The sequence below is a fragment of the Dendrobium catenatum genome, unplaced genomic scaffold, assembly GCF_001605985.2.
Source record: "Dendrobium catenatum unplaced genomic scaffold, ASM160598v2 fragScaff_scaffold_71, whole genome shotgun sequence".
NCBI classification, from domain to species: domain Eukaryota; kingdom Viridiplantae; phylum Streptophyta; class Magnoliopsida; order Asparagales; family Orchidaceae; genus Dendrobium; species Dendrobium catenatum.
Genome location: NW_021318533.1, coordinates 2,321,283 through 2,389,873, shown reverse-complemented (window position 1 = coordinate 2,389,873; position 68,591 = coordinate 2,321,283). Strand labels below are relative to the sequence as shown.

The 68,591-nt window shown below is 32.7% G+C and overlaps 3 protein-coding genes across 3 annotated transcripts in view; all 3 read left to right on the top strand.

Moving 5' to 3' along the window:
• The first annotated feature begins 8,307 nt into the window (after nt 1-8,307).
• On the top strand, nt 8,308-15,045 carry LOC110094151 (laccase-7-like). Its single transcript, XM_020819314.2, has 6 exons — nt 8,308-8,397; nt 12,309-12,460; nt 13,316-13,563; nt 13,644-13,772; nt 13,851-14,801; nt 14,915-15,045. The coding sequence occupies exons 1-6, from the start codon at nt 8,308-8,310 to the stop codon at nt 15,043-15,045; spliced, it is 1,701 nt and encodes a 566-aa protein (XP_020674973.1).
• A 10,982-nt stretch (nt 15,046-26,027) lies between these two features.
• Nucleotides 26,028-36,982, top strand: LOC110094147 (probable proline transporter 2; the record flags this gene model as incomplete). The annotated part of the gene is made up of 5 exons (XM_028695302.1): nt 26,028-26,280; nt 26,455-26,549; nt 30,221-30,410; nt 34,537-34,661; nt 35,784-36,982. Coding segments are annotated over 5 exons (975 nt in total), but the record flags the coding sequence as incomplete, so codon positions are not given.
• Nucleotides 36,983-61,856: 24,874 nt separating this feature from the next.
• Nucleotides 61,857-68,591, top strand: part of LOC110094162 (ataxin-3 homolog) — a 9,878-nt gene continuing 3,143 nt past the window's right edge. Inside the window, exon 1 of the mRNA XM_020819327.2 lies at nt 61,857-62,353. Coding sequence (XP_020674986.1) covers nt 62,108-62,353 — 246 coding nt within the window. The 5' untranslated portion in view covers nt 61,857-62,107. The remainder of the gene's footprint in view (nt 62,354-68,591) is intronic.

Sequence of the window (68,591 nt, the reverse complement as noted above, 5' to 3'; positions counted from 1 at the left end):
TTGTAATTTATGTTGATAATAGATCTTATTTTGTTCTCTAGTTAAAATCTTTGAATCTAACGTAGCTCGATCATCTTGATCCTTTGATTGAGAATTTTGACTATCAACTTAGAGGTATTGAGTTCAAATCTTATATATGTGGTGTGTATTATTAGTTTGTTTTAATAGGCCTAAATATCCCAAAAATAAAAATCTTTGAATCTATTTTAAAATGAGTGTAAAATATAAATAATTTATGTAGTATTAATTTCAAAGTAAATTTAAATCTAAAATATTTAAAAACATATTATCTAATAATAATAATAGTAAATTAATCGTGTAGTAGAGGAGGAATTTTATCAAATGTTATATATATATAGTACTGACAGCTGGTGATAAAGAATGGGCAACTAATTCAAAATGCAAAAATGACTAAGCAGAATGAAATAATGATTATGACAAGGATGATGTGGATCCACCACCACAAAATGAACTGCAGAATATTAAACATACATTCTGAGAAGCCAATAATGACTTTTCCTTGTAAGCAAGAGGAAGCCTAAGAACGGAGAGGTTACTACACCGAGCTATCAAATTATTTCAAGATTTTTTTTTTTAAAACAACTTTTAGTATATAAAATTTTAGTTAAAGAATTTTTTTTATTAAAAAGCATTAAAAAGCTATTCCAAACAACAAAGTCATATAGTCTTATATTTGATAATTAAAGGATATAAATTCCATCATGCTAATTAGCATTTTGTTAGTTCAGGGCATAGTAGCATGGTACTTAAGAAACTCACCAAGCCAGCTTTTTTTTTTTTCCCTACATTTTACTAAACAACAATATTCTCATAGCCAAAAAAAAATATTTTCATAGAAATTGGTCTATGAAACATGAAACCCTCCTAGGTCTCTTACCCATGATTCCATCTTGGGGTTTCAAAAAAGGATTTGACCCATTAGCATAGTCCAAAAAATTATAGTTCTGGTTGACCCATTTAATAATTAGGAGTTCAGGTATTGAATGCTGACATATTTATTAAATGGGTTGAGTTCGGATTGACCGACTAGCTCGACTCGAAATGACTAGTTTAAAGTATTTTTTCCTTAATTTATTTATTTATTGGTATGATTGTTATAATTTTATTAATTAATCTAACATAAATTCTTAAAAAGTAATATTTTTTTTAATTAAAACGGATTATCAAGTCGGGTTGAGTTCAGCTTTGCATTTGTTTATCCGTTTATTAAACCAGTTGGGTTCTAGTTAACCGGATTTTGGTTGGATCAATTTCGGGTCAGACCCAAACCTAACCATTGACCCATTTTGACAAACCCTAATTCCATCAATAAGATTTGACTACCATAGTCGAAAAATTACCGATCACCATAGGAATTGGAAGAAGGGTGGCAGGGACAACTCTCATTAAGGTGATTAATGTTGAGCGTCTCTACAGGGTTTTCTTGTAGGGGGCGCCTCAATTCTCTTGATTTTCCCCCTTCTGAAGCGGACCTTACCCTATTTGTTTAATACTTGCCAAGAGCTCTTGAGTGCCCTCATTTTGACAACAAAACAACGTTTTTTTGTCTCTTTTTTTATGAAGTGTAGGCATATTTGGAAAGTTTTAGCTTGTTCTATGCTTCTTTCTTTTTAGGGTTTAGTTTTATTTTGTTGTGGGAGGTTTCATTTTTATGGTTTTTCTTAGATTGTACTCATTTTATTATTTTTGACATTTTTTTAATGAGTTTTCTTAAAAAAAAAACCATAGTGGAACAATAATATTGCTTGCCACACCTTAGTAAATTCATGTGATCAGAATAATCAATTTCTAACATTTTTTGCATTTTTTTTTTTCTTAAGCTTGTGATAGCTTCAGTGCCTTAATTACCCCTCATAACTTAAACTATCAAAATTCGGCATAAAAGATAGCACCACGTATCAGTGGTTTAAAAAGCCCATTAAAATTATATCATTTTAGCAGCGATTTAAGGGCCTATTTGAGAAGAAATTGTTCTGAGTGGACATTGGATAGTACGGAGGTGAATTAGAACACGTCACATCACCCAATATACAACAAACAGGTGACATGACGCGTTCTGATTCACGACCATAAATTATCCGTATCCGTACAGAATAATTTCACCTATTTAAGATAATTTTTTCACTATTTTGCTTTTGAATGGCGCTGCTTTTCTATTGATTTTATAACTTTCTATGATGAAAAGTTATTTTTTAAATTCATATTTATTTAAGTGAGATACTATGCAATATATATATATATATACGCATGATAGAAGAATGTGATCTAGTTAATAAGAAGAATTAAGGAAATTAGGTTTGATCTTGACAAGATAACGAACCTTAAGGTATATTAATAAAGGAAATAATTTAGTTTAGAGCATACTTAATAAAATTTAGTTAGAATAGATCTCAAAATTATTGAATTTAATTTGAGTAGAATATAATATAATTTTTAATTCATTATTAATATATTATACTATCCTCAAAGAAAGATCTTACTATCTATCTTGACTAAATTTTGATGAAGAAATATCCATTATTAAATCACTTATTATTATTATTATTATTGGTCTTGTAAAACGGATCATGTTAAAAGAGTAGATGCATTATATTTGGCATATGTTAAGAAAGGTAGAGGTAGGCCTAAAGAGACTTGGTTAGAAAATATTAGAAATGACATTTCTATATTGATTTAAATGAGAATTTGACTTTTAACAAGACAGAATGGAGAAAAAGAATTCATGTAGTCGACCCCATGTAATAGGATAAAGACTTGCTGTTGTTGTTGTTAGGATTCTATTGAATTCTATTGATAGGCCGGTGGGATTCTTACCGACGAGCATGTCTCTTATCACCCTTCATAACGTGTGTTAATGTCGATACATTTTATTGATGTGGATTAAAACAATTAATTGGAATCAAAGGAAGAAGAATGATTAATAGATAACCATAACTAAGTTGTTATTTATTAACAAATTTTAAATTTTTTTGGGCTTATCCACTATGGTTATAGAATGATGCCCCATAATTGTGGTACAACATTAGCATCATGCCTTTATCCCACTACATGGGGTCGGCTACATGAATCCATTTTCTCTATTGTGTCCTAATAAGGGTCAAATTCTTATTTAAATCTAATAAAGAAAGGTCGTTTCAAATATTTTCTAATAATTGTGATAAAGTGTGCAATTTTGATGTTATTAATCTGTCATATTGATGGCTTCTCATCAATGATGAAAAATAGGTCAGAGAGTCTTCAATGGCATTGCCAACATGTTCATTTGTCTATGATTGATTTAGATAAGGAATGGTTGTCTTTTGATTACACAAAGATGAAGATGATAGAAAGAGAGCATTTCTTGATTATAATTATGCCTAACTAGGATTCCTTTAGAGTAGATATCTTGATTGGTCTTTGATGAAGCATCACAATTTTTTCAATGATAATCTTGGTAGTGTGTATTATTTATAATAAGAGGTTTAGTAGACTATCATTGTTTCATAATAAAGTTTTAGATAATTTATTTATTAATCATAATGAGTGGATGGATGATAAAAAATTGGAGTTGATATTAGAACTAGATTATTTGTTATGTATAACTTGCAGATTTTTAGTGTTAGAAATAGTTATTCATTTTTAATCATGAAAGTCTTAAATGCGGGCTATCATAAAATCTTTAATATTGACTATCACAAAAATTTATTATGATAGTTGATCAATGACATTGAGAGATGGATAATTTTTTCACTATATAAACCCATATAATCAATATTTGTAAATCATCAAAAACATAAGTTTTCAAGTCTAATAACTTATGGATATCTACAGTCAATAAACAAAGGTTTTGAGCTACTTCCGCGATGCCCTAAATCCTCCTGGCGGCGACTTTCCGTCCCCGCCGTTCTCATCGTTTGCGCCTGGCGGCTCGTCTCCTCTTCGTCAGGGAAGTCTCCTCATCCTTTTTGTTCTTGTGTTTTGGTGATGATGGCTTCTTCTCGTCTTCGTGATCCTGGATTTTTAACCGGTTCTTCGCCTCTTTCGTTTAAAGATGCGCTTTCTGGTTCTTCGTCTAGTGCTGTAGTGTTTCTCGAAATTAAGGTTTCTTCTTTTAGAGGCATGCCTTCTTTGTGGATTTCGGAGATGGAAATCGAATCCTTAGCTGCTCCGTTTGAGTTTGCCCTTGTCGGAAAGTTTCCTGCTCGTCGTCCATCTTTGGATGCTATTAGGAAATTTTTCTTTAATCTTAAACTGAAGGGGGATGTCTCTGTCACTGTTCTTAACAATCGGAACGTCTTGATTAAGCTTTTCAATGATTTGGATTATTGTAGGGTGTTTGCTCATAGATCCTATTTCGTTAACAATTGTTTCATGAAATTGGTTAAGTGGTCGCCTATTTTAGATGTCGAAATTGATTCTCCGGTTATTCCCATCTGGATTTCTTTTCCAAATCTTAGGCCGCATCTGTTTGCGTCGCATATTCTCCATGGTTTGGGGAAGATTTTCGGGAATCCTTTAAAAACCGATAACGCGACTTCTACTGGTTCCCGTCCTTCAGTTGCGAGAGTTTTGGTGGAAATAGATGTTACCAAAAATTTTCCTGATAAAATTTGGATTGGTCCGGAAAATGCTGGTTATGTTCAGTCTGTGGTTTTCGAAGAATTACCGGAATATTGTGTGCATTGTTCTTCGTTGGGGCATTCTAAGGCCGGTTGCACCATTCTTCATCCTAATCTTTTTCCTTCTTCTTCGTTGGGGGAGGGAGGGAGAACGGGTGTTCGAAATGTTGCTGATTGCTTAATTGAAACTGGTAATGTTATTGATTCTTCTTGTGAGAAAATTATGGGATGTGAGAATGCTAATATTGCGACTAAAACCGCTTCTGTTGAGTCTCCGACTTTTTCCCCTGGTGCTAAGGGTGATGCTGGTGTCTTTATGTCGGTGGCTGCTGATATTACTTTGTCTCATAATGCTAGTCCTTTTATTCCTTCTAGTGTGGTGAAGGGTTTGGGTCCTAAAGATGTGATTGAGGAAATTTCGGATGCTGTTCTGGTGTCGAAGGTGGTTTCTGATTCTGTTAATGTTGCGATTTCTCCTCCCGAGTGTGGAAGGGGGGATGAGGTTTCGCCTGTTTTGGGTGTTATGGAGGATTGTGGTAGGCCGATGGTTAGTGTTGGTAATGTGGAATCAAATGTGTGTGGCTTGGTTGTTAATTCGGGTGTGCAAGAAATTTTGGATAATTTGGTTAATGTTCCTGTAACAGTGAGTGGTACTTCTGGACTTGATATTAAATCTCAGGGTGATTGGTTGCACAATTCGTCTGACTTTGGATCTGATTCTGAGTCCTATTCAGATCCGGGTAATGAATTTAAATTGAACCGTGATGTACCTCTTAAGGTAGCCTCTCGTGGAAAATTCTGGAAGAGAGGTGGCAGAAGAAGATAATTCGCTATCATCCTGGTTTGGTTCTTACGATTATTCTATTTTGATTATTGTTTGGATTGAAGGTTGCGGGGCGATGATGTTGCTGGGGCTCGTGTCTGCGTTGGCTTCTTTGTGGCAACCTTTGGTGATTTCCACCTTTGCTGGACGGTCCTGGTGCTTTCGTGGACGCTGGCAGTCTCGGCATTCTACTGAGCCCTCTTTGGGGGTTTTTATTGTGTCTGTTTCTTGTTATTGGTTTTCTTTGCTGTCTGATTTTCCTTCTTCAACTGTTGTAACCTCGTTTTATCAATTTTAATATAAGAGTTTTATTTAAAAAAAAAAAAAAAAAAAAAAAAAAAAAAACTTATGGATATCTATAAGGACCAAGAGAAATTATGAGTATTTTTATTCAAGTTTTAGTTGAATTTGATGTCTACCATTGGAGAAATTATTATGTGCGGACGTCGAACGCCGTCCGGAGACTAAGCAGAATGTGCCATGTCACCCTGTGCTAGGTACCGTGGCTCGGTACTGCTGACATGACTCATTTTGGTTGATCTCTGGACGACATTTTGCATCTGGTTGCCACCGCATAGAATAACTTCTCTTATCATTGACGTAGATAAATTTTCAAACCATGGTCAACTATTGTGCTCTTATGTGTGTGAGACTTTAATTTTGGAGTTTCTCCATAATAAATTGGTATCAAAGCCCATTCAGTCCACCAATATGCAATTTAAAGTGATAGAAATCAATGTTTGATTACATACGAAGGTTGCACGCATCGCTTAGAATATAATGTGACAAATGACATGCGAAATAGATGATAGGGATATGGTCAAAATATGATCAACATGGGTTTAATTATTTGAAGGCTTCTACAACTCATTGAAAGGAATTATAAGGTCATCAAACAAGTCTACATTAACCAGCTTTAACAATCTAATCCATTTTAGGACAAGGTGTGCTTTTAGTTGACTTGACCCAATCAAGTCTGCCTTCCCAATCTACTTACCATAACCATTTTTATCACCCATGAACTAAAAGTTGGTTTTTGATGAATAGCAAAGTGCCAAACTAGCATGGTGATCATGCATATCAAATATTCTATAATCTATAGTGAAGTATCCATAAGTCGAATTAACCATAAATACTTTATTATGAAGAAGCTTTTAATGATGAATCATGAAGAAATTAGAGGAAAGAATCTCTTTTATTTATATGAAGTTGGAATTGCAAGCCACCATATGAAAAAGCCGACCAAGACACACTTGTAAGGCAACTAAGAGGGAATTTGCTCTATCAAAGGTACATTTAACACATGGATTATTATACTCCCCTTTTAATTAATTTTAGCTTGATTATTACCCTAATAGAGACGGCTGCTCGATCGGTACTTCAACCTTAATTATTGCACTCCTCTTATAAATAGGCTTATGCTAGCTTTATCATTTGGTGCATGTCAAATTCAAGATTAAAGTTTTTTTTTTTTTTGATAACTTTCTTATTGGTTTATGAAATAGCTTTCTAGTACAAAATTTTCAAATTCAAAAATATTTTATAAAGAAAATTGTTTCATAAAGCAGTGAAAAAACTGTTCTAAATAAAAAATAAATAGTTCAATACAATCTTGAGAGTTTCTTCAACTATCCTAAACACAAAATTTCTATTAGGTTCTAATTGTTGATAATTAGCAATAGTTAAAACACTATTATAATATCATGCTGGAATAGTTTAAAATGTTGTTTTATCTAAACTTATAGAATTGAGATGGTTTAAAGCTCTTGTACTTCAAGAGAAATTATTATGCGTGGAGTTCCAGGTCCGCCGTCCGCGAATTTCTGCAGAGTGGGAATAGGGAAAGTCGGAATATGAATAGGGAAAGGCGGAAGCATGCGTTGAGAACCAGAGGAAATAATATTAACGTGTTACTACTTACTATAACAGCTTAATATTTATTTATTTAATGTTTTAGAAAAAATTTTAATGCCATGTTATTCCCAAAGTCAGTGGGGGCCACTGCCCCCATGGCCCCCACACTGCATCCGCCCATGAAGGTGCCTCTTAAGTGGGGCCCAATCAAGTGCGGGCCAAAAGGTTTGTGGGGTAGGTGCTTCTTCTAGGTCAATGAGGATTAGTCACTCAGTCAATCAACCTTTCGAGGATGGCAACAGCTGAATATCCCGTTCCCAAAAAAAGCTGTTATAATCATTATGAAAGTTTTCAGGTTTTATAATCATTATACAAATATAGCTTGTAAATTTAAAACCGCTGCTGATTTTTTTGCAGTGAAAAATCACACGGCAATTTTAGGGCAATTACTGAACTACTTAAAAATATTTTTGCAACAATTTCTACCCCTGTAAAAGATTATATCAACAGCTGTAGAAAAAAAACGGCAAAATGCCTATTTTGCTTTAGTTTACTCACTAACAATTTGAATTGAGGTCATGCTTTCTTGTTGAATCACATCTCTTTCACTTCAACAACCTCTCTATATTTTTTTTCTTTCTTAAGAGATTATTCTCCATTACCAACTTAAGAAGTCCCATTCATATATGATTTTCTTCATAAATTATCAGCTCAAGAAGACAGGCAACGAAAAATATGGGCTTATTCAATCTTTCTTAAGCTTTAGAGCTAGCTTCTATCTTTATCAAAACCTGCCAAGTGGAAACTTATATAGACACGCAAATTTACAAGGTCCAACTTCCAGTTCTTAATAATTTATATATATAGAACTTAAAACTTAGAACCAATCAATACCTGCAACTCTATATAAACATAGAAGGAGACAGATAGCTTGCATACCAATCCATAGGGACAGGGAATACTTCCTACATAGCATTTCCCTCTCCATTCATATTTATCTTAGTGAGCTTCATGGCTCGATCTGCATTGTTCTTGGTTTGTGTCATCTTTGCTTTCCTCAGTTTCTCTGCGGAAGCTGAGGTGGTGGAGCACACTTTCATAGTAAGGTTTCTATAAACCATTACCTCGTTATTTGCTTTAATTATATGCTTGCATTCAAGTTCTATTTCATTCATATTCCATATATGTTTTGTGGTTAAGATTTCGTTTGGGATAGCTTTAGACTACCCTTTTTTTCTTGCTTTTAAGAAATTTTCAGCTTAAAAATAGCTTTGCAAAGCCGTAAAAAATTATCTCAAACGAAGAACATAGCTAGCGTGTCAATATTAATTGAATAATAAATAATGAAACAATGCCTTGTTAGGTAATTAGAGCTTCCCTGATCATGAAGAGGCTATTGAACAGATCATTAAGATTAGGGGCGGATCTACCAAAAGCCCGGGGGCAATTTCCCCCCCTAAAAATAATTTTTTTAATTATATATATGCATTAAAGGTCGCACTACAACACATTTATATATGAAGCAAGGGCAGATCTACCTAAAGCCCGAGGCAATTGCCCCCCATAAAAAAAAATGATATTGTAGATAATTTGTTTCCAATCATCTATTTTTAGTCTTTATTAAAATGGTTTTTAGTCAATTGCCTCCTTAAAAGTTTTAAAATACTATGTCTTTAGGCAATTGCCTCCAGCATAATTAAACACATTGTGTACATATTTTATTGTTAGGGAACGATGAACCAAATACAAACAGAAATAATAAAGAGAATCAAAAAATATCCTTACAACCAAAATTTGTTCCTGTGACTTAATCGGGTAGGTCGAAACCCATCAGGAGGCGCTGTCCCCTTGGACCCCCAACATATCTGCGAAATCTCTACGTACACTTTTACTTATAAGTTTCCCTCCGCCCCCGAAAATTAAGACCGATTCAGCCCCTGATTAAGATGATTACAATCCTTTTCTTTTTCCAATGGCCTTTGGTTCTCAAGGTTTAGGATCAGATATAAATCCTTCCCTGTTATGTTATATGCCGTATGAAATATTTGCCTTCTCAATGATAATGCTTCTGCAACTAGATTCCTTCTATCACTTCTAATAACATTAGTGAGCAAATTTGAACTTATCTATTTAAAATATACAAAACGAAAACTTTCTATTCTATATTGTAAGTTTTAAGGTGTCCTATTTAGTAACTATTCAAAAGATTCATTATATCAAATGTGTGAAAGAAAATTTTGGCGAATCAAAGTGAGAATAAACTGAAGAAATCAACGTCAGTAGACAGAAATAAAGAAGCTTAGAAAGGTATGGATGAACGGTAGTGAGGCGAGAAGTTCGGAAGAAGGACAAGTTTTCTATCTTATTCAAATCGTCAACAACTACATAATGACGAAGGGCGGTGTTCAATAAAAAGCAGGAATAATCACAAGTACTTTGGGGGCATTTGTACTATAAATATGATAACTCTTTGGATAATAATAATACTTTGATAAATAATATAGGAAATACTCTGCTCTATATATTAAACAAAAAAACTTAATTTAATTAAATTATATTTAAGGTGATGTTAATGATTAATTCATTATTTAATGATCATGTTTGTATTTAACCAAATAAGATGATTTTTAATGCAAAAAAGATTTTGAATTACAAAAATTATAAATAGTATTATTTTTAATGTTTATTTAAATATATAAATAATAATAATGTTTGTGTTTAAATTTGTTTAATGTACCCACAAAAGTTATTTTTTAAAATAATATTTTATCATATTTTTGAAATTTAAAATTTAGAAAGAAAGAAAAAAATCACATTATTTTTTTTAAATATTTAAGATGTTTCCCTTTCTTTAAAATTTTTAAATTACAAAAAAAGAGACAGAGCATAAATCTAAAATGGAGAAATTAAACAATACTAAACTCTTCTTAAATCATTTTAATGAAAGTGTCATTGAAAGTTGAAGAGTTCGTTAGTCTTTTAAAATGATCATTTTTCCCTTCTTTGATTAATGTGACTTTTAAAAACAAATTAGTATGACACAAATTCTCACTATTTATATTTAAGATTATTGTTTTGCAATTTTTCATATAATTTATAAGGCTATTTAATTTATAATAAAATTATATGAAAAACACATTAAACTTATATGTTCTAGATTTCAGGATTTATTTCTTGTGCTATTTATAAAATAATTATAATTTTTGATGAGGTAGTTGATGAGTCAATATTGCAATTTTTTTATAAATTTCAATATGGTGATGATGTTAAGTTTTAACTATAAATTTGACTTAGTGAATTAAAAAATAAACCTTATTATTATATTGGGATCAAATAGCTTTGCTGAATAAACTTTGAAGTATATATGCACGTGATATATAAAAGAATAACATCACCAAAATATTTTGAATTTTTTGGTGGTTAGCAATAGTTTCACATAGGGATGACAATTATATCTTATTAATAAAAAAAAATTATATCTTATTAATAGGATATTTAATTATTTAACTTAGTAGGGTTTAGGATATTTAAATTTGATATTTCAAATATTAAAAGTAATTAAGGCATCCTATAATGCAATATATTGGACACATGAATACTATATATCCAACTTAATATTTTATAAATGTAAAATTATATACCATATATATATATATATATATAAGAATTTAAATGTGAAATATAAAAAATTCTAAATCAATGATATCTGTCAAATTATTTACTTCTTATGCTTAATTAGATTTTATTGTTGAAGTTATTAGTAAATCTAGTTATAAAAAAACAACTTCCCACTCTAAAAATTTGTAAAAAAAAAATAACGAAAAACTAATAAGAGAATAATATCAAATTAAAGTGTATTAGCGATTGAAATATAAATAGTAAAAAAAATTGCCTCTCTCATATAGTGCCTTAGTTAGGAGAGATTATTACGTGCGGTGTTAAGATCGAAGCTACGTCCGATTTTTGTGAGTGTACCAAGTAAATGCGCAGTCCGTACATAAATTGTATTTTTACTACGCACACTTACAAAAATGGATGGTTCTCTAGTCCGGAGTCGGCATGTAATAATCTCTTCTTAGTTAGATTATATTTGGGACAATTTTATTTCTGCTTTCAAAAGCAGCTTTTTATTATAATTTTTTTAAAATAAGAAAATATTAGCTAAAAGCTGTCCCAAAAACAGCTTTGTTGTCATCCCTAGTTTTCCATGAGGCCATGCCCGATACCTTCTGTTTTTGCAAAAAATAATGGGTAGCTTCTTGAAGGAAAATCTATTATTTGAAAATTTTAATTATTTTATTCTAAAATACTTCACATTGCTGACCAACGTTCGCTAGTTTAATTGTTATATTTTTTTTCTGCATTGTTGTTTAATCAAGCCGGATAACGAAATAATACCACACTGTGACGTGGTTGATTAATTGGAAGCTGTTTTTTTCCTGTGTTCGATTTTTCTAATTTATTTTTATTATTTTAAATAAATAAAATGCGAAATAAAGTTTAAAGAGCAAATGCAACAAATTGAACTGTTCTTATTTTCAATTCAGAATTATAAACTTTTTAATGAGACTATGGTTTTCTTTGGGACGGCTTTCTTACTATTTGTTAAAGTAGTTTTCTAGTTAAAAATTAAAATTTTTTAACTAAAAAGTTGCTTTAAAAAGTACTAAGAAAGTCGTCACAAACGAAGCATATGATTTCGTTTGAGATAACTTTCTTTTTTTTTGTTATTTTTTGAATTAATTTTTTAGTATGAAGATTTTTACATTAAAAATTTTTATACTAGAAAACTATTTTTTTAAAAAAAAATTCTACTAAAAAATTACTTCAGAAAGCAACAAAAAAACTATCTCATAATGAATTCTATATATTCAGATATTTAATTAATGACAAAGTAGATGATCTTATTATCGCATATTTTCTTACAGAGAAGAATCTTTTGATGGAAACTCTCTTGACCTAAATAATTGCTATTAATAGATCTTTTTTGACAATTTGTTATATGTCATTAGGTGGGTAATCTTACAGTGAGAAGGCTTTGCAAGAACAAACTTATCACAGCAGTTAATGGCGAATATCCAGGCCCAACTATTAATGCTCATGAGGGTGACACTGTGGTCGTCTATGTCCTCAATCAATCCCCCTATAATATTTCCATTCACTGGTAAATTTCTCATCCATAGTAAGATTTATATATGTATCAGCATGAACCATTCAAATGTTAGATTATCAATTTACTATCATTATCAAATTAGCACACACAAAATTAAAAGAATATACCTTAAAATTTTCTCTTATGCTTTTTTTAGGAGAAATTATTCTGTGCGGGGTGTCCGAAGACCAATTAGAATGCGTCACGTCAACGGCACCAAGCCGCGGTACCAAGTAGTACCGAGCGAAGGGGCGACGTGGCAAATTTTGGTTGATTTTCGGACGACATTCGGTGTCTACACAGAATAATTAATTATCTTTTGGGCTTCATTTGGAATCATTTTCTCACCATTTTTTTATAAAAAACAATTGGGATTTTTACATACATATATAACATCTAAAATGATTGAAAATATATATTTAACATATAAACTTCTATATTTACTAATATACCACCTAAAATTATCCTTTCCTTCTATTCTAGCACTCCATTGAAGCGTTGAGATACTTGTATTCACTATAAAAGGATGTCATTGATGGGGAAGACAATCACTGGTAGTGAATTTTTATGAAAGGTTTAAAAGGAATATTAGAATTGATTAAAATAGGAGTTTTATGTGGTATATTAGTAAATATAAAAATTTAGGTACTAAATATGTATTTGCAATAGTTTTAGGTGTTATGTAAATTTTTAAAGCAGTATAAAAAAAGTGATAAAAATTATATCAAATAATTTATTAATCTTTTCCTAATATATATATATATATATATAACACAATATTTGATTTTTTGTTCTAATCCTATGTCTTATTAGTAGAATATTCATGAAATCTTTACCTTAAGAAATGCTTGATAATATTGAAAACAGGCATGGGATATTCCAGCGTTTGACACAATGGGCTGACGGACCAAACTACATAACCCAATGCCCCATTCAGCCACAAAATAGTTACACGTACAAGTTCAACATCATCGGGCAAGAGGGCACGCTTTGGTGGCACGCCCACGTCTCTGTCCTCCGCGCCACCGTCTACGGCGCGCTTATCATCCGGCCAAGAGCCGGCGCCGCCGGCTATCCCTTTCCCACGCCTTATAAGGAAGCCACCATCCTCCTTGGTAATTTGTCCGCATTTTCCCTTTCTAATTTACAATATGTTTATGTATATGATGATCTTCATGAATGAATTATATGTCAGGCGAGTGGTGGGACGCAGATGTGGTGAACCTTGAGAATGCTGCTCTCGCCGCCGGCGGTGCATTTAACAACTCCGATGCATTCACCATCAATGGCCGCCCCGGCGATCTCTACCCCTGCTCCAAAAAACGTAAGAACAAATTCATATACTTTATCAATCATCATAAATTTTATTAAATTCTTTTATCTTCCCTATCGATGCATGCAGACACATACAAATTAGAAGTAGAGCAAGGCAAGACCTACCTTCTCCGCATCATCAACGCTGCTCTCAACTCCCAACTCTTCTTCAAAATCGCCAATCACCCACTCACCGTCGTCGCCGCCGACGCGGCCTATACTACACCTTTCCAGACCGACGTGATAACCGTCGCCCCCGGCCAGACCGTCGACGCCCTCCTGCACGCCAACGCTGCCCCCGGCCGATACTACATGGCCGCCCTCGCCTACGCCAGCACCCCTAACCTCCCCGTCGACAACACCACAACCGTCGCCATCCTCACCTACAAATACTCCTTCCCCTCTTCTTCCCCGCCGTTATTGCCTTCCCTCCCGGCCTTCAACGACACCCCCACCGCCCACCACTTCTACTCCAACCTCACCGCCCTCCAACGCCCAAAACTACAATCCGTCCCCCTCAATATCTCCGAGCACATGTTTATCACCTTCGGCCTCAGCCTCTCGCCATGCGCCGCCGACCAGCCGCTCTGCCAAGGCGTCGCCTTATCCGCCAACATGAACAACGTCTCCTTTCGTTTTCCGACAGCCATTTCATTACTGGAGGCTCATTTTCGTGGAGTCCAAGGGGTTTACACGAAGGACTTTCCTGATAGACCGCAACTGGCTTTCGATTACACGAATCCGAACGTAAACGCGGTGGGGGCGCCGTTGCAATCGTCGGATAAGGGGACGAAGGTGAAGAAGTTGCAGTACAACTCGACGGTGCAGATTGTGCTGCAGAATACGGCGGTGCTTACGGCTGAGAGCCACCCGATTCATCTTCACGGGTTTAATTTCTATGTGCTGGCGCTGGGGTTTGGAAATTATAACGAGACGGAGGCCGTGAAGGCGTTTAATTTAGTGAATCCGCAGGAGAGGAATACGATTGCGGTGCCGGCGGGAGGATGGGCGGTCATTCGGTTCTGGGCGGATAATCCTGGTAAGATTATCGCTGATTGCAAGAAGAATTTTTTTTAGGATAACACGTAACAAATTGAAATTTTTTTCATAAAATTTTCTGATATAAAGAGTTAGCAACTAATTGATGTGCAGGTATTTGGTTCATGCACTGCCATTTGGATGTTCACCTTCCGATTGGCCTGGGGATGGCATTCGAGGTGGAGAACGGGCCAACGCCGTCGTCGACTTTGCCGCCTCCGCCGCCGGATTTTCCTCGTTGTTAAGGAGCAGTTGAGAAGAAGAGAGCGGTTGAGAATAAGCAAATGAAGATTCGGCAGCTTATTATTTGAATGGTTATGATAAGATTAATTGCATAATTGAGTGTGGATAATATTCGTTTAAGATTGGATTGTGGGGTGATTCAATTGTTTTTTTTTTTTACAAGTTGTAATACTTGATTTATACTCTTTTTTTTTACCTATACAACAATGTGTGTAAATATCATATTTGATTTTGTGCTATGCAAAATGTTTTAATCTTTAAAATTTTAACTTGTTTACTTTTTGATATTCTACTTATTGTTCTCCTTATATAAATTTTTATCCTTTGATTTAAGATAAATAACATAACATTTATCTAGAATAAACATCAATGAAATATTAAAAAATGATTACCTCCATGAGTAGTGGATATCTTAAGAGATCATACAATGTCTGCAATAAGAATGTAAAAAAAAAATTGTATATGTTTTTTTATAAATAAAACCCACGAGCGAGAAAGCCTGTGTTGATAAGAACAACGGTTACAGGTCCTTAAAGGGATCTAAAGTAACTAATGCTCAGAGAGCTACATCCTAAACGAAAATAAACTTAAAAGCTAAAGATCTCAATTAAGATACAATGAGAAAGAACAAAAGAAAATCTAAGAGGTAGCAAGAAGCCACATCCCCTCTCTTGTAGAAGTCTAACTGTGTGCATCTCAAAGCAATATTTAATCTTCTTGTAATATATAAAGTGGAGTTAATATCTATTACATACATATTGATCTTGTCTTCACTCATGAGTACATATATGAAGTTCCAATGCAATATTTTATTGAGTAAGACATATCTTAAAAAAATACTTATCTGAATCCAATTATGAGTAACATAATAACCTGAAAGTCTACAATTTGATAACATTAGTAAGTCAATAAATTTTGATGCTATATTTATCCTTTCTCATATATGGTCCTCAGTCAATCTTTTTATTTTATTTTATTTTATTTTTAAAGAGTTCATCCAATGCATCTATTATAAATAATTATTTTCTCTTTGACAAGGGCCAAGAATTATAATTATCTAGTATCATAAATTTAAAGAAGCATCAATTCCTTATGTAATGATGAGTTGAGTTTAATTGTTGCTCTATAAGGTATTGCTTATATTCATAGTGAACTTTCTTCTTTTGAAGATTTTATACTAGAGGTTGCTCTTTCCATTATTCATTGGCCCATTGTACATTATGCTTAGATTGTTAATTTTGAGATTTCACATCTTGCTGCCCATAATAGGTCATAAGGTCATTAGAGTTGAGACAAATTCATATAAGAAACATTCATTGGAGAAACCTTCTTAAAAAAGGAAGGTTTCTTAAAAATAAGGGTCATACATGACAGAAAGAATATTTAAGAACGCCTAGATTTCTTGAGTCTTTTGCTAAAGATTTTTACAATTATGATAGTTTTTATTAGAATTTTCATTTTGTTTTTGATTAAATTTTCATATTGATTTTCTTTGATAAAAAAGATTAACATATTGATAATTAACTATGATAAATTATTATATTAAACTATCATATTTTTATATTGAAAAGAATATAATCAATTGATTTTCTTAATTAGCATTTTTATTAAAATATTTCTAACAATCTTAGATTAGTGGAATTATTTTTTAAATTACATCAAAATTTTATTATGTTTGTTTATTAGAATGTAACTATTAAGACAAGGTTAATGTCTATTAATTCTGCGGATTATATTTGTTACATGGTTTAACCTCTACTTGCAAATAAGATCTTTATGGAATAACATCATATATTTTATGAGTTTAAAATACATCACAAAGTGAAGTACAAAATAAAATTGAAATTCATCAAATATTTACACTCCATTATTTTTTCTTCTATTCAAACATCTAAATTTTTAAAACCCATATGCTTAAAACAATTTATACTTATTTTTCATTAAACCAAACAGCCATTTTAACCTTAAAAATTTTCTTAAGCATACTCAAGAAAAAAATACTATTGCTTCTACCCTTTTGATCAACCACTGATCAACCAAAAATATTTAGGGTTTGTTCAGGGTAATTTTTCTCAGCTATTTTTTCATTATTTAAAAAAAAAAAAAAAGCTAAAAAGTTGTTAAAATTAGTGAGGAAGCATTCTCAAACTAAACCTTGTTAATGGATTAAAAACATAATTTTGCAAGACATCGTGATGCAGAGCATCTTAACTAAATTACTCCTTAGGCATATATTAATTAGTTTGTTATGAGCTTATTACAAGTATCTTCTAGATTGTTCTATTTAGCTTATATAAGCAAGTATTGTAGGAGGAAAAGACATTGAATGAATATTATCCCTTTTATGAAGCTTTGAAGCTTGTGTTCCTCTTATTCCCTGGATTGAGATTAAATCCTTCTTGCAGGTCTATTCTTCCGACGATCTACTACATCACATCGCATCTCATGTAGGCTTCATTTGGATAACTTTTTATTATTTTTTAAAATAACTTTTTAGTTAAATTTTTTTTTGAACTTGAAATTTTTATAATAAAAAATTGTTTTAAAACACAATAAAAAAGTTATCCTGAATGAAATCGTATACTACTACATCTCCACCCCCAACTCATTTTTTTTTAAATAAATTCTCACCACAATCAAAAGAATATTGCCAAAATTCAAAATGCGCCGATCAAAAAATACGTATCTTCGGCACTTCTGATGGTGCCGAACAAGAATACAGCAATGCTCACAAATAAAATAATAAAAGAATATTCAAAAAATATTTAAGCGCTTGTTTTAATTCTTCAAATATTTAACTTATCATGATGATATATATTATATATAAATATTCTCATATAATTTTTAATCAAATAAAAAAAATAATTTTTGTCTCATCGAGTTGGAGTGTTGGCTCCATGCAAATATCCACAAGAGTCAAATTTGTGATTATAGAGTTGTTTTTTAATGCCGGCGAGCATTTAAGAGGGAGTCCTAACATCTCTTTGCTGAATCTTTTTCTCTCCATGTATTTATCGCCTACATATTATCGCAAAATGGCAGGGCGCTGAGGTTCCTCACTTCTGTATTTCCTCCCTTCCTCGCATTCTTCTTCTTCCTTCTTCTTCGGCGCGACGCAGGGCGGAAGAGGCGCTCATGGCGGCGGCGCTAGCGTTGGATGTCGAGGAGGATATGCAGCAGCAGAGAGAGGAGAAGCTTCCGATTAAGGTGTCAGATGGCACGACGCACCAAATTAGTACCGGTATTGATCTTGTCTCTTTCGCGCATTTTGCCGTCACATTAAGCTTCTGATTGTTTTGTTTGTAATTTTGCACAAAAATTTTTAAATGGTTAATATTCTGACAGAACTAAGTTATTAGATGAATATAATTAGATTATCAAAGAATATTCTTTTTTTAATATTAGGAGATCAGATATTATATTTTGATATTTATTACTCATCATTTTCTTAAAAAAAAAAATAAACAATAAATCTGTAATAATTAGTTGTATTATCAATAAATTTAATTATAATTTTTAAGATTTAATTATTAATAATTTAATAGTATGAGAGATTGCACATAAATTATAAAGTAAGGAGCTAAACACAATAATTATCGTATGAGAGATTGCACAAAAAGCATGAAATTAAACACAATAAAATTAATCCTATATCAATACAAAATGCATTATGATATTTTGATAGTTTTTTAGCAATGTTTTTTTTTTTATTTCTATTTAAATGTTTAATGATTTTGAATATTTCACATATAATCCTGAATATTTCATTTTATGAATGATCAAATTTCATCAAATCCTTATTACACGTTAGAAAATTTGAGTTGTTAGCATATATATATTTTGTGTCTTAGTGTTGTACAAAAATTCAGCATGTACAGATAAAAATAATCGGACTAGAAAAAATTTTTGCATGGAAAAGTCGAAAAGGAAAAAAACATGGGGCTTTTGCCCAGTTGCAAAATTCACTATAAAGTAAGTGATAAGTAATCTTTCTTTCTTTATCCTAGAATAAGAGGGAGAGTACGGTAACACCCCATAATCAAATTTGAAAAAATTGTTTATTTATCATTTTAAGAATATATCATAGCTTATATAAATTATTATCAATATAAAAAATAACCAGTGAAATCAACTAAAATCATATGCATCAATATATTTTACTATTTATTCACCCAAAATATCATTTACAATAGGTAGGAGATCACTCTACAAAAGAATAAAAATAATACATAACAAAATTTTAAAGAAAATCTAAGGATCTTTGAGAATCTCACTCCAACTTGTCTTGACTCATTCTCTAACCTAAAATCATTAAAAATCTACCTGATGAGCTCAAAAGCCCAACAATAATTCAAAACTTACTAAAACTTTCAATACAATGACTAAAAAATTAATATGATTTGTTCAGTCTAATATAACCAATAACAATCAATATAGTTAATGATTAAATATTATCAATAATTGATATAAAGTTCAATAAATCAGTAAAACAACATTACAAAAATTATTCACAAATCACTAAATGAATCTATCTTATCTATTCACATGCATCATCTTTTTATATATTATCATTGCATATAATATTATCAATGATATTAATGTATTTGTCAATATCACAAGTGTTATTAATATATGTATGCATCAGTATATGATTTAACAATGTAGGTCATCCAGCTTTAATGTAGTGTTTTCAACATCTTTTACCCCAACTAATTCCCAATTCATCATTAGTCATATCAATTATCACTTAGACAATTAATCAATTATCACTTAGACAATTAATCAATTATCATATATAATTAATTAATTATCATTATAGATGACTTCATTAAATCAATAAAGAGACGCCACTCTCTGTCTTTCAACGTATTCGATCATTTGTTATATGATACAATAGGGATAACACAACATACTATTTTTAAAAGAAAGTATGTTAGCTCACACTCATGCGCAGGATATTATGTTTTAACATCCAATCATTTTATACTGTTAACTGCTAGTATTTCTTGCTTTTGCAAATGCCACAATCAAAATGCAGTATTAAATCATCAAATTTTTTCATTACAAAAAAAAAAAGTATATAATAATCAAAATCATTGAAAACTAAAATGAGATTTGTTACTTACAATAAATATAATAAATCTCTGAATAAAATTGATGGATGAAAAATCCCCTGATCATCCTTCTCTCTCTCCTCTTCGGCAAGGCACGGTGCTAAAATTTTCATTAAAAAATGTTTCAAACAATTTGAATTATTATAAGTACATAACTCAAGTATACACGGAAAAATAATTAGTAGCTTACAACAAGACTTGATTTTTTTAATAAGGATTATAAAAAGTAAATTTCTGCATGTGGACAGTTATACCCAACATCAAGGTTAAATCTTGCCAATATTATGGAGATGGTTGTGATTTTTTATGTTGATCTTTGATGACGATGATGGTTGTCGACGATAATAATTGTAAGTCGGCGGAGGGGGTGATTGTTGGAAAATGTATGAGAGCTCTCTCTATAATTATCTCTTCTTGCTCCCCCACTATATGTGACAAATGAGTGTTTATTTATAGATTCTTAAGAGTGACAAGCTCTGGAAATATAGAGAAAATCTAAAGAAAATTTAGAGTGTTCCATCAGACGGTCCATATTGATTCCTTCAATTATAAAGCGTTCATCAAACAATTATGTGTCTTTATGATGTTAGGATTAAGTAATATTGGGTTCGTTAAATTTGTCTGGTCTAGCCGCTCAATTCGAATATTAGCATGTCTGATTTAAATATTATTTGGCCATCTAATTAATGCTCTAAAACTTCTAAATATTCTTGAAGCACTTGATTCAAGCCCATTCGGACTCCGATTGGACTTATTTTTCTATTGTTGAGTACGTCTTGTCGAGATGTTTAGTTTCACTATTAGTTTGTTGAGATCAGAATTTAGATGATCCCAAATATAATTTTGAGTATTATTAATTCAAATATGGCTCAAAATTTATGATTCATCAAGGTGAATTTTTATGACTATGCCTAAAGATTCCTACAATATTTTCTTTTTCTTTCAATTCGCTTTCTATTTGTCGTTATATTCATTTTTTTCAACGTCCCTTAGGATTTTGACTTGCATTTTTGTATATAGAATTTCTGAGAGTTGTTTTTTTTTTCCGTATTATTAAGCAGCAGATACAATAGATATTTGATAGTTTAATGCAATCCGGAAACTTTCCTTAAGCAGTATTAGCTCATGACGGATGACCAATAATATTTGGGATATGCTTTCTTATAAATTGTAAAATAATTGGTTTTTATTGTTTTCTTTTAAATGTGTGTGTTTGTTTGTTTGTTTGTTTTTTCTTCCCTTCATTTTTTATTTTCATCGTTTGTAAAATTGTAAGTGTTAGGACATCTAAGACCGTCACTTCAAAATTGAGTAACAATCATATCAAATAATAATTAATTTCTAACCGAACTCCTTTTTTAACAAAAAAAAATATATATGAATATATTATTTATTATCTCTATTTTTATATTTATGTTGAATCATAAATGAGTTTATGTGAAACACTTCCTTTTCACAATTATTTAAAAATATTATTTAAAATGACTTGCATTCAAATCAAATAAGCCCTCTTGTTCAAACACTTTATTTTCATCAACCTCATAAGGAGAAGATGAAGAGCATTCAAGCCAATCAAATTGTGCCTCAATAGTTTCCCCCATTATGACGCCCACAAGGGCATTTAAGACGTTAGCAGAAAGTAAAGCAATTGGAATATCAACAAGCTGTTCATTCACTTCCAATCCCACAGAGGAGACCGACACAAGCAGATCAGTAGATGTCGCAGGAGAAGCAACAGAGTGATCCAACTCACTAGAATCAATGTTCACCACCCCCCATATTAACATCACAAAGTTCATTATCACCCACATTCAACAACTCATAACTAGCAACAGGACCAACATTGTTAGAACGATCAATCTCAATGCCACCCCGAGGGGTTCCACTAAGACATGATCACCCACATCACTATCATCAGAACACACAACAACCCGACAAATGCTCTGTTGAAGGAGCACCAACATCTGGGATCACTGAATCAAACTCAACTGCCCTCCCCAAGGAAACAACTAACTCAAGCAGAGGCAAAACAATACTAGGACTATTATTTTTCACACTAATAGGATCAACTTTACTAATGAGATCACACTCAGCATCACAATTATTATTTAAAACCACTCCCACCCCAACCACATTGTTAAAAGGATTAGCTAAATGAAGATTCACAATGTAACATTCAATTATAGCATGACCCAAAACCTTACAATGGCCACAGTAGTGAGGAAATTCTTCAAATTACACCGATTGGATATAACCCATAGATTCCGAACCAACCCAAACTTGAATAGGATACCGCTTGGTAACATCAAACTCAACAAGAACGCGAGTAACAGAGGGCCTTGTACCATTCGAAGTGGCATTATCCGTCCGTAAAGCCCGGCCAAACAAAGAACCAATTAAGCCCATGCAGAATTCGAGGAGAGAACATATGCGGACGAATATTGGAAAGGAAGCTCAAATGGGTATAATAGGAGATTCAATGTTAATGTCATAATAAGGCGTCCACTTAAATAACTTTATATAACCGTTGCTAACAAAGTATGACTGATGCGAGAAGTCGAGAAAACACAACAATAGTCTAAATCATTCGAAAACTTAATGAGAACATTCTTAGTATCAAGCAATGTAACAGAGAATCCTCCCATAAGCATAAGATTAAAGAAAACTTTACGGACTTAATCAATCGATGGTCGCCGGCCACAAATTTTCCGACAAGAGCAAATTCAAATAGAGTAGATAAGGCTTTCATTTCTTCAACCAAAATCCACAAAGACAAAAAACCATTCAAGAGGTGATTCTAAGATGGGAAAACTCCGACCATGAAGAATCCCCATACAAAACATCCTAAAAGAATCCGAAGTAAATTTTCCCGCCAAAAATCATGATCACTTAAACGATTACAGCCATCAAACCGCTAATCTCAAGAAAAATCAGGTATTAAGGAGCAAGGAGAGTTTACCCAGCAGAAACGATCGGAGGCCACGCCGAGGCGGAAGGAGAAAATCCTAGCCTAGCCATCGAGCTCTCGACTGCACAGCTAGCGGAGCTCCAAACATCACTTCCAAATCGGCAGGAAGGGAATGTCGTCATCGTCGGAGCTAGGGCAGGTTTGGACGGTTGAGGGAGGAAATCGGGACAGAAATGCTGGTGGCTGTCGCTTGCAAGCGGAGAAGGGATGGCTGTTTGTTCGGCTCGGGTCCTTCGCCTGTGAAAGAAGTTATAATAATGTTGCTCTCATTGTGATGATAAGGGTTTGTATCCATCTGATTTGTTCTCAATTTCATTTCATCCTGTCCTTATAAACCTGCAATTGATCCATGGTGGAACTCTTTCCTTGGGGATTCCCAACTTCTTTGCTTGCATCTACGCTGCAAATGACATGAGGGCAAGAAAACATCTTTGGTCTGCCCTTGGTGATATATCTAATTCAATGAGCTCAGGCTAGATAGTTCTAGGGGATTTAATTGTGCCCTCGCTAGTGCATATAAAGTTGGGGGCCATTCCTTTATGCAAACTTTAAGATTTCAATGACTGCATCTTTCGATCTAGTCTTCTTAAGGGGGTGTTTGGTATAAGATTGGATTTAATTTTAGTAGGATTTACTAAATCTAGTAAATCCTAGGCTCATAAATCCTGAATTGTGTTTGGTATGAAAAATTTTAAATCCTGTTAAATCCAAAAAGATGTTTGGCAACATATTACAAGATTTAAAATAGTTGGAGATTTAAAATAAAAGGAGTAATATGTCAAATAATTAACCAAACATAACATCATTCAACGAAAATAACTAAAAGCATAAAGAGTGCATGACAACACGAATGTTTTTGTGGACACCATTTAACAACTACAAGATAATACACTACAACATAATGGTGATGTTGATATTTGTTGCATTTGCGAGTGATACGTCATCACAAAATTAGCTTGATCAAGGGTTTTCCACGTTAAAAATCTTGTGTTCTCTGTTTGTGAGCTAGTTATCCGTTCAACGCTAAGACACAGAATTAAACCTCTATCGCCGCGTATTTTCTAGCCCGCAACAGCGAGTATCTTCCTCACAATGATCGATTTCGTTGAATCAAAATTATTGCTTATATAATTTAGGAATGCCACAAACAGATATTATAAAGAGTCACTCTCGGGAAGAAAAAAAAAGGAATGAACGCATAAAATGTTTTAAGGAATGCTGAGGTGAAAAAAAAAATTCTCATTCCTCTCTGTCGTGAAGAACAAAAAAAGGGCAGCGGCGGTATTCCTTTTTTGCGTTCGTTATTCTCTCCGTTCCATCGTGCTCGTGAAGAAAAAAAAAACACCTGCTCGCTATTGCTCGATCAGTAAGAGGATACCAAACTACCGTTGAAAAAAAAAAAGCTGTGAGTACACGCGCAACCTTGAGCGGGAACCAGCGACTGTGCTTTGGAAGCGGCTAGGGCACAGGATGAAGATGAAGCTACGATTTCCTCCATGTACAAATAGTGGTCGAGCAGGAGATCGCGACACGGGCGCCGCGGGAAGAACTTTTGCGATGTAAATTGCGTTAAATCCGATGATAGCTGGCTCGCTGTGAAGGTAACTTTCTCCCTTTCGCGCGGTTCTTCGGCCAAATCCCGTAAACTTCTAGTGGGATTAGGATTTGATTTACCGGGATTTAGAGGATTTACGCCGTAAATCCGCAAATCCGGGATTTACGGATTTGCCGGATTTACCGCGATGTTTTTTGTGTTTGGCTAGATTTACCGTAAATCTTACTTAAATTTCGAAATAAATCCGATACCAAACACCCCCTAAGCTTCCCTCATCTGGAAATTCTCTTCCGTGGTTAAATAACAAGCCTATAAAATTCGACAGGTCTTTCTACGGCCTTACCTGGCTTGACAACAATCCCTCATCTTCCTACAAAACTTTGCCCCTTATGTCCTCAGACCACTCCCCTATATTTCTAAATCTTGGCAACTTTAAACATGAGAGGCATAAGTTTAAATTTCAGAAGTACTGGACAAACTTAAATGATTTCCTCCCCAAGGTAGCAGAGAGTTGGGAAAAACAACTTTAAAATGAAGCTTAAAGTTATCCAAAACTTATAAAGAAATGTGAACTTGGATAATTGCTTGGCCTTTCCAAAATCCATTACCCAAATTCAGCAATTGCAATAGCACACTCTTTATCTGCTTCAAAACAATCCTCTTAACCCGGCCCTAAATTATAAAGCCTAGGTACTTCATAAAAGATATATTATTGCCTTGAATATCGAGAGCCAATGGGTCAATCAAAGGTCAAAATCTGCTTGGTAAACCAAAGGGGATGATGACCCGAAATTTATGTACAATTTTATAAAGGAGAGAAGGAACACCAATGCCTCACGTAAACTCTAAATCTTGAAATAAAAATAAAATAGTTTATCAGAATTTAACATCAACCATAATAAATCCTATTTTACTTGACCCTCCAACAAAAAGAGAAATTATTCTGTGCGGAAGCCGGATGCAGTTTATCTATGTCCGAAAGCGAAAAGGTGCAACCACTTTAGCGGTACCGAGTAGTAGAGAGCCGCGGTACACAACAAAGAGGCGACATGACACATTTTGATTGGTCTCTGGATGGCTTTCGGGGTCCGCATAGAATAATTAATCCATGGTAGGATTTATTCCTTAGTGAGCAATGACATTAAAAACATGAGATCTGTAAACAATATCAAAGCTTTTCCAATATCAGTTTCCTTATATAACAACTACAAGTAGTTTAAAAAGGCTATCATGTGCTTGCTGAGTTGGTGAACTTTTACTTTAAAATGGAATTGGTTTTCTAGCTAAAGTTATGAATTTTGCTTAGGTTTTCTTCATTTGTTGTTACTCAATGTGACTAACTTTTAATGTTTTGCTTCTGAATTGGGTGCTCCAGATCCATGGTATCAAGTGGGATTCATTCTCACAACAGGAATCAACAGTTCTTATGTACTAGGATATTCAGGATCAATTATGGTTCCATTGGGATGGATTGGTGGAGTAGTTGGCTTGCTTTTAGCAGCTGCCATATCACTATATGCCAATATTCTTCTTGCTCGTCTTCATGAAGTTGGAGGTAAAAGGCAAATAAGATACAGAGATCTTGCTGGCCACATATATGGTAAGAATCCTACAAGATCTAATAGGATACGATGGAAAAAAAGATTTATATAGCCAACACCATATAGTTGGACAAAGGCTTTTTGTTTCTGTTGTTATTGTATTAAATTTTTGTTTTGGTGGTGTCTTTATATTCCAGAAACCTTCTTGATTATGTTCTCTTTTGAAATTGCAGGAAGGAAAACATATTGTCTTACATGGGCCCTCCAATATATTCATTTGTTCATGATCAACACTGGTTATATCATTTTGGCTGGACAAGGATTGAAGGTTTGTTGACGGCTATTTCCATAATTTGTTGTCCATTTTAATGGTGATGTGATTATGTTTCCCTTTTTGTTTCTCTTTAATTTGTAAGCAAACAAGATAACCAGTTAATGCATTTTGTTTTCCTAAAGCATGCAATGTGCTGTGATGTTTCTTTATAACAATTTCCAACTCATTACTTAGAAAAAGGTTTTTGCAACATTTAGATTTCATTTGGGATGATTTTCTTACTGTTTTCTAAAACAACTTTTTAGTACAATTTTTTTTAAAAAAGTCATCCCAAATGAAGCCTTAAAACCATCTTATAACCGTTGAATACTATTTACAACTACTAGGAAGCCTTAACATAGGAATTTATTTTGCAATGGCTAAAACTGCTGCAATATGAATAAAATAAAATAAAAATTCAGCCCAGAAGTGGCACAATTTGAATTTTTTTTAGCATGACGGTGTTTAAAAAATAATCAAAGACTCCTTGATTTTCTCTTAACACTTTGAAACATGGTAAGAAAATAAAAATGTTTACCTATTTAACCTCTTTAGAAATAAAATATCATTAAAAAATGATAAGAAAACAAAAATATCATCCAAACATGACAAAAAAACTTTTAGCATGATAAGAAAAAATGTTTTTCAAGAAAACAAAAAAATGTTCTACAAGAAAATATTCTCAGATTTTCTATTAATATCTTAAAAAAGTAAAATGTATTAAAATAGAAGTCATATAGTTAAAGATATAACAGTGCTTAAAACTACTACAATAAATTGCATTATTTGACTCAGTTTGTGATTTGTGAGTACTGCTTAGTTTCCTTGTATTAAATATCATGTACACTTGAATCATCATACTATAACTCATCTTTCAGCTGAAGTGAACATTAGATATGTGAAATTCTAGTATTACGTGATGAAGTAATGGTACATTTGAATGCTAAAAGATTTCTTACTTAAAACTCTTAGAAATTAAATGCACTAAATGTGAGGCCATAGAAAATCATACAACATCTTTGGACAAATACTTATAAATTAGAAATTTTAGGAAGCTCTAGTTTTAGCTCAATCTTCAATGTATCACCAGTTAACATTATTTCAAGAAATTGCTACCTATACCTCTGATTCTTCTCTCTTTTCATCTACTAATTATGAATTCCCATGGAATAATTAACTAAATTGTATTACTATCATATATTTGGAGATTTTATTCTCTACTAATGGTGAATATCATATGTATTTTATTCATTGGAATGATAGAATTGATACAATTCATAGATTACTTTACATAAAGTGAGATAACTATGCTTACATTTGCTTGAAGAATAGCAAATGCATATTGAGGTGGAATCCCTTTCCGCTTCTTGTTATTGGTACTATAACTAGAATCCTGTTAGACCGGTCCACTGGACCGGTCCAGCCGGTCCGCACAGGACCGGCCTAGCCATAACGAGGCGGAAGCTCCGCCTCTCATTTCCGCACGCACGCCGCCGATTCAGCCGCACGCCCGAATAGGAAGGTTTTTGAATGGATTTTAGGAGGGAAATTGATTGTAGGGATTGTTTAGGGAATTCCTTTTGTCCCCACGTTTCCCTTTCTTCCCTTGTCCTGCCATAGCCCATACCCCTTTCGAAATCCCCCCTTCTTTCTTCAAAATCAGCCCCTCGACGCTGAAATTCCTCTCTGTTTCCGCCAAAATCAGCACCACGGCGGCCATAGTACCCTTCTTGGCGCTCCACATAACCCACTCCTCTCTCTTCCCTCTGGACAGGCTCCAGATGGGGTCTTCTTCCTTCACCTTCCATGATCTCAACCTCATCCTCCTCCATACGAATTTCAGAATTCGTACTTCTTCCTCCTCCCCTTTTTGCCACGGAAGCCGCCGTTTGATTTTGCATTTCTAACACTTTTTTCATCATCTCCCGGATATCGGCAACTTGCCCCTCCATGGATGAAATCCTTTCTTCCACCGTCATTTTGATCTGATTCATCTCTCCTTCAATTCTTTCCTCCAAGGCATCCACCTTCTTTGCCGCCATTACAATCCGAACTTTGTAGAATCACAAAATCTGGAATTTCGACAACAAAAACAGCAATTATTGATGCTAAGTTTTCTTATATGTTGAATACTGCATATTGTGATTATTATACTGCATAAACATTATAGGACATTTTTTGGGCCATTAGTTAAAACAAATATTTATTTATTTTTGCATAGTAGCAATTTGTTATTGTTGAAATTGATAGAAGGTTTTGAGAAAGTGTATATTTTGGAATTTTCTTAATATTTTCTAGGATTTTTTAGAAATAATTTATTTTAGGTCTTTATTATCATAATAACTAGGACTCCTAAGGAATGCAAAATAGTTAGATAATTGGTTAATAAATTTAGTATTTCCCTCAAATTTATATTTTTTGTTGAATGCAAATCATTTTAATGTGTTGTAAGTGTTGTTGACAAATTTTAGGAGAAGTGTGAGGTCCTAAAGGGCTATTCCAAACTAGTTCAATAATCCCAAATTGGACTAGTGTTGACATTCCTATTAAGATGCCCCTTTAAATCCCTCACAATTCTACCACAAACTCTAAAACACTTCCTTAAATATTAAAATAAAGATTTCTAGTCTTTTGTAGCTATTAATCTTACCAAAAGACTGCTCACTACCATCATATTGGTATTAGAGTACTGAATCTTGAAAGAGCAAATCTAGTCAGAAGTTTTTGTCAACAAAGTGAAATTTTTCTTGTGGTCGACTTTCCTCTAAAAACTTTGAAGTCACTTTATCAAGTTTGACCAGGTTAGCAAATCCTTCTTATGATAGATTTATTTCATATTAATTACTTGAATATATTGTATATTTCTTTCAAGTCTATGGTGTAAGTATTAAATTTAATTAGCAACTTCACCATAATTTTTTATCAAAAAACCTCTAAATATCAAACTAAATTAATACTCATAGCATTTTCTAGTTATTAATCTCACGAAAAGACTACCCACCACCATTAATATAATTTTATTAAATTTTAAAATTCAACCAGAGATCCTATATCCCACATAAAAGATTTAAGGGATTATATAATTTGCAAATCTCAATCAAATGTTTGTAATCCATTAAGCATAGAAATTATATATCTTATTGAGATTTATAATTTTAACTCCATAACTTTAACAATTTCCCAATTAAAGTTAGAAATTCTTAGTGTACTAGGCTTATTGTGCAATGTCCTATACCTCTCTATGCAGCAAAATCATTTCATGATTTAGGACATTAACTATGGCCTTGCAAAGCCTTAATTTGTCTGCGAGTGCAACTTTGGTGAGCATATATGCAAAATTTTCTCCTTTTATCTTGATCAGTTGTAGGGCATCTCCTTTAACTCCTATTATTCATGTACTTGTAGAGTTATGGAGAGAATCAAATAAGAATAAATTAACTTCTTCCCTGAATTTGTGGACTATCGGGTAATTATATTTCCTAGAGGGAAAATTATAAACTATCCTTTAAGGTTTTCTTCAATCCTAGCAAATGGGAAGATAAAAAGAATGAGATGTTAATTTCAATTTTTATTGTTTTATTCATGAATTAAAAACACTATTGGAACTTATTATGAAATGTTAATTTTAATTGTTATTATTTTGTTGCCTACTTACCTTGTGTATGCTTTCACCTAATTTTTTGAAGGCTATTTATGTTCTATACCGAGATGATGATGCTTTGAAGCTTCCATACTGTGTAGCGATTGCCGGATTTGTTTGTGCTCTTTTTGCCTTTGGAATACCTCATCTTTCTGCTTTAAGGATATGGCTAGGATTCTCAACATTCTTTAGTCTTGTATTTATTGTCATAGCATCCGTGCTTTCACTAAAGGATGGTAATGCTCATCAAACTCTATCAAATGTTTTATAATTTCAGGCAATAGTTTTCTCGTACAATATAGTTATGATACAGTTTATGATCACTGCTTATTATACATTGTTAACTACTTAAGAAACATGATTGTTTGCCTAACAACGTTACTAGTTCTCTAGATAAAAACAATTCCACTACCGACTTCCAAGTATAAGGATTTTATTTATCTTATCTATTTTGAAAAGCTCTTGCATTTTCCATGCAGAATTGCACATGAAAATTGAAGTAATCATAGTTTTCCCATAATTGTTGCACATGTGATTTAATTTGCTTCATTGAAAGGTTCTAGAGGTTGCTTTTAGTAGATGTAACTACGTATTTATAAATTGTGTCAAAGAGATTATGAAGATTTAACGTTAGCACCTTTGTTGCATCTATCATCTTTTCCTATAAATTTTCTTTGCACCAACACAAACTTTTTCCTTATCATTTTTAGTTTTGGTACACTTCATTTACTTTTTGATGTATGTACTTCGTATGCATGATATTTATAATGACTATTTACGTGTAACAAACAACAATTTAGTGACTTCATAATATGGAATGTTAAGGTTTTTATTGGAAACAATATTATTGAAAAGGATGAGTAACACCATGAAAAGTTTTACAATGGGTAATCCTCATGATATGCCAAGCTTCAAATCCCAAATATGATAATTATGAATACATTGTTGTAGAATATGAACGATAGATAATAATAGAATGTATAATCAACAAATTTTGTTATGAAAATACTAATGTGATGATCTTGAAAACAAACATATATTGCTAACAATTATAGCATAACACCATTATCAACAAAACATATGCATTACTTAGTCAAACCATAATCAACATTAACATTATTAACCTTATTCCAAGTCCAACTAATTAGGATGTTGGCATTTTGAATCTATGAAATATTAACTTTATCAGCCCATCTAATAAGTACATTTTTTATTCTTCATTGCATATGTTCAAATCACCCAAACCTTTTTCCAATCACTTTATTTTCAATGAACAATACTCAAATCTTTTCTCTAATATAATCATATCATAATGTCATTCCTAATTTTGCTACACATTCATGCTAACATTTTTATTTTTTTTTTTCCTTACATATCAATGATTTTTAATAAACTAGTATTCAAATCTATACAACATCTTCATTCTAATTGTGATTTTACAAAACTTATCTTTTAAGTACCTATGAAATCCTTTTATTCAAAAGAGAAAATGCCCAAAACGTTCTCTTGAAGTTTTATGCGGTGTCCATTTTAGTCTCGAACTATTTAATATGTCTAATTTGGTCTCTTAACTTTTTAAAATTGATCCAAATTAGTCCATGCATCATAATCGTAGTGAAATTGATGGAATGATCACAAGAGAGACATTGCTTTAGGGTTATATATCAAATAGCTTTATATTACCTAATATAATGCACTCATATTCTTCATTGTTATTAAATCTTTTCACCCAAGTAAGGTAGTCCATTAGCTAGGTTGAGACCGATGATCAGTCGCTACCTATGAGGTTAACGAGCGACTAAATGTGTATCATGGATGGACTAAATGTTGACTCAAATATAAGGTTCGTGTCTCACCCACGTCTAGCCTGAGAATTAATGTGTCTCAAAATAACATCTAAAATTTAATATTTTATATATGAAAAAATCATAGATAAAAAAAGAATATATCAAGTCCATCTCCATTTCTGTCATTGGAAGATTAATGTTTATCTCTATCGCCCACTGTGACAATCATTTTAGGGCTAGATGCGAACCCTATCCTCTAGCCATCATCCACTTGTAATGCATTTCAAATACTCCTCGAATTGCTTGTAAACACATTTGGTGGTAGATGCTCATCGATCTTGACCTAGCTAGTGAATGACCTTACTTTGGCAAAGGGCTAGAACAGTTAAAAAAATTATAACCTTACTTTGATAAAGGGGCTAGAACAGTAAAAAAAAAACTATAAATTTATACTAAGTAGTATAAAGCTATTTGATAGATTTAACTAACTAGCAATGGCTCCCTGTTAACTTTTCATCCTTTTACACAATAATTATATTGGTGGGACTTGTGATTAATTTTTGACAAGTTACGAGACCACCTTGGCACGTTCAATAGTTTGAGACTAAATGGCTCTCCCCAAAATTCTAGAGATTATTTTAAGCATTTTCTCTCATACAAACCTACCTTGACACTTCTCCATTTTAACCATTCATCTTCAACTCTATAAGTTATATCATCATATATATATTTTCATTACTTTGTATAGTAGTACCATGATACTTAAACATTCCTCATCTAGATATCAACTTATCTTCGAATAATATTGAGTGATAATTGCTAACATCATACCATCAAAAATTAATTATCATATATTAGGCGTTTCATAATAGTAAAAAATAGTTATGGTGGGACCAACCTTTTTGCTTATGATGTTTTTCTAATATTTTTAGGGGCTTTATCATCAAAATGTTTCCTAATTTGTTTAAATTTCACATTTGTTTCAGTTGATCATGATCACCAATTAGAATTATATCATCTACAAAAAATCATGCACTAAAGCTCTTAATTTAAATTTATTTATAAGCATCTTTATAGCCAATATAAAAAGATATAGATTATACATTGTGCCAGTGTACATTCAATGTATGGTAATTGTAAACTTTTGAGTTGCTCCATAACTAGTAATATTAGTTAGTGTTTCATCATACACATATTTAAGACACATTTCTTCCTTAAAAATATCAATTTAATTATTATGATACTCAATCATGTATCTTCTTAAGATCAATAAAAAAAATTTATGAAGATCTTTTGTTCATTTGTCTTAATACAAAGATTGCTTTCATAATAGATCTTCCAAGCATAAAATTAAATTAGTTCCTTAAATTTGATAGATTATGTTTTAAGTCTACATTCCATTTTGGCACATGGATTCATTTTGTAACTTGTAAGTGATTCCTCTATAGTTAACATAATATTGAACATCACATTTATTCTTATCAAAGCATGTCACTCTATTTTCTCACTAAAAAAACTATGAAATTCTCAAAAAATTATAGAACATAGAATAAATGTCAAGAAAAATGTGATGTTAGCTGTAACTCGATACTATTCTTAACAAGAGTTTAATTGAGAAGGTTTGTTTCTTGACTATGGTACAAATTGCAAAAGAGCATATAAAAAAAATAAAAAATAAAAGTAAAAAAGCTTTGCGTAGCCTTGCCTATGGTTGGAAGGCCCAATCCATGAACCCAAACTTTTACATATTAGAGGTGGAGTTAATAGGGCCCATCTTCTGACAACAAATCATTCACTTTGAGCTTTGTTTATGACGGCTTTCTTATTATTTTTTGAATTAGCTTTCTAATACAAAAATTTGTTGAACTAGAAATTTTTATACAAAAAAGTTATTTTAAAAAGCGCAAGAAAGTCATCCCAAACGAAGCATTAGTCTAACAAACCCATTCTATAACAAACCAAGGATTAAAAGAATTAACCTCAACTCTTGCCAAAACATTTGACATAAAATTTTCATAAGTAATTTTATAGTAAAACTAGGTCTCCCTTCTTATTGGGTAGGGTTATAAGCCCAGTTTTCTAAACTCAACCCTATAAATAAGGAGTCTACTTATATCCTAATAATATTTGAGGACCTTATCCTTTACATGGTGAAATAGACTTTCCATTTATTGGCTCTGAGGTTAGCACATACATCTAGCACAGAAGGGCTAGAGATAAGAAGTTACAAATTCTAAACCTTAGGAGAGGAAGAAATAGCTAGAACAAATATGGTCACTCTCCAAAATATACTAGGCTTCAAGTTAGATGTTTTTGGTGGAGGCCCTTGTGGTTTTGGTCCTTTTTTTCATCTATCAATGTTATACAATTATTTTTGTATTGTACTCTTCTGATTGAATAATAAAATTTGTTTTGTTTAAAAAAAAAGTACTAAACTGAATTTGAAAACTTCTTGAGAAATTGCTACAATAACATCAGCTTGTATCCATTGAAAAATTATCATTTGATATGAATAGATATTTTTCTTTCTTTTATGAGGGATGTAACTTGAGTGTAACGCAGCCTATATTTACAGGATTGAACAGTCCGGCGAGGGATTATAGCATTCCTACATCCCACTGGAACAAGGTTTTCAGCACCATTGGTGCGATTGCTAATCTAGTTTTTGTTTACAATACTGGGATGCTGCCTGAAATACAGGTAAACTCAACTCAAACATACTTCGTTTGATTATTCTGTACATTTTCTAAAATGTAATTTTAAAACTGCTATTTGAGAGAACGGAGTTTTTTAAGGGAGAAGTTAATATAGAAAGTTTTTGAAAACAGTACAAAAATATAGTTCTCTCATAAGCATTTATGCAAAAGTGGCACATACAAACAACAACAACAACAAAAAATTTGTCGTTTCGAAACTTAAAAGGCAAAATTAAGCTGTCTCAAACGAGGCCTAAGGATTCGTTTGATTATTCTGTACCTTCTCTAAAAGATAATTTTAAAATTGCTATTTGAGAGAACGGAGTTTTGTAATGGAGAAGTTAATATAAAAAGCTTTTGAAAACAATACAAAAATTTAGTTCTCTAAAAAGTATTTCTACAAAAGTAGCACATACAAACAACAACAACAAAAAATTTCTACAGTTTCAAAACAGAATTTTTTTTTTTATTAGGCTGCCCTTTTAACCAATGAAAATCAATCATCTCATTCTTCTCCAATATCACTCTAACCCATTTTACTTTGCGGACCAAGAGAGACACTTGATATTGATACCTGACCTCTTTTGAAAAGCTTGGCTGGTAAACCCAATGTGATGGTAGTTAAGCATCTTTTGTTACTCACATAATGTAAGAAAGTATGGCGTGCAATGTCGGAAAGAGTTATCCAGACATTAGAGTGACTTATAACTTTTTTTTTCTTGTTTTGTATTCAACTAATGCACAAGAGGAAAACCAGCTATTACCGACGGATTTTTCCGGCAAAAATAGGTGAATTTCTGAAGGAAATTAAGTTTTTTGTGGGCTTTCGGCGGAATTTTCCCGCCTGTAAAAGCCGCATAGGATACGAGAACCGGCGGTTCATATCCGGCGGCTTTATTTTCCGCGGAATAAAGCGGCCGGACAGATAGCGAAAAATCTACAGAAAAATTAAACGGACATATTTCGCCGTAATCTGCTGGAAAGCTACCGGAGGATAGTCCGTCGGTAATGAATGATTTTTCTGTAGTGGGGTGAAAGTAAAGCAATTTTTTCTTCTCATATTACAATGTCTGAAATGCATGTTTTGTGGTCCGCCAAGTTAACGGTTCTTTACTTGCTATTCCAGGCAACAGTGAAAGAACCTGCCATAAAAAATATGGAGAAAGCCTTATGGTTTCAATTCACAATTGGTGGTTTGCCCTTGTATGCAGTTACTTTCCTGGGTTATTGGGCTTATGGTTCCTCAACTTCTACCTATCTCCTCCAAAATGTCCGAGGACCGGTTTGGGTTAAGACCGTAGCCAACACTGCTTCCTTTCTCCAAACAGTTATCACGTTACATGTAAGCAGTTTTCCAAGGAAAAGATCTATAGTGTACACCCAAATATATATAATGCTCCAACAAAAATATCTTGTGTGGGTCACAATGCATGTTTGATCAAGAAAAACCCCAAAACATGGTAAATTATATGTGGTTGCTTTCATTATAACCACTCATCATCATTAGCCTTATTCAATTAATTATTTGGGTTTGTCTTTATGAATCATAATCTTCTTAGTTCTTGCTAACTATGGCCTTGTTGGTTAGATATATTCATAACAGATCATTTTGAAAAACTTACATATATATTATCTGCGAGCCTAAATGGTCCATTGACCCTTAACCTTATTCAGAATTGGGATTGACAATAGCAGTTTTCATGCTTGATCATAGTCCTACAAATGTTCATTTTCATGCTTTCTTTTGTTGGCTTTTTTTGAAATTGGTTAAAACTTCCTTAGCACCTTTCAAAATTTTCAAGCTTGGATCACCTTCTATCAGCTTGGGTAGCCCAATTTCACTGTCCAGGCTATGCTATTCATATTATAAGAGCATGAATACTACAGGAAAATGACTTATTACCAGTGAACAAAATCCGCCGGTAACAAGGGAAATCCGCCGGAAAATTTGTTTTTTTGGCAGATTTTCATACAATGGTAATTCGCCCGTCGGAATGTCTTTGCCGGCAAAATTTATCCTCCGGAAACATTTCCGATGCAATTCCTGCGAAAAAATGAAGGTTGCTTGTCATTTTCTTTGGACAGATACCGGCGTTTAATCTGACGGTATTTCCGGTTGAAATGTTGAGCTGGAATTACTTGTGGATTATCCGCCGGCCTATAAAACCGGCGTATTCTCCTCCGGAAATACCGGCGTAATGTATGTATCAGAAATATAAATAAATTTCTTTGTATCGTATTTTTGTCGGTGATTATCGACGGAAAATGCACCAGAATATAATATATACCGGCGATTTAGCCAGCGAAATATGCAACGGTAAATTAACGGCAGAAATTGTGTCGGAAATTCCGCCGTAAAGTTACCACACAAATATTCGCTGGCAAATCCGCCACTTCTTCCGGTGCATGGAAATCTGTAGGAAAGTCCGACGGTAATGGTAGATTTCCCCGTAGTGGAAGCCTATATATTTAATAAAATCAATGTATTATGAATTTGGCTTTATGAAATGTTAGAAATCGTCAACTATCACCTTCATGCCTTTCACTTCTTCAGTATTCCTTACCTTGACAACTAATCTTTTATAGCTATCTTCAGATTTTTGCAAGCCCCATGTATGAGTACCTGGACACAAAGTATGGAAGAGGAGGGAATCCATTCGCTTTCCATAATGTGCTATTCCGAGTTTCCATTAGAGGAGGGTATCTCACCATTAACACACTGGTTTCTGCTCTCCTTCCATTCCTCGGAGACTTCATGACCTTAACTGGGGCTTTGAGTTCAATCCCACTTACATTTGTTCTTGCAATTCACATGTATCTAATCGTGAAGAAGAAGCAGCTTTCAGTTCCTGAAAAGGCTTGGCATTGGTTGAATTTTGTAGGCTTCACCTTCTTGGCTGTAATTGCTGCCATTGCTGCTATGAGGCTCATCGCTGCCGATTCCAAAACTTACTATCTTTTTGCTGATCTTTGAGCTCCCTCGTTTGCAGCTTTATGTCTTGTCTGAAAGCCTTAGATATACACATTTTTGAAGCAGTTGGATAGTATATTACTATATAATCTATAGAATAATTTGTATTTTTAGCTTTTTTTGTTCAAGCTGTAATGGAATGCCAATTTTAATTTTTATTTCTTTTTGAATTCTATTGAATTCTTCTTTCAATTTTATAAAATTTATCTTTAATTTTTTTATGATTTATTTTTATAAGGGGCGAGGCAAGGATAATATAATATGAATAATAAAAGAGAACTGACTTACAATGTAATATTAGTATAGCAAATGTCATTATAATCTTAGATTATAATCTTATCACATTAACATGAACGATCATAGAATATCAGATGATACCCATTCATGCTTAGTTTAATTGGTGGGTAAGTACGTTTGGGAACCCGCTAACCCGTGCTAGCCAGGAGGTTTCTTGGGTGGGTGCCTTTTTTAGGTCAGGTGAGGATTAGTCACATTGCCAAGCACCATTTCGAGTATGACAGCGGGTGGATACCCTGTTCCTAAAAAAGAAGAAAAAGAAAAAAAAAATGATATATATCGCGGAACCTTTCAACATCTGTGGTGTAGCATGGGTGTATTTCATCATAAAAAAAAAACTCAAAAGAACCATCTAGCTTGATCCTATGATATTTATCTTCTGGGATGGTGAATAGGTATGTGAGATATATTTCAGCCTTTGTGAGAGGTTGAATATGTGAGGCTGCAGATCCATTTTGTCAAGTGTCACAAGACATCCTCCTTGGAGCCAATGCAACGACGGTCGAAGATGTAGCCCGTTAGGGAGGAGAGTGATAGTGGATGTTGATGCCATCTTCTTATTCTTCAATGGTAAGATCGTGAAAGGTGAGTGTGTCAGAGGCCTCACCGACATCACTGGGAAGAAGCAGTCACGGGGAGGGAAGACAATGAATGCCTAGGAGTGCATTGTTAGAAACAGCTGAATTCCACGAGGTGCAGACAACAAAAAAACGGAGGAATTTGACGATATGCAAATGTGATGCGATGCAATGGAGGAGATCTATGGCCAGATTGGACCAAGTCATATTGTGTTGTCTTTGTTAGCTATGATGCTCTCTAGCCTTTTATATAGAGAAAAAGAGGAGCGTGACCTAGTTTAGAGAGATAGAGGTTTTGAACTTTCTAAATCTGTTGTAGAAGAAACAAATGACAATTTTTTCTCGGATTTGACTGGACGTGAGCAAGAATAGGATTATAGGATGAAATTATTGTATGATATTCTTTTTTGGGAAATGATGTATGTTCTTATGCTATAAAAATTCTTCTTATATAGTATTTACTATTTATAGCCAAAAAAAAAGAGCCCTATCCAAATAATCACTGCCATGTTTGTCTGAATATAGAACAAAATTCATAACAATGTTTCTTCTTGCTTAAGATCATAAAGTTCTTAAATTCCAACGCCAGCACATCCAGCACAGTCATGAATTCGTGTGTAAAATTTATTTAAAATTTAAAAATATAGAATTTATTAAAAAAAAATTGCTTCTTACATTATGATTTGATCCTAAATTTTTTATTTTTATATTATGAAGACATCATAAAAAATAGACTCGATTAATCACATATCTTGATGCAATATTTGAGAAAAAAAGTTTTAAGCTTTTTTAAAGTTTGTTGAAAAAAAGTCAACAGAGGAGTTACAATGAAGTATTTTAAATTTTTGACTAAAATAACAAACTGTAAACATAAGATAATAATTAATAGATCATCATTATGTTTATAAAAAAGATTTGGCTTAATATTCAAGATAATATGAAACTCTATAACGATGTTCTAAGTTTGATCTTAACGATCATCGCCTACAACTCTCATTGCCTAACCACTATTGCTCGATTATAGTTGTCATCTAACTTATATCACTTGATCGCCATTGTCCATAATCCACAACCTAACCATGCTTAACTATTTGTTACATGTATGATCACCACCATCACCCTTCTATACTTTCATACTTAATTACAACCAAAACAGATTAAAGTGGTATTTCAAATCATACAATCTTATTTTCTCCAATTGATGATAAGAGTATATCATTATAATTTGACTTTAAAGGTAGATCATTTCACATGAGTCAAATATAATGATTCTTTTCCTTTGAGATTTTTTCTATTGTTATATATTTTTATTATATTGCGTACAATATTTTTATATTAAGATAAGATTTTAAACTTTTTATTTATCAATATAAATATTCAAATACGCAAAAATTGTTGAATGAATTTTTATTATATATACTATTCAATTGTCCAAATCATAGTGAATAGAATATAGCGAATGAAAATTATTACGGCAAGAAAATTTATAACCATAAAGTGAGAATTTTACATCTTAGCTTTGCATAAAGATATATCGCACAAACATAAAAAATGAAAATAATAATGATATAAGTATAAAAAATCTATTTGAAACTCTAAAAATAATAAAATATCATAATACCACCATTCTTATTACACAATATTTCTTAAACATTAAATAATGAAAAAAAGTAAAAAAAAATGAAAATACATAATAACACCATCTTTCTGATACCCGATATTACATTACACATTACACATACACATATATTCAAATATAAATATTATTTATTACTATGCGAGCTGTATTCCCGCTTGTGAAGTGAATTTCTAATTCATATTATTTAATAAATCTATTATCGTAACCTTTGCATCTGAAATTTTATTTTTTATGCGTTGACTCGTAATGATTGTACATGTTCTTCAGCCTCAGGAATTTCTTGAGTTGTAAGTTTTTATTTGAGCAAGCTAGGCAAATAAAGCCTCCCTTGTGATCACCGCCCTTTTGAATGTTAGACATTTTGATGATATGAAGAGAAAAGAGACCAGAGAGAACGACAAAAAAAAACATTTCTTGAAAAGATTTATAGTTGGAATGGGTTAAAATAATCATTACGTGAGATGCTCGGAATAATGTGCGGCGAAAGACTCGTTCTTAATCCTTTAATAAGATAAGATCTAAAGCAATGCATGCAAGTATGCATAAATACATAAAATTACGTGATCAAGTAATTAAGACCAAGCATGCATAAATACATAAAAACCAAGTGAGAATTACTCGATCACGTGGTTTTATGTATTTATGCATGCTTACATGCATTGCTTTAGATCTTATCTTATTAAAGGACTAAGAACGAGTCTTTCGCCGCACATTCCTCCAAACACCCAACGTAATGACTTTTTTAATTCATTCATGGAATCTATTCCAAATATAAATTTTCCCAAAGAAGAAATTTTTTTACCGTTCTCTCTGATCTATTTTCTCTTTCTATCATCAAAATGTCTAACATTCAAAAGGGCAGTGATCACAAGGGAGATTTTATTTTCTTAGATTACTAAAAAAAAAAAACTCACAACCGAAGAAGTTCCCGAGGCTAAAGGGCATATACAATCATTACGAGTCAACGCATAAACAATATAACTTCAGATGTAATAATTGCGGCAATAGATTTACTAGCGAGTGTAAATTAGAAATTCACAAGCGGGAATACGGCCCGCATAGTTATAAATAATACTTATATTTGAATGTATGCGTATGTGTAATGTATAATGTAATATTGAATAACGAAAAGATGATGGTGTTATCATGTATTTTCATTTTTTTTTTTACTTTTTTTCTATTATGTAATGTTTAAGGGATATTGTATAATAAGAATGGTGGTGTTATGATATTTTATTATTTTTATAATTTCAAATAAATTTTCTATACTTTTATCATTATTATTTTCATTTTTTTATATTTGTGCGATGTATCTTTATGCAAAGCTACGACGTAAAATTCTCACTTTATAATTATAATTTTTTTTGCCGCAATAATTTTCATTCGCGATATTCTATGCACTACGATTTAGACAATTTAATAGTATATATAATAAAAATTCATTCCATAATTTTTTTGTGTTTGAATATTTATATTGATAAATAAAAAGTTTAAAATCTTATCTTAATATAAAAATATTGTACATAATCTGATCAAAATATATAATAATGGAAAAAAATCTCAAAGGAATAGAATCGTTATGCTTGACTCATGTGAAATGATCCACCTTTAAAGTTAAATTATAATGATACTCTTATTATCAATTAGAGAAAATAAGATTGCATGATCTGAAATATCACTTTAATCTGTTTTGATTGTAATTAAATATGTAAGTATAGAAAGGTGATGGTGGTGATCATACAAGCAATAAATAGGCAAGCATGATTGGGTTGTGGATTATGGACAATAGCGATCAGGTGATAGAAGTTAGATTACAATTATAGTTGAGCAATAGTGGTTAGGCGATGGGAGTTGTAGGCGAAGATCGTTAGGATCAAACTTAGAACATAGTTCTAGAGTTTCATACTCTCTTGAATATTAAGCCAAATCTTTTTTATAAGCATAATGATGATCCATTTATAATTATCTTAGGTTTAAAATTTATTTTTTAAAAGATATTTATGTTCCCAAAAATTTTTCCTTTGTTTTATATGAATAAAATAAGGTTTATTTTAATATGGGTTTCTCAAATCCCTATAAGAGCAAGCCCTTATAGTAAATTGCATCATAGGAGGGATGCTCCTAAGAAAATTCTCGATTAAAGTAGTGATTTCATATCCTTTGACTACAAAGTAAAAGACAAAGAACAGAAGTAAGAATTTTCCAAGGAGAAAGTTTGATGTTGAACAGTTCTTAGCGGGTCAAAGGAAGAAAAATAAGAGGTGTGAGATTCTGAGAAACTCAGAGGCAACATCAATCTATCATATGTTGGGCTTTACATTTTAAGAGAAGATTTTTATGTTTGAATTTGTATTTTATTAGAAATTTGGGATTATATTCTAGGAGGGTGAGGACTTAAGATTTAAAAATTTGCCTCATAACCTAAGTCTAATTTGTGCACTACAAAGTAGTAGCCCGAACCTAACTAATGAAGTGCAAATCTAGACTTACCCCGACCTGAATTAGGGAGCCAGCTAACTACCTTGGCGCTTTAAAACCATGTGTCTAGTCTCTTTATGAAAGATGGGTAGGGATGTTGCTTAAGTTTTAAGGAATTGAGAGCCGACATCTAAGATAGATCCTAATTGGCCCCTCAACTTATGTAGGGTGAGTGATGCTTAGAAATAAAATGCAATTAATATTTTAGACTCATTTTAATTTGTATCTAATGCAATGCATGCTAATTGATTCGAATACATAAAATGAATATGAAGCAGTTTTTAAAATTATGCTTAAAAAATAGATTTTTTTTTTCTAGATATTGCACAACATCCCCTTGACAGAACTACACGCTCATAGGCCAAGTGGTCTGCCAGAACCCGCATGCGGGGAGGTGCCTAACAAGGAAGAGAAAGTAATAATATGCTTATGCTGACTCTCGACGGTCTCAAGCTTACTTCTTAGATCGTTAGAGATACTATGTGAACCTAAAAATTTTATTATGATTTCAAATATAAAAATTTTATTGTACCCTTACCAAAAACTCTGATCTTGTCCTGGTTAAAACAAAATACGGTGTGCAAGAAAACCTAGAACAACAGGCAATTCTAGTGCACAAACAAAGTAAACAATCAAAATAAATTATCCAAAATATAATGTCCAATGTCCATATGGCAAATGTCATTTTATTTACACACAGAATTTACTGAAAAAGTAAAGTGGCCGGGCACCACTGACAACAAACCCGGATTCTAATCCTAAGAATGACGCAAATAATTTTGAATCGGGATATACTCTTTCTTGTATCTTCATTTATTCGTCTTCTTTCTTCCATCTCTTCATTTCGTCTTTTCTTCTTCTACGAGCTCATTGGATTTATTGAAGTGCTAATGTTTTATTAAAATTTTAAGAATTTTTTTATTTAATATTTTGATGATTTATTAATATTTTAATGATTTATTGAATTCTTAATTGATTTATTAAATTGTTAATGATTTATAAAAACATTTTTAAAAGATTTTATTTAATTTTAATGTTTTATTTGATTATAAGATGATTAAAATATTAATTAGATTCAATTTTAAATTTATGTTCGAATTTAATCTCTTAGTGGTTATGTGTATTAATTATGATTTGGTTATTAATAATTATGTAATTTTTGTGTATTTTTATTTGAATTATCGTTAGTATATTTGAAATTTTCATTAATTGATTATTTAATTTTGATTAGATTTGATTAAGGTTATATTAATAATATATACTAATCATAAGGGCAATGCCACTAAGTTTTCTATGTTATATGTTTCTACCCTAAAGTGTACATGCATCCTAAGTCTAAGTTTTCTAATACTAAGTCCTTAATTTTTTGTCCTTAAATGTCACTAATGTTATATGGTATGAAAATTTTGTTATCGCTAACCCTTAAGACATTGCACACGTGTAAAGAGGTTTAAGGATATAAAATAAGACAAAAGTAATATTAATAAAATTGAAGTTACTATAGGGACCTAAAGGGGAAGGGTTCGCACAAACCACATCAAGGGTTCCTTAGGAGCTTTCTAAGTTTTAAAATACTTACAGTCACCGGGGGCTACGACCCAGTGGTTCCGCCCGTAGCACCTCCACCCGGTTGGATGAAGGCGACTGACGCCTTTAGTCCCTTTTCCTGTTGTTCCCTCGATTGGTATCGTTCATAGTAGTTCATGCAAATAAAAAAGAGAAAATAGGGAATTAGAAACACATTTAATAATTAATAATAAAATAATTAAAATTTACTAAAAATAAAAATGTACCTTTCTTCGGGCTTGAGCACTGGCTTGGTTGAATGTCTTTCGAACTTCTCACTTTTGATAGCATAATGTATATCTTTCCAACATTTACCCCGAGGCACAAAAAAGGGAAAGTAATAAAAAAAAAGATAGTGTGGGGTGGAGAAAGAGAGAGAGAGAGGTCTCGCTTTTCAATATTTTCATATTTCCAGTTTTCTTTCCAAACATACACACCACTTTTACTCTTTTTTTCCAAAACTCATACAATTCCGCTTTCAAAATATATGCTTCTCACTTTTCCAACACATACTTTTCTATCATCACACACTTTTGCTTCCTAACAATCTAACTTCCAATTTTCACTCTTCCAAACACTTTGTTCTTCAACACAAACACTTCCACATTCACCCACATCTTAATCTCACATTCCAACCTTTCTCTCCACCTTTCTCACTTTTCACCTCTTTTTCCAAAACTCACACAAACACCTTTCAAGCACACATAAGTCATTTCTTTATTTACACACAAGGAACACTTCTCAAAATACATATGCACCCTTTGCCTTTCAATATAACATACATTTTACCCTTCCAAACTCACACTTTTCAAAGCTCCTACATTTCACATATACACAATTTTCACTTCAACACTTCATTATTCCACGTATACATTTTCTAACACACATACATACTTCACTTTACTCTTCCAAAGTCCATACACTTTCCAGCACACATTTTTACTTTCCAAAATATACGTTTATTCTACCTTTCAAAAATACATACTTCCCCAAAACATACAAATCCCCTTTTAAAAAATACTTACTACACTTTATTCACACATGTAATTAACCATTTCAACATACACTATTTCAAAACATTCATTTCGTCTTTCAATACATTAGTTTTCCAAAAAAAACACACACACACATGTTTCAAAGCAAAATGTCCTTCTTTGACATCTTTCTCTTCCCAAAACATGAAGAGCATGTATACATATAAAACGAAGGACAATTATGCACAGCAATTTTCACCAAATGTTTTCCACCATAAACCCACGTGCCTATTTACAATTCAACAATTCACAAAATGTAAATAAGAGAAGAAAGAAGACTTGATGTAAACTTACTTTTCTAAAATTCAAGAAAATATTTCAACCATTATGAAGTGATACCACATATGGGTCTATGCAAAAACTTATATTTGAAGCACATGAAATTTCTCCAATCATTCTTCAATTTAAAACAAGCCTTATATCTTTCTTTCCAACAAGATCCAACGAAATCCTTGAAACAAACATGAAGATATGGCCATCTAAAGCAAGAGGTAGAAAACCCACTTATGAATTATGACTAAGATCAAATTTTCTTGTTTCGAATATAAAGGTTCACATAATCTATGGTTAAAGAAAATTTTCAGCATGATTCATCAAGCAATCGTTGAAACTAATGTATGTGATGTTCATCATAACCGAATTTAAATTTGATCTAATGTATTAAAGCACATGAGATCCATATATGCTATAGTGATTTGAAATGAGATCCACATATCTTAGCCACTTCTACAATTCTTGTCATCAATATTTTCAAAAAACTAATGAAATAAGCATAACATTTGTTTCTTATTTCACCACAAAAGAAAGAGGTGTAGATATTAATGGATTTACGGAAGCCAAACATCAGCATAGCTTAAACAGGCAAAATCCTCTCAGATTATTTCAAGAATATGAATAAAAGCTCTCTTTCATTCTCCAAGAAATGAGATACGAAAATATCTGTTACCGGTTTCAATAGTATAGCAGGAAAACAAACTTCATTATTTCCTCTTTAAATATTAGCAATTTCCATTATCATTTTCTCTCTAGGTAACCACAATTCTCATCACATCTCATAGCAATCACTTCTCTAATCAACAAAGAAGAGGAAGAAGAATATAGACGAGGAAGATGATGGAAAAGATAGAGGAGAATAGGATGGAGGAGAAGACGAAGGAGGTGATTACCTACAGCGAAGAGGGTCGGTTCTTGCGAACTGGGAGGCGACGGGCTAGGGGGCTTCAGTCGGCTAGGGCTGGCGACGGCGAGGATGGGGATTCTCGCGAACAGGAGATGAACAGAGCGAATGAGAGGGGAGACGTTCGGGCTGGGCAGTTTTTTGCGAATTGGAAGAAAACTGAAAGGGGCGAGCTCTGCGTGCGAATAAGAGAGGAGAGGGGGCGGTTTGTCCGAAATAAGAGGGAGAGAGAGGAACTTTTATGAGATCCAGTAAACTTACGCTCTTCTACGTTCGGTTTTAGATCAAAACAGCGCAATACCGAGTTTTTTTGAAAAAACTCGGTACAACTCGGTACTCGGTATTGCGCTTTTTTTGCCTAGAACCGAACGTAGAGGAGCGTACGTTCACTGGATAAAATAAAAGTTCGAGAGAGAGATCGTGGGGGCTGATTTGAACCGGCCTCGACTGCACCTAAATCTCATATTCACATCTATTCCACTTCAAATCGAACGGCTCAGATTAATCACGACTTAAAATGAATTCATGAGTTAATTTATATCAAATTGATTTAGAAATTAATTTAGAATACTTATTTTGAGTTAATTTTAAAATCAAAATAATTTTTAATTACTAATTTTATCTCAATTTTAAATTCAATTAAGTCGACACAAATCAATTTAGATTAATAAAAGCTTATGTCATTACATCAAAATCATGTTGAGTCAATTTTATTTAGAGTAGTGTCAATTTAAGCTGAATTAGGAAGTTGAGTTGATTTGAGTTTAGTTTCGAGTTTAATAAAATTTGAATTGAATTGATTTTGATTTAGGTTGAATTCTGGGAAATTGACCTCGAATAATGAGGTCAACATTAATAATGTTAAATTTGGCTCAATGATGCCAATGAATATATGCAGAATAATCTATTCTTGTTAAAGTTTTTAGCAACTAAGGAAATGCGCTAATTTATGCATCTCATTAAATGTACAATCCAAAGTGCTATAATTATAATTTTTTTTCTATATTCTAATATACTTTTTTGGAGAAAACTAAGTGATGAATTTGATTAAGAATATTAATTCTGCATTTTTTTCCTGTTCTTAAAGTAATTCTTCTTCTTCTTCTTATTTATTTTGTTTTTCATCCTTTTCTCCAGCTTCTTTGTTTTTCCATTTCTTCCTATCTTCTTCTCTATTTTTTTCCTTCCTTTTCTCTATATTCTTCTTTGTCCTCTTCTCTATTTTCCCCTTCTTCTTCTTCCTCTCCCTCTCTGCTTTTTATTTTTCTTCTTTCCCTTCGGCGGAGACTTCTCCGACCGCAGAGGTCGATAAGGTTTTACTTTCCACTTCGGAAGTGGGAAAGGGCTTAGATGTCAAGATTAACGTTGGTTCGGCTAATAGTGGAGACGCTTGCTCTTCTGAACACCATTACTTTTGCAAACTAATGTGTATTATTGATTTCAGCCTATGCTTTGGTGTTGTTCTTAGTTCAAATCTAATATAGACCATTTGGCGTCGTTCCTGCGCTAGGATTGTATTAAGAGTTTTTAAGATTCACACAGGACCATGTCTTTGTTTAAAGAATATCTTCTTCCAAAAGAGAATTATTTATTCAATAACCCAAATTACTTTAAGACAGGTCATAAGTTCTTGCTCTTTGTTATCACAGTCACAGCTCATCGCAATAAGTTCCAAATAAACATATGAAAATTATTTAGAGAATATAATGCAACAATTGATAATCCTAAAATATTGTTTTAGGTTTTCTTTATGACAAGTTTGTTATTAGTGTTAATCATAAACCTGAAGCATTAATGTTATTTCAACTAAAATTGATTACAAAGGAAAATAAAATTTTGTTAATGTATCTTGATACAATATTTTAATCAGGATATGCTATCATTTTTTTTCAAATAACATTGTATTTTCTAACAAGTAGGTTATTGCTACCTTCTTGTTGTCAATCACTTGTGAAAAAAAAAGCATTCATCATGCAATACTGAACAAATATAACATTCATAATGCATTATTATTAGAATCATAAGCGGCCAACATTATTTAAAGCATCGCAACAACATTGTTAGAAGATATGATTCATATTCATTGTAAAGTATGTTTCTACTAATTACTTGTAGGTATCATATGGTATATGTCCAAAGTTGAATTATTTTGTTTGGGGTCTTGGATTGATTGCAAATTGCTTCCCTAGGATGTTGATTTTTCATAAGGCCATCTAAGGTATGATAGAAGACATCGTTCATGATGTTTTGGAACTCAACTGTCTGTGCTTTGGATTAGATATGCTCACATATCATGCCTTGAATTGAGTACATTGCTCGGTGGTTTCTCATCTATGATGCACCGACACTTCTCCTCAAAGAGGCGTGCAGTGTCCGACACCGTGTCCGACACGACACTCGTCTAACACTCCTCCGACACATGTCTGACACGCCGAAAACTAGGGCTGCAAACGAACCGAGCCGAGCCGAGTATGTGAGTGTTCATGTTTGTGTTCATTTAATCTCAGCTTGTTCAAGTTTGGTTCATGTTTGTTCGAGCTTTATTGTTTGTGTTCATGTTTGGTTCATTTAAATTTATGAGTGTTCATGTTCGGTTCATGTTCAGTTCATGTTCGTTCGTTTAGTGCTTATCGAGCTTGTTCGCGAACATATTTAACGAATTTTTTTAACTATCAAACAAACACGTTCATAAGCATATCTATGAACAAACATATTTATAATAAAAGTAATTGTCTATGTAACAATTGCAATGATTATTTATATTTATTAATTTTATAGTCAAATATTAATTATTTTATCGATCTTATTCACGGTTCAAAATCGAACACCAATCGAGCTTTTATCGAGCTTCTTATCGAGCTTAATGTCGAGCTTGTTCACGAACTTCAAATGATGTTGTTCGCGAACATAAATGAGCTGAACGCATTAGTGTTCAAGTTTGTTTATTTAAGAATCAAGTATTTAAAATATTGTTCAAGTTTGTTTGTTTTGTTAATTAAACGATCACAAATTAGCTTTAATCGAACCAAACAACGAGTAGCTCGTCGAACGTTTGGTTCGCTTGCAGCCCTACCGAAAACGTGTCCAATTAAAAAAATATTAAAAACTAATTGGACACGCGTGTCCGACACGTATCTTAAATATTTTATAATTTTTTTAAATATAATTTCTTATGTTTGGCGAGATTTAAATTAAATTTCTTGTTTTCTATCTACAACACCAAATCAATGTCTGCATTTAATACCCATTCATCGAATATTCTCATTTTCATTTCTCTTTGTCAATGAAGGTATTTTCATCTCCTCTCTTTTTGTACAATTACAAATCTCTCTTGTTGAACCAGAGTTGAAAGCAGTGATATTCAATGATGATGATATTGAAGGCAAAAAACAAACCTCTAAAGCTAATCCTAGTAGTTAAAGTTTGAATGTTTGATGTTGTAGTAAGTGATTATTTGCTTATATTTTTGTGGTTGTATTAGATATTTTGTACTAAATATTGTATATTATAAGCTAGACAAATTATCATATCATTCATTTATTATCGTTTGTCATTTTTAATATGATATTACATTAATATATATACACTATATAAAAAAATGTATTGCCGTGTCCGCGCCGTACACGTGTCCTATATTTTTTAAAAAAACTATGTCCCGTGTCCGTGTCGTGTCGTGTCCGTGTCGCAGTGTCCGTGTCCGTGCATCATAGTTTCTCATGAATCATACCTTATCTTATTATATGCTTCAGTTCTCGAAAAATTTGCTTTCTCTTAAAGTAGTTTGGGTTATTGAATAAATAATTCTCTTTTGGATTTGAAGTTATTTTGTCTTCCAAAGTCTCCTAAGATGCAGTGTCTTTTTTCAATTACTTGATTGTTAGTTTCTTCTTTACCTCATTTTCTCCTTAATTTTGTTCTTGGTTGCAAATTGTAATAGGTAACTTTATCTGATACATATATGATGCATTGCAACATCCTTGTTAAAGTGTAACTTGTATTTTGTTCTTTCTATATATATTTTCGATTATTTTGTTTTTTGTTTTTTTCAATTATTTTGTTAATTTAGTTATTGTTTGCAAAATGCAAGTGTAGTTAACTAATTATGTCACATCTAAGTTGTCAATTGTTTACATGACATTTTAAAAATACATGTTTCTTTGTTTGATTTCAAATTCTTATGGTGAAATTTGAGGCTGTAGTTTCTTGGTTTTTCTGAAGACATTTTAAATAGGTTACACAGTTCTTAGATAGCATCCCTGTGTCTTTGATCACAAAAGTTTTTTTCTTTTCCCGAATTAATTGACTGAAAATGATGGTTGTTGGTGTTTTATCATAAAATAAAGCTTGTGAATCATGCTTTGTAAATTATTTAACTATTTTTCTTCCAGTTTATTTATTTTTTATAAATATCCGATGAAGATCCAAATCCTTAATTTCTGATCCAGTTGAATCCTGATTTTAGTTGTTAATTCTCAAATTTTTTGAATATTTTCATAAAAAATGGGCAACATATCTGCTCTTTGGAATCATTTCACTTAACTCTCAATGATTAGAACTTTTGTAAATGCAGAATATGAAAAAAAATCCAAATATTGAGATGCAAATTTTTTCACACATATTTTAGAGCTGATAATGTTTTTTTATGCCTGCACTTACAAATAGTACCAAAAGAGAGAAATTTTGTGAAGGCAAGGGAATATTAAGGTGCCAAGCTTTGCTAAGGATCTGGCCTTTTCACTGTAGCTATATGTGATGGCTGTTCCATTGACTTATAGGTTGGAACTTCTAGCTTTCTCATGAAGCTGCTTCTTTCTAAGGCTTCGTTTGGGACAGCTTTTTTGTTGCTCTGAAAATGAAGTTTTAGTACAAAAATTAAAAATTTGTACTACAACTCCGTTTTAAAAAGCAATAAAAAAATCGTCCCAAACGAAGCCTGAGTCTAACTTTGGCATTTAGGATTTTTGTTTGGTTAATCAATTTTTTTATGAAATATAAAGCACAGTCGAATTAACATATTATGATCAAATTTTAGTTAAGATGACCTTGTTGGAAACACATTTTCTAAACATTAAGGAATGCATATTATTTACTGTTGCTATTTCATTATGTAATTCTTATAAAACGAACAAATATATATAAATGAAGTTGGGGGTGTAAGCGAGCAAAAACAGCCATGAACCAGCTCAGACTTGCAATTAAAACTTAGCACTAATGTACTATTGCTCTCAATCATAAGCTTATGGCAAATCTTATGCTTGGATTTAACATTGTTTAAATTATTTAAGAGTGAGAATGTATTCAACAATTCAATATGATAACCTCCGTAATTTGAAAACATAGACCAGTATAAGAATTAATAATTAAAATAATATTGAATTTTTTTTTATTTCTCTCTGGTAATCAAAACATTTGATCACTAGAATTAATGATGATATTAATTAAATTATAAAACTAAATAGAGGGTGTTTTTATTTTACTCTATTATAAATGTGCTGCAAAATGATTTATATTTTTTCTCTAAAAGTGCTTATATCATTTAAGGTCTTGAAAATGACAATACTAACTTCCAATGGTGACAAAAATCGACAGAAATATTCCAATGGTTGAACCAGCAGAACACATTCATTGAAAAATTGACAACATTATGATCTAATTTACACATATATTTCACATTTATCAAAAAAAATTATACAAATAATATCTTCTTTCAATTTGTCTTAATTGAAGTATTAGATGTATAAATAATCAATATTTATACAATTTATATTTCATATTGATATAGAATTTATTCATGATTTATAATAGGGGTGTCAATATTTGACACGACCCGAAAATTCGACTCGAACCAGACCCTAAAATTTCGGGTTAGGGTCAACCAGAATCCGAAATGGGTTGGGTTCGGTATCAACATTTTGACCCGTTTCAAAAATCAGGTCGGGTTCGGGTTAACCTTTTGACCCGAAAGTGATCCGATTTTAACCTAGCAACCCGAGATTGACCCAATTTTTACCCGTTTTTCACCCAAAAAGGGGAGATTGAACCGTTTTTTACCCAAAAATTAGCCATTTTTTGTTGGAAACGAGTCATTCGGGTCGTGTCGGGTTGATCCGGACCCGAAACGGGTCGGGTTCGAGTCCGGAAAACCGACCTGTTTTTAAAAGCGGGTCGGGTTCGAGTCCAAAAAACCGACCCGTTTTTAAAAGCGGGTCGGGTTCGGGTTCGAAAAACCAACCCATTTTTAAAAACGGGTTGGGTTCGGGTTGACCCGAACAGTGCTGGGTCAGTTTCAGATTCGACTCAAACCCGACCCGTGACCCGAAATTGACACCCCTAATTTATATCATATCATGATTTTTAATTTTATTATATATTTTTATTTTTATATATATATATATATATAATCATTAAAGAATATAAATGTTTCGAATTTTAGGACTTTTACAGCCCATTTATTTGAATTTTATTTGAAAATGAAAAAAAAAAAAACCTTTGAACTCCCTACATGGTTATAATAAAAAGCATTTTCTAATCATCACAAACAATCATATAATCACTAATCATCATCGCGTGCTCTTTTTGAGCAACCTGTATATAGGTCATGCTTTTAATAATTGGGGGCTAAAGCAACATAAGCACCTTCATACAATCTTGTGAATTAAACGATTTAATTATAATTTAACCCCCTTATTTTTAAGCATAAGCTTGGTTATGTGCATAAAATTGAATTAGCAAACATAAATATTCAGATTGTTTCTAACCTATGAATAATCTAATATGCCTATCCCAGTTCACAAAACATAATCATAAAATCCATCACATATAGCCACACCAAACAGCATCACACCACCCACCAAAAGCTAGAGTTAGGTGTTCAAACAAACAATTCTAAGAATGTGTCAAGCTATATGAGTTTGGATAAGTGCAGAGTTTATTATTTCTTAAAATTTTTTATTGTTCAAATTTGGTTTGTTGAAAGTCAAGGGAACTTTAATTTAAGTTTAAGTTTTAGTGTTATTGAAGTTTTAAAGTTTATTTTATGATAGATTTTTATTATTGATTGCTAAAAGTCTTTTGATTAACCATTTCAATCATTAAAGCTCCCAATTAAATACACATTTTTTATTACTAATTTATAATATTTGAAATTTAATACCCCGTAAATTCATTTGTGATATTGTCACAATGGGCACAATGGACATGAGGATCAAAGCCTCATTATGACATGTAACCTCGTAGCCCAAGGTTTCTAGCCTATAAACTTTATAGACAATGTGAAAATTATCTTGTCCTTTATGTTTGATTATTTTTTATTATTGTTCACTAAGTTGGGTGATTACTAGATTTTGGTAATTAAATGATTTTTTATTATTTATTTATTATTATTAATTAAACTCATCTCTATGGCAAACTTTCAATTTTATTCAAAATCTTGAATGTTTCTAATTTTTAAAAATTTATATATTTAGTTTGTTATATGTTTAACATGCTCTTCAATTTTTATTTATTTATTATTTTATTCATTACATTTATCATTATTATTATCATCTTATTTTACTTCATTTTTTTAACTTACCAATTTTATTATATTAATTAATTTAAGGATTAATTAATTCTATTTCTAATTAAAAGTCAAATTTTAACTTATATTAATTTATAATTATTGAAGCATAATTTAAATTATTAATTAAATAACACCCACATATTCAATGTCTCTTATACTTGCAAACTATTATGGGATATGAACTAAATTCAAGTAATCAAATCTAAACGCTCCTAAAACTAACTCAAACACCAAACATTCAAACGATGGGTTCAAGTTATGAATTTAAATCATATGAATTATGAAATAAAAGTAGGGGTTTCTACAAGACCCTAAGACTGGAAGAGCCTAAAAGTACTAATGAGAACATCCGACCGTGGAAAGTTTATCAGAGAACGAACCGAAGATCGATGTCCACAATTAGGTCAATTTATTTTTTATCTATTATTTGTATTTGATTTGTTTATGTATCTTTTTTGTTTTTAACCTCACTTAAGGGAGTAGGTTTATTTAACCCCAGATGATACTTTTGTCTTTAGAAATGTTATTGTATTTTTGACTATTTATAGCCCATTTCCACTCCTTTGAGAGGATGATGAATATTATGAAAATTTTAGCACTTGTATTCTTGGAGAGTTGTGAGAATTCTTAAAAGTTTAAAGTTCCTAGGTGAGGGCAAAGCAACACCCGTTAGTCGCAGGAAGTGTCCGGGCTCGCGATCAACATCCTCCCCCATCTTCCATCCTTTCCCCCTCCTAGCCACCAACCCCCCTCTCTCTCCCCTCCCTTTCTTTTCTTGTGGTCGAACACCCCTTCTCCCCTCCAAACTGCAGGCCTAAACTATTCCCCCAACCCTAGGCCAAATTCCCCTTCCCCCCATCCAACTGCCGGCCATCCATCATCCCCTCCTTGGCTTCAAAAAATTCCAACCTAACAATCACTACTTTCCTAATTCATCTCCTATTAAATTTGGAAAGTCAATTAAATTCAGATTTGAGTTCATATTTAAATTTGAATTTCCATTCTAAAAATAAAATGAGTTATATTAGGAAAGATCCCTCAATCAATCCAATTTGAATTTGACTTTAAATTAAGAAGAGATTTGCATTAAACCTCTTTCCTAATTAAATTTGCTAAGATTTGAAACCCCTCCCTATAATTAACTCTTTTCCAAGTTGTGGCCCCAATCAATTCTCCCCATCAAGAGGTCGGCCCCTCCCTCTCCCCCTTTCCCCTTTTGTTATTTCCAACTAATTATCTCAATCAATTTTTCCTAACAAATTTCAAATTTTGAGATTTAATATGAATCATATTTCCTCACATGATTGACAACTCTATTAAATCACCAACCCACCTTCCCAAGCAATGCTAGCCGCCGCCCCTCTTGCCTCTTTCACCCCTTTTCTGAAATTGCTAGTTGTTGTCCAAAAGTTCCCATGAAAAAAAGACCTAATTTCCTCCTCATAGCATCAACTACTACAAAATTTCAACCTCACAAGACTGTTGTCCTACATTCAGGAATTAGTTAGCTTGTTGTCAAAAAATTCTAGCACCCAATAGCTTGTTGTCCAGACGTTCCAGCACGTCTTCACTTGTTGTCCCGCCGTCCAAAACACACTACTTTGTTGTCTAGACTTGTGAGAAGACTTCCTATTGTTGTCCTTCCTTTAGAAGCAACCATACATCGTCACAGTTGTCTCGCATCTCCTAATTTTGGGTAAACTCTCTCCCTTCCTCGCACCTTTTAATCCTTCTTCAATCATGGCATCATTTGATCATGAAAATCTATCTGCACAGCCCAAGTTAAGAGTGTAAGTGAGAGGATTCCCATAATGGCTATTTTAACTGTTAAATTAGGGATTCCTTTTAAAAACCCTACATTTGCATGGTATAATTTAATATGGTTGTTTTGTGATTCTAATCTTTTCTTGTGTAATTGATTGCCTAAGATTAATCACCAAATTATGGGTTAAAACTTTGCTAAAAATGCAAGAAGTTAATTAATTGCAAAGCTTTATCCCTATTTATGTAACTTTCCAGCCTATTGCATTTGTTATTACATGTAGTCTTACATCAAGTATATTGAATGACTTACAAAACCTAATGCTCTCTAAGTTTAAAAATACTAACCTTAATGAAGCTAGTATAGAGTGGCATTCAGCTGTATCACCTTCATTTGAAAGCAATGGAGACGATTAAACTCCTTAAACCCCCTTTGTTCATCTGATTGTTGTCATTCCTCGCAATTTATGCATACAAATAAAGTGGTTAGAAGTTATTTATTGAAAAGCAAGGACTATAAATTGAATTTAAAAGGAAATAAATATATATCTTTTTTCAAGCTTCTTTCACATGCTTTGTTTTGTTTGTCTTCCGAATTTCAATTTTGATGGAATGTTTACAAGTTTTGATGTATGATAAATTTTCATAGGCAAATGATCTACGATAGTTACAATTATATGAGTACACATCCAAGGCTTGTATACCGCATTAAGTGAGTTTTGGTGCATCATTATTGCCTAAGATTTTCTTCCGACACTAAATCTTACTATTAATTTTTTGTCCAACTAAGAACATTACATGTGTCACCCAATCCTTAATTTAGGATAACTTTTGCAGTACAAATATGATTTGGACAGCTGATTAAGAATCTTGTGAGGACCATCCAAGGCCTAATAGCATTAATTGGCTGATTAGCATTTAGAAAAATAACTTTTTCTGTTATGCTTCTTGTTACTGGGCATAAATTCACAAAAACTGGAGTTGAGTTGAGCAAAAATAAGAATTTTAAAATTGTACAGGTGACAACTATTGATGATAAGATTGTGATAAATAAATTAGATGATTTTGAGATATGTCTAGTGTATGAAAAAAGATGCACTAATAAGATTGATTGATGAAAATAATGTGAATATATTAGAAAGGAAAAAGGAGAGACGGGTTAAGATGGCTAGAATTTTACATTAAAGAAAAGGTTTACAGCAATAAATGTTACCTGATGAAACATCTGATAGTCAAGAATTGTGTAACTGCATCCTACTTGCTGATCAGATTAAAAAGAAAAAAAAGATGTGTTTTAGATCCGTTCTAGCCAATAGCTACCTCAATGTCTTTACGCAGGCAGGAGGGTTCCAGGCCAGGCTGGGCACTTTCGGCCACGGGATGGAGTCGGAAGCGGGCAGGGCAGGACCGGCCGGTCTTCACGCGGAATGGGGTCTCCGGACCAGGCTTCGTTCGCACTGGGCAGGAGGGTGCTGCAAGATCGGAAGCGTGGAGCGCAGGATCCGGGCGATCACGCTGGCGATAGGACTATACATGGGCTGGATGTTAGGTTGAGGGCTGGTGTGGCTGTTGGAGTGGAGAGACAGGCCTTGTGAGGGTTTCGAGTGAAAGAAAGAGGAAGATAGCACGAAGGAAGAGCAAAGGGAGCGTACGAAGACGTCTTAACCGCCCTCGAGTTCCGCCATTTTTATCTCCCTGTTTCAGTTTCTAATTCGAAAAATTCCGGCCGAATGGGGGAAATTTTAGTTGGGAATTAGTTCTCTCTTATTATTATTATTATTATACACCATCCAAAAATCATCTTTTGGAAATTTCTGAAATTAAAATTGGGAACATTCGTGCTCCGATTTCAGCAAACTTACATCAAAATTGAGCGTCTTAGAATTACGAACCCAACACACCAAAATCAATCAAATTCAAGCCTAAATGAGTTCAAATCAAAGACCCGAATCACTTTTGGAAGGTTCAAACCGCAATAGGGATTAACAAACGAATTTCAAACGTAACATACATATAGTCGAATCGAGCGGCTCGACGAGACGAATCCAACGTGCCTAAGATCATCAAAATACGATATCATTTTATTTTATTAATTTTTAATTATTTTTAAATAGAATTTAATTAACAAAAATTAAATAATTAATTTTAAACCTAAATTTAATATATTATATATTATAATTTTCAAAAAAAATTAAAGGATTTAATTTAAATTATTATAAATTTAAAATATTAAGATTAGGGCTTGGCCGCTTGGGCCTCTTGAAGTTGGCGGCTTGCTGCCGCCTGCCTGCAGTCTGTTATGATGTTATGTTACAAAAAATAGAAAAAGTGGTGTGATAAGGATGTGATATAATAACTGTAATTTTATTATTTTAGTGATATAATAACATATTACTAATTACCTCTACTATTAATCTATTATAGTATTATACTGTTATGTAGACATGTAGTGTTATCATGTAATATTGTTATGAAATATGGAGAATAGGATGAAATTTTGCAATATTTACAGACTTGAATAAGTTTATTAGTCATAGAGATGTTTGTCTATTTGAATTGTTAATGCATGTTGTTGATGTTATGAGTAAAATTTTGTATTTTTGTATTTAGATGTAGAATTCTAATACATTTGTTGCGAGTAATACTTCTGAGCATAATCAGCATGTTCCTACTGATAATGAAGTGGAATGTGATAGTGATGAGTTGAACAATGCTAACACAATAAGAGATGAGGGAAGTGTTCATAAAAAGAAAAGGAGGTTGACTTCTACGATATGGGGACATTTTGAAATGTTGCCACTAGCAAATGATGGTGAATTTTTTCATAATAGGTGTTGTTCACATATAATAAATTTTATTGTGCATGAAGGATTAAAAGAAATAAATTCATATGTTATGAAGGTGCGTGAAAGCATTAAATATGTTAAGGGTTCTCAATCAAGAAAACATAAGTTTCTTGAATGTGTAAGGCAAAGTTTTCTTGAAGATAATAGAGGCGTAAGGCAAGACATACCAACTAGATGGAATTCAACTTTTATTATGTTGGACAGTGCAATTTACTTTAGACGTGCTTTTATGCATTTAGAGTTCGGTGACTCCAACTACATTTGCTGCCCTACAAATTCTAAGTGGGAAAAAATGGTGAACATTTGCAAGTTTTTGGCACCATTCTACGAAATCACTAACTCTATTTCTGGATCCAAATACCCTACTGCAAATCTATATTTTCCATGTATGTCTACTGCGTATGCCACGTTAAAGTATGAAATGTCTTGTGGGCAGGAATATATAAGAAGATTGATTATTGGCATGATTGCCAAATTTGAGAAGTACTGGTTAGACTTCAGTGTTATTTTAGCAATATCTATAATTTTTGACCCAAGATATAAATTTAATTTTGTCGAGTGGTGTTACAAAAAACTATATGTGGGGGATTCTATGGCTAAGCTTGGCAAAGTTAGGGATAAGTTGGAGATATTATTTTCTAACTACTCAGCAACAAATGAGGGAATCTTAACCCCTGAATCTCAAACATCCCAATCTTTACCACAAAGTAGTTCTTCAACTAGTAATTCTATAATAATTATTAAATCACAATTCCTTCAGATTTAGTGTTCTACTTTTCCATTTATTACTACATCAACAAATTAACACAACCCTTAAGATATTTGGTATTTTGCACTGGATTATGATTCTTTTCAAGTAGAAGTAACAATGCCTAGGAAAGTTAGAGCTTGAAAGTTACTTGGATGATCTCAAGTTGGATAGGAATTGTGAGTTAGATATTTTATAGTATTGGAAAGTTAATCAGTTCAGATTTCCTCAGGTCTCAAGAATGGCTCGTGATGTTTTGTGCATACCAATCTCCATTGTGGGATCCGAAAGTGCTTTTAGCAATAGTGGTCGAGTTCTCGACCAATATCGAAGTGCATTGAAACATGATATTGTGGAAGCGTCGGTATGCACAAAAGATTGGTTGTACGATGAGCAAGGTAATAAATTAGCATTGTTAAATATTAATTCTTGAATTGTAGTGTATAACTATAAGTGTACATGGTAACAAATTAATATTGCTGTTTTTTTAATATATACAAAAGACCCAGAGCTTGATGCGGTGACAGTTGATATAATGGGTTTGGATTTCGACGTAAACCAAATGGGAGTTATGAATGACTTAGTGAACTTAGCATCTTAACCTTTTGAGACATTGTTCTAGTGTTATAATTTATGTAATTTGTATTATGAGCACTCTATGGGGAATGGGTTAATATTTTGAGACAATCTGAATTACTCAGTGAACATTTGATGGGCTTTGGAGACATTATTCTTCACTGCTTTATGTTGTAAAGCATGTTGTTGTACTATTGGTGGCTTTATGTTTCATTGTTTTGATTAATTTCTTCTTCTCTGCTTTTATGTTAATTTTAATAGTTGTTGTTATGAATATTCTAATAGATGTTATTGGTATAACAATTAGGTTTACTATTATTGAGGTTTATAACAATTTGAGTAATGTCATTTACTGTTATTGCGAGATAAATGTTGTTGGTATATGGTGTTGCCGGTGTTGGAATTGGACAGTTGGCTGGTGTTGACATTTGGGTTGGAGTTGGACCGTTGGTAATTGGTTGGTGACTTGCTGATAGTTTACTATTATTGGTTGTTGTCTTCCTGAAAGTGTTGGAGATAGTTTTATTGGTTGTTGTCTTGCTAATAGTGTTGATGTTGATTTCTTGATGATAGTTTTTTTTTATGTTATTTGGGCTCTAAGAACTGAGATGCATACTCATGTTGGGTTTTAAGGTTGTCCCTGAAATGGACTATGTGGTATTGAGTATTGACTATTGAGGTTGCTAACATGCTCTTAGTTTTTTTTTTTTTTTTTTTTTTTTTTGGGCTCTCTGAGTTGTAGTTGTTGGTAGCTGTCGGATTTTAAGGTTTTTTAATACTGATGTCTGTTGTTGCCTGTTGGTTTTCAAATTTTCTTTTGTTGCTTGTCTGATTGGGCAATGGGCAATGGGCAATGCGCTATGAGATATTGAGGTTTATATGGTGATGATTAAGAAATTGGTGAAGTTATGCATCAGTTGCGTCGCACAGTTAGATGCAACCGAGTTATAAATTGGTAAAAGATTAAAAGAAATTTACATTGGGTTGAGCGGATACTATTTAATTGAATAGAATTACCAATTTGTAACTTTGGATGGCACATTTTATGTTATTGTTGCATATGATGTTTCTTTGCTATGTTCACCCTGAGCCTACGACTTTGATTGCTAGTAGTCAACGAATTGTTGCTTTTATTTGTTTTTTTCTTTTGCAGCCTTGCAGGTTAAATTATGTAAAGAGTGAAAGATAAAAAGCAGCTCGCTAGCTTGACACTTCTTTAGTTAAATTGTATTTCTATTTTATAATATTTTTCTGTAACTTATATTCTTATAAGTTGTAACTTGCATTTTATTGTATAATTGTAAATTTGTAACAATGTAACATCCTATAAGACTATATGTCATTTTGTACTAGTAGTCAACGAATTGTTGCTTTTATTTGTTTTTTTTCTTTTGCAGCCTTGCAGGTTAAATTATGTAAAGAGCGAAAGATAAAAAGCAGCTCGCTAGCTTGACACTTCTTTAGTTAAATTGTATTTCTATTTTATAATATTTTTCTGTAACTTATATTCTTATAAGTTGTAACTTGCATTTTATTGTATAATTGTAAATTTGTAACAATGTAACATCCTATAAGACTATATGTCATTTTGTAACATGTAACTTGTATTTTATAATCATATTAAGTATTTAAGTTGTATTCTTCAATTCTTGTAAGTTGTAAATGTATATTTTTTTTTGTAACAGTAAAAAAAACATATTAAAAAAATTACCGGGTTAGCGGGTCGGGCTTACTCGGGTCATGTCAACCTGGAAACCCGCGGAAGATGGAAGGATCGGGTCCACAAGTCGAGTCGGGTCAACCCGTAAACCTGCTCGGGTCTGGTCCAGGTTGTATAACATGACGTGTCGGGTTCGGATCAACCCGTTTACACTCGGGTTAGTACAAGTTAGACCCGAATCCGATCTGTTTACCCGAATTGACATCCCTATATATATATATATATATTGCTAACTACGCATAGATTCCCACTTTTGTGTTTGAGACGAAAAATGCAGCATCACTGAAGCACTCGTTGTCTGCCAGCGTAAGTTGCACACCACTCCACGTGGAAAACCGTTGTGTGAAAGGAAAGGCCACAATGGCAACCGTCGTCTTTCGTCTCCGGAGTAAAAACAAAGCAAACGAGAAGAGCTCTTTCTAGCTTCCACTCCCTTTAGGGTTTGGCAAACTCGCATTCGATCCATCAACAAGATTCTTCAAGGGCTTTCCCCTTGAAATGGAAGGTCCTAGCAATGGCGGGCTCCTTTACCACGAGGTGCAGGAGGCTAAACTGTGTGCAGTTCACTGCGTGAATACCATTCTACAGGGGCCCTTCTTCTCGGAAGTTGATCTTGCAGCGCTTGCCTCCGATCTCGACCAGAAGGAGCGGATGATGATGATGGAGGCAAGCGGCGGCTTTTCGGGGGATTTCCTATCGGAGGGCTCCTACAACGTGTCCATGGGCGGGGATTTCAGCATTCAGGTTAGGGTTTTGTTTTCAGATCTGTTCTAAGTTTCCGTAGGAGTTGGTGAAAGCGTAGGGTTTCGCGAGCCAAAGTTCTTATTTGGGTGAACTGAGTACGAGGAAATAGGGCATCGATTCTATTATAGAGTTAAGGTAAATTTGAGGTGGAGGCCTTTCTGCTTGTCGGAGGCTTATCAAACTGGACTCGCTGAACTCTTCCTGAAAAGTATAAACTTTTATGTAGATCGAATGCACAGCGAAGAAGCAGAATTTCCATTTATAAGTCCTACAACCACTATGGCTTTATGTTGTCAAAGAAACAGTGTACAGTCAATTGAATGCAAAATGCTTACTAGATAAACGTTTTTCTGCTGAACTGTTTGAAATTAATGTATTAGTTTTTATCGATGCTAGTCTAGACTCTAGAATTATGATTATGTAGCATATTAATTTAGGGTTATCCCTTGTGATGACATTCTGATGGTTATTTTTTACCACGCAATTGATCAACGTTATCTCCTACATTTTAAACTGATTATTATTAACTGATTCTGGACTTCTGGTAGCAAAAGCTGCTTTTAATTGTGACGAAAAACTGCAGGGAAACAAATCTTCAAATTATTCTTGAGAGTGGCTCTCTATATCTCCCACTCTTACCTCTTCTTTTTTCTTGTTTATTGTTAACATGTAATCTGAAAGTATTGCCATTGTCACAATAACTTTAAAATTTCAAAGTTTGCCTTAGTTCCATAATATTTTTATGCCCTTTTTAAACTTTGCAAAGTGAACCCTCATTGTAAGTAATCTGGGAGGGATTAGGTTCCAAATGCAAATGGTTAAGATACCACAAATGCTGATACAGATGAGGGTGATGAATTGGCTTTTTTACCAACAAAGATATGCTCAAACATGAGGATGACAACCTATCTACTTCCTTTGTAAATTGAAGAAAACTATTTATTCGTAAACCATCATATACTATTAATCACCTATTGAAATGGCTAGTACCTTTTTTAGGCGGTTAGCTTAGAAGAGTAAACTTTTGCTTGTGCCACACAAATTGTTACAACAAGAAAAAATCATTTGGATTAGGGTGATTTGCAAATAGATTCACAATGATTAGAGAAAGGGATATTCATTTGCATTAAAACTTATCAGTTATTTCATACAATGGATTTTTTATCTCTCCCTCTTCATTTTCCTATGATTGAAAGTGTGATTGGATCTTTATTGAATTATTTTCTTAGCACAAGCATATATTTATTTATATTTAGGCAAGTGAAGAGAAAAATAAAAAATATATATTATAGGAGAATTTTCTCATTGATTAGAAAATACAATAATTTGAGAGCGTAGATTTGTGTTATCTATAGTTAGCACATGTGATCATTTTTATATGATAACGCATCCCCATAAATTCAAGATGATACAGAAGATGCCAAATTGAGTTTGGAAGCAATAGTAATCAGAGATGCAATAATCAATTTTTTGTTGCTTAGAACTAGTAAGTACAAGATGAGCGTGATCTATTCATTAAAGAGAGGGTAGTTTGAATCGGCCACAATAATTAGTAATGAAATCTATGCTAAGGAAGAAAAGGATATGATCCTTAATATAGGTAACAATAGAGAGAGTCAATGAAGAGTATTGATAGAAAGTATTATCTAACTGACCTTCTTGGACTAGTAAAGAATAATAATGTGTCACCATGCATGACATGACTGGTTGGTAATCATGCTCTTATGAGCACGTGAAGCATTGCTTTTCTTTGAGATGAATGGATAATGCAAAGACAATTTTCAAAATTTTCAAAATCTCAAGATGCAGAAAATAAAGTGGGTTAAGCAGTTATTACAAGGGGAAAGCTGTAACGATTTTATTTTTATCACCCCATGCTAGCATTGTTCTAACCTCATATTAGCACTTGTCTCAAGATAAAGATAGTATTGAGTTATGATGGTTTTTAAAATAAAATGCTTAAGTGTCTACCTTGGCCAATTTTAAGCCCTATATAAGTCATTAGCATATTTATTTTACTATGAAATTAATTTTTGGACAATTACTTTGATTTTTGTCAACGACATTGAATCGCCATACAATATCCTTTTAGCTACCATTGAGCCACCAAATACTGTTGAGTCTTCATGAAAGCACATTGGATAGGTTCTGATTGAGTCTCTGTGGAGTTAATGCCTTACAAATTTCAATCCTGTGACTTCTTTGATAGATGTTGTGTGATTAGCAATAGAAGGGATACTTTGAGCTAGTCATCAATGATGCAAAATATGGGTACAGAGGCTTGTCCTTTGTTTGTGTTGTGGAAAAGATGCAAATGAAAACAGTAGAACTTAAAAACTATGACACGATTTTTAAAGTGGCGGACATATGTCGAGGCATGTTGGAATTGTTTCTGTGTGTTTGACATAGACATGGGAGGCATTTCTGAATGTGCTTCCTAGATAATTAACCATTGAGTTGTTTAACTCGCTTTCATTAGTTGAAAATTATTTTGAGGGAAATATTATTTAGTTTAAAGGGTGAAAAAAGAGAGTTTGTATACAACAGAAGGATAACATCAAAAATTAGGTATGATTAAAATCATATGTATCAGTTTATGTTTGTGAAATTTTGTATTATTGAGGAAAAACTGAAAGAGATTGGTGTAATTTTATGATATTTTTATAAATAAAATTTTGCAGTTTAGTTGGCTCTTTTGAATTGGAATACTGTATGAGGTAAGGTATATGAAGTGAAAGTGTTTATGAAATTTCAATCTAACCATCTATTTCCGCCTTGGTATTCTAGGCTTCTGACATATCAAGAATAGTACATCTAGCCAAATGGGCTATTTTACACAAACCTAAATGATCTATTAAGCAAACCTAGAAAAACCTGTTTCTAGCCAAATAGTTCCAAAAGCCAAAAAGCTATATACATAATAGTTTTGAGTTTGTAAGTCTTCCATATATGTAGATTTGGTAGGAGTGAGAGAAATTGATAACTTCCAAAATTGTCATTTTCGTCATGTACATCAGTTATGGACATTATTGTAAATAACAGTAAAAAAATTTAGATATCTTAAAACAAAAATTGTTCATTGAATTGAATATAGTTCAATCAATTGATTAAAGCATTCAAATTATGAACCTTTTTTTTTTTGTTAAATAGGATTATGACTTTTGAGATTGGGTACTAATGTGGTTGGAAAAAATGCCATAGAAGATTATCCAAACTTTTAGGGGCATTTGTTAACAAATTAGAGGAAGTTGGTGAAGCAGGCGGCAATATAGAGTTTCAATGCCATTTTTGTCAGGGAAAGTTCAAGTGTACATATTATAAGGTGAGAGATCACTTACTCAGACAACGTGAGGGCCGTGAGGCATATATTCGATCATGTCCTAAAAACATCCACACAAATTTAGAAAGTGTGAGACTTCGATGGTGAAGCTAAGTAGAAAAAGAAGAATGTCTTCTTTAAGAAGCTTCCTCTTTCTTCTTCTGGGTAAAGTGGCTATTATCAATATTGTAGCTCCCAAAAAAGTAGTCTTTTATTTGGGGTCAAGGGCTACGACCAAAAAAAGAGGAAAGTGCCGAGTTTTAATGCTATTGAAAGAGCCTTTAAATTGCCAACTAAAGATCATTTGCATAAGAAAACTGCTCACACGTTCAATTCTAGAGCACTTCCCCTTCATTTAGTAAGAAATCCCTACTATTTTAGTGCTTTCTTACATGCAGCCAACACCTCACTTATTGGATATATTTCTCCTATTTATAATCTTGTGAGGATAATATTGCTTCAAAAAGAAAGAACAAATGCTGAAAGAATGCTGTTAGGAAATACTTGAGTTCTCAAGTATTTCTAACCCAAACCAGTAAATATACAACAGCCAACTGCTGTCCACAGCAGCAAAACAGCAGGAAATCGGTGAAAACACAGCAGGAAATAGAGAAAAACAGGAGAAAAACACAAGATATTACTTGTATTTCACTAGAAATCAAAGAAAGCAGCAAAGATACAATATGTTCTTCAATCCGAGAGGAAGAACAACTCTCCACGATCTCCGGCAAAGCCAAGAGCCCAAAGCAAACCCTAAATCTCAAAGAGAAAACTCAAATTCCAGATCCCCTAATTCCCCCCCAAATCTCCTAGTTATACAAATTCCTCATAAAGGACAATAATTGACTTCCTAAAACAGCCCCTCATTCAAAAATCTCCCTCCCAAATTCAATTTGAGCCAACGTGGGGTCCACAGGGGAGTTCCGCCCCTTTGCTGTTTTTCCGCCTGGCATAGTATCGAACCGGTCCAGTGGGGACCGGTCCAGTCGTAACAAATGCTTGAGCCCATGAAAGAGACTTGGAATGAAAAGAGAGTTATTATTGTTTGTGATGGTTGGAGAAATGCTCAAAAAATTTATCTGATTAATTTCATGGTTGTTACAGAATCTGGTCCTATGTGCACGATGGACATAACTATAAAGGATTGTTTAAAGATAAGTTCTACATTGCAAATTAAATCTGGTTCCAAAGAAAGAGGTTCAACTTATCACTGATAACGCACCAGTTTGTAAATCTGTAGGTGTTTTGATTGAAACTTAATGCCTTCATATTTTCCTAGGCTCATTGTATTATTCATACTTTGAATCTTACACTGATTGATATACGTACTCCAAAGAATGTACAAGGTAATGAGATCACTTATATAGATTGCAATTGGATCACAGACATAGTCAACGATGCGAGCTTCATAAATACAATCATCATGAATCACTAATGAGATTATCAAATTTTAATTAATTTGTGAGTGATAATGTTGGCTGTAGCAGACTCATTTTGCTTCAACAACTGTTATGTTTAGACAATTCAAAATTGTTAAACAAGGATTGCAGAGAAGCCAATTATGAACGAGAAAATATTGGATAATTTGTGGTGGGATATAATAGACTATATTATTACTTTTATCGAGATAGTATATGACATTAAAAGTGGTTGATATTAACAGGCCTTCTCTTCTACTTGTGTCTGGCATGCATGATTTTGTAATTGAAAAGGTGAAATATATCATATATTGACATAAAGAAAGGAAAGATGATGAGGACTCAGCCTTTTATAAGGTGGTGTATGATATTCATGTATAATTATGGATAAAAAGTGACACTCTCCTTTGTTTAACTCGTCTCCCAACCCAAGACAACTTTCTATATTTTCATTCTTCTTAGCCCGCCCAATTTCATTATGAATCTTATTTATTAGATAATTTTTTTATTAGTTATTACAGCCACACTTGGCTAAGTGAAAGCCCCAACTCAGATTGCCTTAAAGATCATTTTTTTCAAATATCAGATGAGAGAAATAAATGCTTAAAGATCATTTTTTTCAAATATTGAAGAGAGAACAATGGTTAATTTGGATTTTCCAACTTCATTCGGTTTAGTGGCGCTTTTGCAGATCATGACTCTATAGCTACTAGAGGCAATATTGATGGAAAGGCTTAGTGGATGATATATGGTGCTAGTTCCCCATGATGGTAAAGTTTAGCTTTTAAATTGTTAGCTCAACCTTATTCCTCTTCATACAACAACATCAAGCCTTTATCCCACTACGTGGTACTAATATCCCTCAACCTTATTCCTCTTCATGTTGCTAAAAAAATTGGTGTACTTGCTCCTTTATTAATTCATTTAAGAGGATCAAGCCCACTCCTAAACAAGGTGAAGATTTAATGTTTGTACATGCAAATCTTCAACTTTTATCTAGGAGGAACCCATAATATACTCAAGGAGAGATTAAGTTGTGGGACATTAGTACAGATACATTAACTGCAATGGATGGCATTAGAATACATGAATTTATTTTTTCTGGATGAAGGTAAATATGTCATTGAAGAGGACGTAATTGCTAGTGTGAGTAATGACATACTGTGAACTGTGTTAACTCTAATTAATTTGAAGAGGGCATTAATATTTAGTTTTTTGGAGGTTTTTTGACATTTTGAAAGAAAAATATGTGACAATTAAAAGTGACTAATGAATGCTCATTAGATAAAGCATTTCTTTTATTATTTATAATGTTTGTTATCCTTATATCATTATGAAGTTTCTTTTATGAAGTATATGGGACAGTTGAAAGAAATTGATTATACTTCATTTTGTGATGTCTTTAATAGAGAATAGTATAAATTATAGTTTTATATAATAATTTATAAAATATAATGTGTCCACAACACATCGTGCCATATTTTTGCAATTATATCATGTC

What these genes read in the sequence shown, in the direction of transcription:
- LOC110094151 (XM_020819314.2), top strand. Translation starts at nt 8,308, where the DNA reads ATGGCTCGATCTGCATTGTTCTTGGTTTGTGTCATCTTTGCTTTCCTC. An exon ending in TATAATATTTCCATTCACTG is followed by an intron (nt 12,461 to 13,315) that starts GTAAATTTCTCA and finishes TATTGAAAACAG; the next exon opens with GCATGGGATATTCCAGCGTT. An exon ending in GGAAGCCACCATCCTCCTTG is followed by an intron (nt 13,564 to 13,643) that starts GTAATTTGTCCG and finishes ATTATATGTCAG; the next exon opens with GCGAGTGGTGGGACGCAGAT.